Below are 60,948 nucleotides of genomic sequence, written 5' to 3'. Positions count from 1 at the left end.
AAAGGAAAAAACCACTAGGATATTGAGCAGAAGGTGAGAGATATTGACTAATGTCTAAGAACAGCATGTAGTGCCAACAGATAGGTCAACAGGATAATTGAATCATTCAACATACTTTTAAGTATGTAGTTTATTAAATGCCAAGTGTTGGATACTATGGAAATCTATAAATAGGAATAAAACCTTGTCCTTCCCCTTATAGTTTAATAGAGGTAATAATCAAGATTTTAGATAACTATATCTAAAACCTAAATATGGCAAATGTGATAGGAGTATTCAGAGAAAACAAAGAATATGTCCAATCAAGAAGAGCAGGAAAGACTTCATAAAGATGAAATGAAAGCTGAGTGTTAGAAGGATCTATAGGATTTCAGCAAGGAGAAGTAGAGTCAGGGGTGGGAAGGAGAGGGAGCAGAGGGAATAGAAAATGAATTATAGGCAGAGGAAAAGATAGGAAAATCCAAATTAGATTAATGAAGCAATGAGGGGCCTAATTTACCTGGAACCAAGTGTAGATCTAGAAGAAGCATAAAAAAGTAGATTGAAACAGGCTGTGAAGGGCTTTGAATTCCAGGCTAAGGAGTCTGAGCTTTATTCAGAAATACAAAGGAAAAAGATCACAAATGGAATATTGTGTTTAGCTCTGGGTAGCATATTTTTTTTTAGAAAGCTAAAAAACATTAGAAGAGGTCAATTAGAATGGTGAAGAGTCATGTAGTCCTACATACAACAAGGCATTTTCTCTGGCTGTCCTCTTACCTGGAATAGTCTCTCTCTTTCCCTTCAACTATTGACTTCCCTGCTTCCTTTAAATCCCAGTTAAAATCTTATCTTCTACAGGAAGCTTTCCCCAGTCCCTCTGAATTTCAGTGCCTTCCCTCTTTCAATTATCTCAACTGTTAATTCATGTAAATTATCTATTCCACCAAAATCTATAGCTTTCATCCCCTTCTCTTCACCAACATTACTGTGACTAACTTTTAGTTTCTCATCACTTCTTTTTGCTAAATTTTTGCCCATAGTCTTTTACTCAGTCTCCCTGCTTTCATTTTCCTCCCATGCCCTCCAATCTATCCTCTACAAGTTTGCCAAAATAATCTTGGGAGAATAATAAACTTAGTGCTTAGGGATTAGATATACAGGTTTAGAAATCATCTGCAGACAGATAGCAATTGAATTAATGTGAGCTGATGAAATTACCAAGAGAAAATATATAAAGAGAGAAGGACCAGGACCAGGCCTTAGGGACTCCCAAGATTAATACAAGGAGAAAGATGGTGATCTCCTAGGAGAAGAGACTGAAAAGGAACAAAAAAGAAGTGAGAGATCAAGAAAGATGAAGAAGAAATAAGGAAGTCGAGGGAAGAGAGAGAATCCCAAAGGATGGTCACAAAATTACAGACAAATCAAGAAGACCAAGGATGAAGAAAACATGAATGGATTCAGCATTGAGCAGATCGTTGAAGAACCCATGGAAAGTTGTTTCAACTGAATGGAAGCCAGATTTGAAGGGAGGCAAAAGTGAGGATGAATTGGGAAAATTGAGGCAATGCTCGTAGACAATCCCTTCTAAGAATTACATTGTGAAAGACAGAAGAATTACATTGTGATCGTAGCTTAAAGAGAGACAGGGTGAGATTAAGTCTTTTTAAATATTAAGAAGATGGGTGTAATTGTAGATAATGGGAAAGAAAGCGGTAGATAAGAAGAGAATGAGAATGAGGGAAAGACAAAGAATGATTGAGGGAATAAACTCCCTGGAAAGATAGGAAAGGATGAAATCAAGAGCGGAAGTAGAGTGGTTTGCTTTGGCGAAAACATGGGTCTCTCTTTCTCAGGGGCTGGAGCAAAACAAAAAAGAATAGAGTATGAAAGAGAGTTTTGTGTGCAGAATAAATGAAAAGTAACTTACCATTCACTGCCTCCATTTTCTCAGTAAAGCAGGAGACTAAATCCTTTGGTGAAAGAAAGATAGAAGACTTGAAAAGACAGAAGGTTTGGGGGCAGCTAAGTGGTGCAGTGAATAGAGCACTAGCCCTGGAGTCAGGAGGATCTGAATTCAAATCCAGTCTCAGACACTTACTAGCTGTGTGACCTTGATCAAGTCACTAAACCCCAATTGCCTTGCCTTTCCCCCTCCAAAAAAAAAAAAAAAAAGATAATATGGGTATGTGAATGAAGAATAGATTGGGAGGGTGTGGTTGGTAACAATTCAAGACTGGATAATGATCTAAACTTAAATGGAAGGGAGGAAAAAGGAAGAGGAGAAGGGAAAGAAGGAGGAAAAGGAGGAGGAGAAAGAGAAGGAAAAGAAGGAAAAGGAGAAGAAAACAAGAAGAAAACTGTTGGCAAATATGTAATAACTCAGCTGGGGAAGGGTGGAGCATGCACACCCACTTAAGGTTAATCCCCATATTTAACATTTTCTTAAGACTAGACAACCAACAAAACAATAAATCAAGCCCAAATGTGTAATGCTTGCTAATTTCTGAGGTATAATTGCTTGCACTGAACATTAATTAACGGTGTACCTCAAGGTAGTTAAAGGTGGCTCAACAAACACTCCTTCACAGAAGACAGGAAAGTGAGCTGAGATCAGAGCTGATGGGCTGGAAACAAACAGAAAGGTGGAGGCAGAAGGTCATGGTGAAAATGAATGAGGTTTAGAACTGAGGCAGAGGTCATGTTAGAAGATAGGATGGTATTTTCAGAGAAACTTTCAGAGTTCTGGCCCAGGAAGGCAGAAAACTTGTCTGTAACGCTGAGATGAGGTATGTGGTCCTTACTATGTGTGGCTGAAGTGGAGAGAAGATAAGGTCATGGGAACTGAGAAGGTTGAAGAACTGCAAGGTCAATGTGTCCAAAAGACATCGATGTGAATATTAAAATCCCCCAAAATGAGGTCAGGATTTGAGGTGGAGAGGAAGTCTATGGGTCAATACCACATCTCTGAAAGAGTAAGAGGAATGACTTGGAGCAATAGTGTCAAATTCAAATAGAAATAGGGGCCATGAAACCTTATATAAGAATATTTGTGAGTCACATATCGACAGAAAATCATGTTTATATTATTTGTGCTTTATTGTATTTTATTTACTTTGTCAAACATTTTCTAATTGTCATTTCATCAGGTTTGGGCTGTCCTTGAGGATATATGTTTGACAGCTCTGAGTGAGGGCCAATAAGTTACATCAAAAAGGGTAAAGACTATCCATGTACAGAGATGATGTGAACTACAAAGATGGAGAAGTGGCTAAGTGAAGGTGGTACAGGGATAGTCTGGGAAGAAGGAATAAAGAGCATGGAATATGTCTAATGGAACATTCACCTGGTGGTGAAATACTTGACCATGCCCATGTGCCTAGCCACCCAAATGGGGACCTTAAAAACAAAATGCTGAAGTTCCATGAGGATTGCAACCTCTTGGACTCCTAAGGTCAGTTTGCATAATGGCTAAGTCATATTCAACAGCAACTTCCTGTGGTTTTTTAAAGAGTCAGGAGTCACAAGCTAGACAAGAACCTCACAGTCTCCCTGGAGGTGAGGAAGGAGTTATGTCCATTCACTTGCTGAGTTCTCACTGTGGAGGATCAGAGGCAGCTGGAATACCTTTGCTGAGATGGAGATCAGAGTGGTTTGCCACCTATCTCCCTGAACAGCACCCCTGGAACATCTGAGAGCAAACTGCAGGAAATAAAGTCAGGGTGGCTCAAAGGCCAAGGTGACCAAGAGCACCAGCACCCTGGCTTTGTGTGACATATGCCCTTTAGTTCCTGCTCCTAGTGAAAGTGGATTGTTTAAGTTCTGGAGTTCTGAGATACAATGGCTCATGTCAATCAGTGCCTACACTAAACCTGACATGAGCCCACAAGGCTAAGAAAGATAAGCTCAGGTCAGAAATGGAGTGAATCAAAGCTTCCATGCTAACTAGCAATGGCTCTGGGCCTGTGAGTAACTGCTGTACTTTTAGTTCATGCAAGAAAGAAAAATCAAAGTCTCCCCAAAAAATACAGCAGCAGATGTCGACCTGATGGAGGGGCCCAGCTGGAGCTATTCATTCCTCAGGACTCTCTGCATCAAATTTCGATACACAAAATAAAAACAAGGTCATTTGTAGTCAAAGTTCCAGATGCACATTCCTGGTGTGTTGAGGAGCCAAAACGGGGTCACAGTGAGCCAGTATCCATAGCTCCATAGAAATATTTCCCTCCTCACAATACAATTATGAGGCAATTCCAATATTATTAACCTCATTACACAAGTGAAGGACAAAAAGTTCAGAGATGCCTAGCTGAGGGTCACAAAACTCACAGATATTAAAGCTGGAATTTAAATTGAGATCTTCTGTCTCCAACCTTGATTCTCTTTTCTCTGAATCATGATATAATTAATTCATAGAAAATTTTATTCATCTAGGTTTATTATCTGCATACTTGCCAGACATTCAGAACGACTAAATAGCTGACCAAACTAACCATGTAATTATGTCAGGTAGACAGGAACCAGAGCTCAATTACATAAGGGTGTGCCAGATTCTCCCTTAACCTAGGATCATGCTCTAGGAGCATCACTCATATTATTACAGGATGGAACAGAGACTTTCAGGTGATAGGAGTCGCTTACATATCCTTAAAGCTTCAGTTGGAGGAGGTGAGTCAGAGCTACTCCATTAAATAGGCAACAGGATGAGCTGACCAAGGATGACTCTCAGGGCTCCCAGAGCCTATGCATCAGAGGACACCAGACCAGGCAGCTCTAATTTAGCAGCTGAGGTGAAGGAATTAGGAATTGTGGGAAAATAATAGTGTAAATAGGAAGTTAAGAGCTAAAGAGGAATTACCCATGAAAACTTAGCACCTCAACCGAGAATAGGGAGAAGGAGTCCGCCAAAGGAAAGAAGGATCATAAAAACAACCGAAAATCTGCCAGTGTAGAATGGAATGTGCCCAAATTTCTGAGGACAGGACTGGGAAAATGAATGGTCCAGATTTCTCAGACATACTTGTACATACATCCTACAGCCTCGACCTTGGGGAGAGGAAAATAAACCACCACCTATTTTCCCAACCACCTCTTTCATTTCTCAATCTAGTTTAATAAATTACATGGTCTGTTCTTAAAAGTAAGACCAAGAAAGAGGTAGGAAAGAGATCACTGTTGATATTTGAACTAAGGTCCTACCATGACTTAGTTTGTATCTCTGACTTCAACTCTGCCAAAGAATGACTTTTAACATACTGAAGTGTTTTTTCATTTGTTGTATTTCTAATTTATGGAATAAAACAAGCATCTCTATAAGATAGTACAATAAAAAAGATGATTGCCCATGAAACTGCAAATCTACATGCACAACTTAAAATTCCTTTGAAATGACCAAAAAAAAAATTATCATGTCAATTTCTTTTTTCTTTCTTTCTTCCCTCCCACACCCTAGAGAAGACTCCCATTAGACACAAACATGTATGTAAATATGCATGTGTGTGTGTGTGTGTGTGTGTGTGTGTGTGTGTGTGTGTGTGTGTGTGTAAAATTGTTCTATACATCTTCTATTTATCAGTTCTTTCTCTGGATGCAGATAGTATCTTTCTTCATAGGTCCTTTATAGTTAATTTGGGTATTGATAGAAGTTAAAATAACTTCTTCACTCAAAATAATTCCTAAAACAGTATTGCTGATGCTGTATACAATGTTTCCTTAGTTCCTTTTTTAAAATACATTGTTAGCTATGAGCTCATGATTTGAAATAATCCCTTTCGAATTTGTAAGAGAGACTGTTCCTAATCTACCTCTTTCCACCTCAACTTCACTTAATCTGCAGGTTGCTCCAGCCCCTTCTTCCTCCTCACCTCCCACTGCCCCTCAGGACTTTCCTGCAGTCCCACTTGGGACCCAACTTTCCAGTTCCCTTTGATGTTTTCTTTTCCCCTCTTTGACTATAAGGTCCTTGTAATTAGGGACCCTCTTGTTTTCTTGCCCTATATCCCCAGCACTGAAAGCGGCTCCTATAACACAGTGTGTGCTTAATTAATGCTTTATCTATTTAGCTAGCTCACCATCTAGCTTTCTCCTTCTCTCCTTTTCTCCTACCTCATTCCCTAGTTCTCTTCCAGTCTCTTTTCTCATTCTTATTTTTCATTCCCTGCTGACCCTGAATTTTAGGCTTCAAAACTAGTAGCCTCAACAAAGTTTTAGGCTACAAAATAAACCCATAAAACCAATTGAAGTCTGTATCATAATCAGAAATCCTACTTCCAGCAGGCAATGATAGAAAGGGAAGAGTTGTCCCATTCAAAAGACTTACAAAATGCATAAAATATTTGGGAGACAATCCACCAAAGCACGCTCAGTACAACTCTTCTCAACTTAGACTCCTAGAATTCAGGATTTGTTTTAAGGCTGAGCTCAAATTCCCACTTCTAGGCCTAAGAAGCTTTACAGAACAAATCCTTTTATTACGGGGCTTTGTTCTGTAAAGTTTGGATTCAGTCAAAGGGCCATACTTGAGGGCCTAGAAGGCCACATGTGGTCTTGAGGCCACAGTTCCCACTCCAGTCTTTTTTTAAATACATAATTTATTTATTTTTCAATTCTCAACATTCACTTCCACAAGAATTTGAATTCAAAATTTTCTCCCCATCTCTCCCCACCCTCCACCCCAGGACAGTATGCACCCCATCAACCTCGTCCTTCCATCTGTCCTCCCTTTTATTACCCCCTCTTCTTCCGTTCTCCTCTCTTCTGTTTTCCTGTAGGGCAAAATAGATTTCCACATTGCATTGCCTATACATCTTATTTTCCAATTGCATAAACAATTTTTAACATTCACTATTAAAGCTTTGAGTTCCTTATTCTCTCCCTTCCTCCCTTCCCACCTGCCCTCATTGAGAAAACAAGAAATTCAATATAGGCCATACATGTGTAGCCATGCAAAATGCTTCCATAATCGTTATGTTGTGAAAGACTAACCACATTTCCCTCTGTCTTATCTTGTGCTCTATTTATTCCATTCTCTACCTTGACCTGTCCTCCCACAATAGTGTTTGGTTCTGATTATTCCTTTCCCCAATTTGCTGTCTCTTCTATTGTCTTCCCTCTCCTATCCCCTTCCCCCCTGCCTTCCTTCACAGTAAAATAGATTTCCATATCCAACTGAGTGTTTATTATTCCCTCTTTAAGCCAAAACCATGAGAGTAAGGCTCACTTATTTCCTTCATCCCCCCCCCCTTCCCCTACATTGTAAAAGCTCTTTCTTGTCTCTTTTATGTGAGATGATATGCTACATTCTACCTCTCCCTTTCTCTTACTCCTAGTATATTCTACTTAAAATTAAATTTTATTTTTAGGTATTCTCCTTCATATACAGTTCACCCTGTGCCCTCTGTCTATGTATACACACACACACACACACACACACACACACACACACACACATATATATATACATACATACACACATACACCCATGTACATATATATACCTACACATATATAATATACACATACATGCCCATACACAGCTATGTATACGTACATACATACATATGTATATATACACATATATATTCCCTAACTACCCTAATACTGACAAAGATCTCATGAGTTACAAATAACATTTTTCCATGTAGGAATGTAAACGATTCAACTTTAATGAGTTCCTTAATGCTTCTCTTTCCTGTTTACGTTCTCATGTTTCTCTTGATTCTTGTATCTGAAGGTCAAATTTTCTATTTAGTTCTGGTCTTTTCAACAAGAGTGCTTGGAAGTCCTCTATTTCACTGAAATTCTATTTTTTTTCTCTGAAGTAATATACTCAGCTTTGTGGGGTAGGTGATTCTTGGTTTTAATCCTATCTCCTTTGACTTCTGGAATATCATATTCCAAGCCATTTGATAGCTTAGTGTAGAAGCTGCTAAATCCTGTGTTATCCTGATTATATTTCCACAACACTTGAATTGATTTTTTTCTGGCTGCTTGTAATATTTTCTCCATGACCTGGGAAATCTGGAATCTGGCTACAATATTCCTAGGAGTTTTCCTTTTGGGATCTCTTTCAGGAGGTAATTGGTGAATTCTTTCCATTTCTATTTTAGCCTCTGGTCTAGAATATCAGGGCAGTTTTCCTTGATAATTTCTTGAAAGATGATGTCTAAGCTCTTTTTTTGATCATGGTTTTCAGGTAGAGCAATAATTCTTAAATTATCTCTCCTGGATCTATTTTCCAGGTCAGTTGTTTTTCCAAAGAAGTATTTCACATCTTCTTCTATTTTTTTCGTTCTTTTGTAATTTCTTGGTTTCTCATAAAGTCATTAGCTTCCATCTGTTCCACTCTCATTTTTAAAGAACTATTTTCTTCAGTAAGCTGTTGAACCTCCTTTTCCATTTGGCCAATTCTGCTTTTTAAAGCATTCTCCTCCCCATTGGCTTTTTGGACTTCTTTTGCCATTTGGGTTAGTCTATTTTTAAAGATGTTATTTTCTTCAGCATTTTTGGCTGTCCTTTAGCAAGCTGTTGACTCGTTTTTCATGATTTTCTTGCATCACTCTCATTTCTCTTTGCAATTTTTTCTCCACCTCTCTTACGTGATTTTCAAAATCTTTTTTGAGCTCTTCCATGGCTTGAGACCATGGCATATTTTTTTGAAGCTTTGGATATAGAAGCCTTAACCTTGCTGTCTTCCTCTGATTGTATGCTTTGCTCTTTCTCATCCAAAAGGATGAAATAAAATATCTTTTCACCAAGAAAGTAGCCTTCTACAATCTATTTTCCCCCTTCTGGGGCATTTTCCCAGACAGTTATTGACTTTTGAATCCTTTTGCAAGTAGAGGGTACACTACCCTAGACTTCAGAGGTTTTGTGCAGCTGTTCTCTGAGATGTCTCCAGGGACCTGTAAGTTCTCAGTCCCTCCAAGGTAGCACAATCAAGGGAGAGGAGTTTACTCCTCTCCTGGCCTGCACTCTGGTCTGGGAGCAACCAAAATCACTTTTTTCTGCCCTGAAACTGCAAGTAGGATTCCCTTTCTACTTCTGCCACCAGATCCACCACACCGGCACTTTTCCTCACCCCAGGACTGCCACTCAAGACTGAGACCCAGATCAGCCTCCCAATTTCCCCAGGGTCTTTAGGTCGAGGTCTCCAAAATTGGATGCTGCTACCCCAGTGCTGCCACCACCCTGGGGCCAGGACTGGGGCTGGACTGGTTCCCCTCCCACCAAGGTGAAAGAGCTTTTTTATTAAACTTTGAAGTTGTCTATGGCATTTGTAGGTTGAGAAATCTGGAAACTGTAGCAGTTACAAGTGATTCAGTGTCCTGAAGCCTGTTCCAATCCTGTTCATGCTGTGCTTGGATGTGCTCCATTCAGAGCCCAGTGCAATAGATCCTTCCTGTCTACCTTCTAGGCTATCTTGGGGGAAAAATCTGTTTCACTGTCATTTCGTGGCTTCTGCTGCTCTACAATTTGTTTAGAGTCTTTTTGACAAATATTTTAAGGGCTATGTGGGGAGATCTAGAGCAGGTCCTTCCTTCTACTCTGCCATCTTGCCTCTGCCCTCCCATCCCTGTCTTGGGCCCTTTCCTGACCCCCACAGCTACTCAACCATGACATCACCTTCCATTTACATTGTGCACTTTATCTACTTGGGTGTTTAAAGATGATCTCCCCCATTAGAAAGTTAGCTCCTTGAGAGGAGAGACTATATTTTTGCCTTGCCTTCTATCTTCAGAGTTTAGGACAATGTCTGGCACAGAAAGCATTTAAAATAAATGTTTGTTTTGGCAGCTAGGTGACCTAGTGGATAGAGTCCTGAGTCAGGAGAACCTGAGTTCCAGTCAGGCTCAGACACTTACTGACTACGTGACCCTGAGTAAGTTACTTAACCCCATTGCCTCCAAAATTAATTAATTAAATGCTTGTTGACATTATCTAAATACAACTACCCATAAGGAAATAAGAAAAAAAATAGCTGGAGATATGAACTGATGAGATAGAGAGAGAAATTTAGTAAGCACTATTTTCTGGTAAGGAATTCTGGTAAGTACACAGAATACAAAGGGAAGAAAGCAGATTGATCCCTGCTTTCAATGATTTTACATTCTAATGAGAAAAGATGAGTGACCCAAAGGTGAAGTGAGCAGTATGGCTAAAGTTTCTCATGTTAGAGAATTTCTCAACCAACCCTATGATTTATAGGTCCCTACCTAGACTTCTTACACACTAGAACAGTTCATGCTTAAGCTGCACCAATATGATAAAAATGGCAATACTACCAATATCAATATACACATAACAAAATTCATTTGGAGGAACAGAAAACCTAGACTACAAAGGAAATAATGAGAATTAAATAAAGGAAGAATGGTACTGTCAAACAACAAACTACTTTACAAAGCAGTACTGGTTAAAAACAGAAAAGTAAATGAATGAAAACAGAAAAATCAGAAGTCATCGAATTCAATAATTCAGGGTTCAATAAACCCAAAAATATAAATTGCCCAAGAAATAATTCCTGAGTACTGTTGGGAAAACTTGAAAACAGTCTGATAGAAATCAGGTCTGGGCTAATATGTTACACCATATTCCACATTATATTTTAAAAGGTGAGGTGACCTGAATAGTATCAATGCCTTTTTTAAAGATGGGAGGAAAACAGACCATATACTAGGGGATATAGCTAAGGGTAGGGGATGATTTCTTAAACAAACAGGGGATAGAAAAATATATAAAAATAAAATAGATAATATTGATTTCATGAAACTGGAAAACTTTTGCAAATAAAATTAATATATGTTAAATAAGATGGGAAACAGTCTACTAGGGGAAATCTTTCTATCAAATAGCATTCATAAAAGTCTGAATACACACACTCACATACATGCACATGCACACACACACATACACAACTGAAATATATAAGGCCAAAGGTTATTCCCAAATAAATGTTGTAAAGGAAAATGAACAGTTTTCAAAGTACTAAAACACTATTAATAACCCTATGAAAGAAAGAATGCCCCCAAACAACTAATTATAAGGGAAATGCACATTAAAACAGCTGTGAGATTTCACCTCACACCTGTAAACTGGCAAAAGTGACAAGAAAACAGGAATAGTCAGAGTTGGATGGGATTGTCAAAGACAGACAAACACATTTTTGGTGGAGCTGTGAAGTGATACAATCATTGTGGAAAGCAATTTCTAAGAAGACAAATAAGCTGACTAAAAGACCTATTCCATTTGACCTGGAGATTCCACTGCTAAGCATATACCCCATAGATGTCACAGACAAAAAGAAAAGCTCCATATGCACCAAATAATTAAAGTGGCATTTTTTGTGCTATAAACAAAGAAGATGCCCACTGACTGTCAAATGATTAAAAAATTATGGTACATGAAAGTAATGCATTCTTCCTTTTATTCCATCATACTCTTCAAGCTAGAAAATCTCCCATCACCCTGCCTCTTCCTCATCTCTTTACTACTTGTTTATACCTCCTCCCTCATTCCTTTCATTCATCTCTCATCTCTGCATCTCTTCATTTTCTCACTCCTCTAATGAGCATACAATTATGCAATATGCAATAAACAAAAATCTTTGATATTTACAGGAACTATAAATATAGGCAATGGTTTCTCCTCAGCAAGACAGTCAGAAGATTTCCATTTTTGTTGGCTATTTTTGAGGTAGAAAGATGAACCAAGCTAAATTTTCTATGTGAACTGCAGGCAACATAAGTAGACAGTTTATTTCTAGAAATGGATTCTCATACTTCAGTTTCATAGATAAACTGGACAGCAAAGTGTATTGTCTAATTAAATGAAGAACTGTCTCATAAAAATCATATTTTCTTACTTCTACATGCAAGAATGACTTATTTATGCATTGATGTATTTCTGATCATTTTTTGTAAGGCAAATTATTATAAAATGTGAATTTTCTTCCAATAAAAGCTCTTGCTATTTAAAGGAACCCTCTAGTAAATCTTGGAATAATATTTTTAAGTCTAATTGTCTCTATTTTGCATTGATATCATGATAGGCTACCTAGTGGGCTAGGCTGCAGTCAGAAAGATCTGGGTTCAAGATCTACCATACATACTAGTGGTATATCCAAGGAAAAATGGCTTAATGTCTGAGGGTTTCAGGCAAGGTGGAGTAGGATGTTGGCTATGGAATCAGAGGGCCCTGGTATCAAATCTGGGCTCCATCATTCACCACCTGCATGACTGTGGGCTTCACTTTCATCATTTGCAGAATGAAGGGTTTGGATTAGGTCCCTGCCAATTCTAAATTTATAGCAGGAGAGTTGCTGCTCTGCCTTGGTGGAAGGAATTTCCACTTTGGGAATTGCCTAAAGTGGTAAAATTACAGATCCACTCATTCTTATTAAATATCCTCGGAAATTATTATTCAAGGGGCCAGTAAGACATTTATCAGGCAAAAACAAATTAGGTAATAAGTTTGGCAATTATCCTTAGTGTTATAAGAAAATGAAAGTCTAAGGAAAGAAAGGATCACAAATGGTTCTGCCCTTGAATAAAATGAAGGGAATATAAAATTCTGAACATTTTTAGGGGATTATTCTTCTCAGTTGAAAGATAACATCTATATTTTTATGATTGTGCTATGGTGATGAATTGCCATCTCCTCAGTTTTGGAATGGGGTAAGAATTAGCAGTCATCTTGTAGACTCTGTGTTCTCAATTCTGCTCCATTGAAGAGTTAGCCAATGAAAGGAACAATTCATATTCACATAGTATGTTGGAATTAAAAAAGACATTTCTGCACACAGTATTTCTTTGAAGCTCTCAACATTTCTGTTGTGAAGCAAGAGAACAAGGATTAGTATTCATTTCACAGAAGCACTGAAACTGAGAGAGCTGAATGACTTGTTCAAGATAATTTAATTTACAAAGGGTGAAGGCAGGGTGTGAAATCAGGTTTTCACATTCTAGATCTATTACTTGTTCCAATGCACAAAAATTGTGGAATTGTATTAAGGACACAACTGAAAAACAATCAGCTTGAACAAAATCCATCCAGTGGCACGTATGGAAAGGAATTAATATTCTAAATGATGTATCTTGGCTACTTTCATGGTATAATATGCATTCAGTGGTGCATGGACCTGGAGTTAGGAAGACTTGAATTCAGATCATGTTAGTCTTTTGCTGCTCAGTTTCCTCATCTGTAAAATGAGGATAATAATAGCACCTACCTCCTAGGGTTTTTGTGAGGATCAAATAAGAGATTATTTGTAAAACACTTAGCAAAGTACTTGGCACTTCAGATCTTTATTTTTATATTTGTCCAAAATGTACAGGTTAGAAAACCATCTCCAGCGGGGTGGAGCCAAGATGGCAGAGTAGAAAGGCAAAGATACGGAGGCTCTCCCCACACAGCCCACAAAATACCTGTAGAGAGGGACTCTCAACAAATTCTAGAGCAGCAGAAGTGGATAACAACAGAGTGGAGGAGATTTCCAGCCCATGGTGACCTGAAAGGCCCAAGGGAAACATCTGTTGCACTGGACACAGAGCAGAACATAGAGCCCAGCCCAGCCTTGGCCTCGCAGTGCAGCTCGTGAACAGCCCTCGGGGTCAGAATCTCCAGTTGCGGAATTCCCCAGTCCCAGTAGCAGCGGTTCCCAGATCCCTCAACTCAAAGATCAGTGATGGGGTTTTTTCAGCTGGCTGGGAAGGGAGAAGGGCCTTCCCATACCTCTGGGGGCAGGCAGCTGCCTCAGAGGCCAGATCTCAAGCACAGCAGCCAGATCCATTGTTGGGACATAAAAAACCCTTAGGGGCACTCACCAGCTGATTCTTCCCTGGGCCCTGTGTGGAGGCCCTGGGGGAACTGGTCTTTGTTTCACACTGAATGGTGGCCCTGCCCATCCAGCTTATCTGAAAATCAGCCCCCAGTGCTGACTTGGCAGAACTGGAGGCCAGGTGGCTGTGGAGAGGAAACTCTGCTAACATTCTGGGCACAAAGATTCCTCTCTGAGCCTAGACCAGTACACACTTGATTGTGCCACCTTGGAGGAACTGAGAACTTACAGATTCCCAGAGTATACCCTACTCTTAACAAAGGACCCAAAAGTCAATTAGCTGGTTGGGGAAAATGCCCAAAAAAGGGGGAAAAAATAAGACTATAGAAGGTTACTATCTTGGTGAACAGGTATCTTCTCCCATCCTTTCAGATGAGGAAGAACAATGCTTACCATCAGGGAAAGACATAAAAAAGTCAAGGCTTCTGTATCCCAAACATCCAAAACAAATATTCAATGGGCTCAGGTCATGGAAGAGCTCAAAAAGGATTTGGAAAATCAAGTAAGAGAGGTGGAGGAAAAATTGTGAAGAGAAATGAGAGAGATGCAAGAAAAGCATGAAAAGCAGGTCAACACCTTGCTAAAGGAGACCCAAAAAAAATGCTGAAGAAAAAAACACCTTGAAAAATAGGCTAACTCAATTGGCATAAGAGGTTCAAAAAGCCAATGAGGAGAAGAATGCTTTCAAAAGCAGAATTAGCCAAATGGAAAAGGAGGTTCAAAAGCTCGCTGAAGAAAAGAGTTCTTTCAAAATTACAATGGAACAGATGGAGGCTAATGACTTTATGAGAAACCAAGAAATCACAAAACAAAACCAAAAGAATGAAAAAATGGAAGATAATGTGAAATATCTCATTGGAAAAACAACTGACCTGGAAAATAGATCCAGGAGAGACAATTTAAAAATTATGGGACTACCTGAAAGCCTTGATCAAAAAAAGATCCTAGTCATCATCTTTCACGAAATTATCATGATATTCTAGAACCAGAGGGCAAAATAAATATTGAAAGAATCCACCAATCACCTCCTGAAAGAGATCCAAAAAGAGAAACTCCTAGGAACATTGTGGCCAAATTCCAGAGTTTCATGGTCGAGGAGAAAATACTGCAAGCAGCTAAAAAGAAACAATTCAAGTATTGTGGAAATACAATCAGGATAACACAAGATCTAGCAGCTTCTACATTAAGGGATCAAAGGGTGTGGAATATGATATTCCATCAAAGGAACTAGGACCAAAACCAAGAATCATGTAACCAGAAAAACTGAGTATAATACTTCAGGGGAAAAAAATGGTCTTTCAATGAAATAGAAGACTTTCAAGCATTCTTGATGAAAAGACCAGAACTGAAGAGAAAATTTGACTTTCAAACACAAGAATGAAGAGAAGCATGAAAAGGTAAACAGCAAAGAGAAGTCATAAGAGACCTACTAACATTGAACTATTTACATTCCTACAGGGAAAAACAGTATTTGTAACTCTTGAAACTTTTTTCAGTATCTGGGTAGTGGGTGGGATTACACACACACACACACACACACACACACACACACACACACACACACATAGAGAAAGAGAGAGACAGACAGAGACAGAGACAGAGAGCACAGAGTGAATTGAATAGGATGGGATCATATCTTCAAATCATGAAATGAAGCAGTGAGAGAGAAATATATTGGGAGGAGAAAGGGAGAAATGGAATGGGGCAAATTATCTCTCATTAAAGAGGCAAGTAAAAGACTTTTCAGTGGAGGGAAAAAGAGGGGAGGAGATAGAAAAACATGAAGCTTACTCTCATCACATTCAACTAAAGGAAGGAATAAAATGCACACTCATTTTGGTATGAAAACCTATCTTACAATACAGGAAAGGGGGGAGAAGGGGATGAGCAGGGTAGGGGGGGTGATGGAAGGGAGGACAATGGGAGGAGGGAGCAATTTGAAGTCAACATTCTTGGGGAGGGACAGGATCAAAAGAGAGAATAGAAGCAATGGGGGGGCAGGATAGGATGGAGGGAAATATAGTTAGTCTTACACAACACGACTACTATGGAAGTCATTTGCAAAACTACACAGATATGGCCTATATTGAATTGCTTGCCTTCCCAAAGGGAATGGGTGGGGAGGGAGGGAGGAAAAGAAGTTGGAAGTCAAAGTTTTAGGAACAACTGTTGAGTATTGTTCTTGCTACTAGGAAATAAGAAATACAGGTAATGGGGTATAGAAAGTTATCTTGCCCTACAGGACAAAAGAGAAGATGGGGATAAGGGAAGGGAGAGATGTTAGAAGGGAGGACAGATTGGTAATAGGGGTAATTAGAATGCTCGGCGTTTTGGGGTGGGGAAGGGGAGAAATGGGGAGAAAATTTGGAACGCAAAATTTTGTGGAAATGAATGTTGAAAACAAATAAATTTAGATTAAAAAAATAAAGCAAAAAAAAAGCATCTCCAGTTTGAAAAGATACCAAGAGAGACACACCGTATAATAAAAGGGATACCAAACATAATTTCAGCTTCTGTTAGGATCTTATTCTATTTTATTGTATCTGTTTTATAGGTTATTATATGCAGGGCAATCATTGCCTGGACAAGTGATCTCCCTTATCTATTGAGGAGGTGGAAGTTGATCTACCAAAGGCTGGAGAGATTCAAATTAAGATAAAGTTGTTATTTATGATCATATCATAATAAATAAAAACTCAATAGGAATTCTTGTCTCTGGAAATGAAGACTTAATGGTTTTAGTCTTGTATTGGTATACGTATTTTTTTCATTATTCAAAAGTTCATAGCCATTTTCTCTTTAGATTCCCTCTTTTGAGGTCCTCTCTCTGCAATCAACTGATAAAAGCTCTTCATCATAAACAGTGTTGGGGTCAGCATTTGTTCAGCAATTAAGGGGTCACATCTCCCACCATATGCATAGCAACAAACCCAGGGCCATTTTGCAGAACACTACTGGAAGAGACATTATATGCAATTCAATCCAAATCAAGAAATGTTGTACATTTCTATGTGCAAAGCACTAGGGAGTATAAAGACATTTAAAAATAGAAAAGTCTCTTCCCTCAAGCTGCTTTTACCCTACTGGGAAGATACATGTGTACAGATAAGTAAATGCAGCTTAATGTCAGGAGGGAGAGATATGGGACCCCAACAACCATGGGGGTGAGGAAAAGCTTCCTATAGAAGGCGACATCTGAAATGAACCTTGAAGGAAGTGGAAAGTCTGAAAACCCAGGGTGGTGGCAGATTGTAAAGAGCTCCAAATCCGATGTCTTTATTTTCTGGGAGGAAAAAATCCCTACGACTTATTGTAATACCTTGAGCTCTATCATTATCATCGTTATTAGCCACTCTTCTTTGGAGAAAAAAACAGAGAGAATGCAAAAATGTAAAAAATGTATCTCAAAGGCTATTAGATCGATACTCTCAAAAACATACCCACTTGCTTTACAATTAACAATTGCTTCATTAAAATAATCTTTTGCTTGGTAAATAACAATCTCCATTTCCCCCAAAATGGTAAGATAAAAACCTGAACATCTATACTTGTCAAGCAAATGATACAATGCTCTGCAAACATTATACATTTATTTTCCCAGTAAGATGTATTGACCCAATTTTTTCCTAGATAGTTATCAAGGGCAGCTGAGTGGCACAGTGGATAGAGTGCCAGGTCTGGAGTCAGAAAGACTCATCTTCCTGAGTTCATATCTGGCCTCAGACTTACTAGCTGTGTGACCTTGGGCCAAACCCTGTTTGCCTCAGTTTCCTCATCTATAAGAAGAGCTGGAGAAGGAAATGGCAAAACACTCTCTACCAAGAAAACCCCGAATGGGGTCATATAGAGTTGAACACAACTAAACAACACACTAGGGCAAGACTTCTGTGCATTAAACTTGCTACTTACTCATGAGAGATAGCTGAAAAGAGAGCTGGTCTTGAAGCCAGAAAAAAAAAAAAAAGTGTTCAATTCCCTCCTGATACAATGTGACTGTGTGACTTTGGGTAATAATGTAATTGTGTTCTAGGCAACTCTCTAAGACTATGAGTTGGGGGGAAAGTATTAACCTGCACTGATAGAGGGAGTTTCACCATCCTGGAGTCCACTATACCAATGAAATCACAGATTTATTTCCTGTCTTAAATCTCCTATTTAATCAATTGTACCAGGCATTTTTCATCAACCAAGGTGGAATACTAAGTACAGAAACCATAAACATGAGAGTGAATGGTAATGAATGCTCTGTGGTGATGGGTGGGGGAGGGATGGAAGCATGAAGTTGAGTGAATTTTGATTAGCAAATGTTAAATAGAAATTTGGATATCTGGAAAACAATTTCTAGAAATTTCTGTTTCCCTTCCAATAAAGAGAGGTTATTATCCTAGGACTGGTCCTTGAATGGATTTCAGTTGGTCCATGAACTTGGACAGGAAAAAAATCGATCTTTATCTTTCCTAACCACTAACTGAAATTTAGCATTCCCTTCAAATATTTAAAAACACAGTTCTGAGAAGCAGCCCATAGCTTTACCAGACTGCCAAAAGTGGGATTTATGACTCTACATAGATTAAGAACCTTTTATCTACAGGGTTTGAACAATAATTAATCATTATTAAGTAACTGAAAGAGATTTGGGAGGCAATTTCTCACAACTGTAATATATATTGTTCTGTGCACTTCAGGGGATGAATCTGGGAAAACATCCATGTGAGCTCTCCCTCTAAAGTGTCAACAGGATCAGAACCGTCCCTAACCTGTAAGTGACTGGAATCAAACCAACAGAGCAACCTAGAGACAGGAGACACAGGACACAAGCAGAAGTTTAATTAATTTCAGAGTGAGGGAAATGACAAACACACAGAAAGCCTCCCCTCTTGTCAAAAAGGAGGGTCTATGGCTAGTAAGTCTGGCAATTCTGTATATATGAAAGGGGTTGGCCCACATCACAATCATCCTTACATCTTGAGATAGTTCTCATGGTTGACATTTCTTGGAATAATAGAAGCATTCCTGAATCCTGTGGGAATAGTCATTATCTCAAGTCTTAGGGGTTGTGGTCACCCTGTCAGAGAGAGAAACAGAGCTCTGTAACAGAAACATGGGTACAGTACCTGTCAGTAATTATGAACATGTGACAGATGGCCCCAGGAAAAAGGGAGAGCTAAATCCCTCATGGAATACCTGGTGCTGGTCCAAGCAATACATTCTGACAGGGGGTGATAATCATCCTGAGCACAAAGAATTATTGTTATGCCAAGCTCAAGGCACAGCCTCCTTATTAGACCTTAACTCTGGAAAACAGGGTATCTCCAAAATAACTTTACATTTCCCCCTTTTGAACAAAGGGAGGAGAGCTTAAAGAACCCCTACCCATCTGGCCAATAAAAGAAAGGCAGGTATATACCATGAGATATTACCCAGGTGTTTAGGGGACATGTGTCCCAAGTGTAATTCTTAACCATTGTTTGAGTGAGGTGGGAAACAAGAATGCCGCTGTAAGAAAATGGGAACAATGGTTTGAATCACAACCTTGATGGTTGGGTACATAACAAAAGAGGAGACATATAAGACTAAGACAGCAGGTTCAGGAATCTTGGGACAGCTGAGAACATCTAGATGTCTGCAGCTTCTGGGTGTGTCTACTCAAGAGCAGGGACTTGCTTCAGATGATCAAGAATTAAACAATCCAATAAAGGTTTTCTCACAATTCCCATAACTGCATAAATACATTAAATTAGGTACATATTAAATTACTGAGAGGGCTCACATTGGACTTGTTCTGAGAAGGGAGATTTACATGTCATCAAGATAACCAAGAAAACTTAAAGATTAACAACTTCACTCTCAGGACAACTCTAAAAGCAGCTTCTCTGGATCCAAATCTAGAGGTCCCATATAATTCTGACAATATGGTTTGGTTTTCCAAACTTCATAGAATTTCAATTTAGATATCACTTGACCTAAATCCTGCACCTGATATAAAAGTCTGTTAAAAATTTATGAGGGTCTAACTGAAGATGAACTCTTCTGTCTCTTAAGATTATCAGACAAATATAAAATGGGAAAATAATTTAACTTGCTGTGCCCTTATCAATGCAGTTTTTGTTTAAGATCCAATTGATCCTTAATTAATACTCAATCCAATTTTGAGAACTTATTATCGAAACATATTACTAACTTAAAACTAAAACTCAAAGCTTGAATTTCCATTATAGATAAACTTTGGAAGCCAAAATGAGAAAAGAAAAAAGAACATGTCATGTGCACAGCTGAATGTAAGAGAGGAGTCAAAATACATAGCAATAAATTTCCATTTCAAGAAAGCCTATGTAATAAATACTGTGTCTTGTGTTGAGAGCTATCTATTTTTTCTTTTGCTTCCTTGTAGGTTTTCTTTTTCTCTCTGCTAAGTACTTTTTACTTTGTTCTTTTTTCACTCTTCCCTCACTACAATTATGAATACTACAATTATTCATGGATACATTTATATATAGCTATATACATGTGAATATACATGTATATTCATATAAACATATACTTTCCCTAACAAGTCCTACTCCTGGTCTTTATTTTATGTTTGTGGGTATCTCTTATTTCCTATCCTTCCTGACTCCTCTACTTCACTTCTGCCCACTACCTTGCTTTCCTATTACTTAATCTAGCTCCCTCTCCAATAAACCCTCTGTTCTGCCATTCTGATAAATCAAAACTCCTTCTCTACAGCCCCTTTAACCTCACCCTCCCCTCTAAAAATTCCTCTCATCCCCCCAAGGATTCCTTCCTTATCCTCCCATTCCCATTAATCCAAACACCCTTCTATAACCACCCTTTAACCTATTCCCTCAGTCTCCCCTATAGAGAGCTGTCTTTTATCCTCTTCCCACCCCTTATCCCCTTAGTATTTTATTTCTTTCTGAATTTAGAAGACTTTTATATTGTTTTAGTTATATGTCAGACTTGGGAGAAATAAATCTCCAGGGCATCTAGTCCAATCCTAACAGATGATCCACTGGGCACTCTTCAAGGTCAGATCCCACTTCTGACACCAATTGATGTCAACTGGATCAGAATTAGCCTCTAACCTATATGGCCACAAACAGAGCAGGCTAGAGACAGGAGAGTCAGGACATAAACACAAGTTTAATTAATTTCAGAGTGAGGAAAATGACATATGGAAGCCACCCCTCCTCACTTAAGACTGTTAAGGCTGAGGCCACTTATATACATGAAAGGGGTTGACCCCCAATAAAATCATTTTTACATCTTGAGGGAGTTCTCATGGTCAGCATTCCTTGGGACAATATGGGCATTCTTGAGTTCCATGGTAACAGTCATTGTCTTCAGAGTCATGGCCACCCTAGCAGGTACAGAACTAGAGTTCTGTGGCAGGAACAGGAGTACAGTACCTCTCAGTGACTGTGAATATGTCACAAATGGCCCTAGGAAATAGGGGGAGCTAAACCCTCAGTGAACACCAGATGCTGGTCCAAGTAACACACTTTACCAGAGGGTGATGTCATCCTGAACATGAAGGATTATTGTTGTGCCAAAGCTGGAACTCATTCAACTTGTTAGGCCTTAGCTCTGGAAAACAGGATATGTCCAAAATATTTTGACAAAATGTAGATAAAAATCCACCAGTGTCTTCTCGTCCTGTGCAGGCTTGCCTGTCTCTTCCCATAAATGCTCCACTAACTTTGCCAAGACCCAATCTTGGATTATGTCCACTATTCTTTAGGCAACTTCTACTCATGGTGCTGGAGAAAACGATGAAATTTCTCACTGGGTCCACCATAAATTTGTGCTAGCTGATCTCAACTGAGTACTCATTACATTAAGGCAGTCTTCCCTAATTAATTGACTCTACCCACCACAGTGACTATTCCAAACCAGTTCCTGTCTCCTCAAATCTTTGTTTTCTATTGCACTGGAAAATTCAGAGCATTTGCTGAAAGTTCTTTCTTCTTCCTTCCTTTTCATCTAACAACACTCAGATGTCTTCTCCCACTATGTCCTCCTTCATCCTCATCCCTTCTCTTACCAAGTCAAACTTCTATATATTTACCCTTAATTCCATTGCACCCCATCTTTTCCAGCAATTTGCCCCCTCTGTCATCTTCATTCTTTTACTAAACATCAGTCTCCCTCCCCAACTACTACTAACAAGCAGGCACCAAGTTATCCTTAAAAAACCCTCACTTCTTCCTATTAATCCCACTGCATATTGTCTTACATCATTCCTCCCATTTGTAGCTCAATTCCTTGGAAAAAGCCATTTATATTGCTATTATAGTAGCCATAATGGATTAGTATCAGCTTAGAAGGAGGTCTCTATTGGAATGACCCTGGTATCTGAGCTATTTAAGCATTATGACCAATGACTTGAATGAAGGCATAAATAGCATACTAATCAGATTTTCAGATGACACAATAATAGGAGTTATAAATAACACACTGAATGACAGAATGAGGATGCTAAAAGATCTTGTTATGTTCAAACACTGAGCTTCAATCCAAATTTTTTTAATTTGATAGTTATAAATATAAAGGCTTACAGTTCAGTTCAAAAAATGAATTTCAGAAGTAAAAGATGGAGGAAACAAAGCTGGATAGCAATTTGTATGAAAAAGATCTAAGGATTTCAATGGACCTTATGATCAAGATGATTCAAACAATATGATTCTATTTTAACTGAGTTTTAGGCTACAATGAGAGGCAGAATGTCTATTATCATGGAAATGATGCCCTGGTCTGATCATGTTTGAAATATGTTCACCTTTGGGTGCCTCACTTCAGGAATACCATTAATAAATTAGACAGCAAAAAGGGAGGAGAATCAGCATTGTAAAAGTCCTTGGGCTCATGTCATGTGAGCATCAGCAGAAGGGATTGGGATAGTTAGCCTGGAGAAAAGATTTGGGGGGAATGGCAGGAGAACTGATTTCAAGTGTTTGAAGGGATTTCCAATAAAAGAGAAGTTAGACTCTTTCTGTTTGATCCCAGTTGTGTGCTCTGACTGACTATAAAAGGTAAGAATGTTGATGAAGTTCCCTCTGCTATACTTTTAGGCACTGCCTAAAAGTCATTAAGCACCTAGTATGAGGTCAGACAGGGCAACTAGAGAGTGAACCACATAGAGCACCAGACCCAGAGTCAGGAAGACCTGAGTTCAAATCCAACCATAGACACTTGCTAGCAGTGTTGCCCTGAGCAAGTCACTTAACCCTGTTTGCCTCAGTTTTCTCATTTGTAAAATAAGCTCAAGAAGGAAATGGCAAATCACTCCACTATCTTTGCCAAGAAACCCCAAATTGGGTCACAAAGAGTCAAACATGACTGAAAACATCAACAGTGTTGAGGTGGAGTGTGTAACCTGCTTTATCAGTTTTAATATGCATTAGGTCAGATCTATCTGATCAAGCTAAGAGTGTCAACCAATTGGGGGGAGAAAATATAGGTAATTCACCGGAACCAGAACAGAATATGTTGAATTGTTCTCTTTAGAACCACTTACTTTCCAAATCTGGCTTGCTCATACCTGAATCAAGGTGGAAAACAACCATCTAAGGATAACTGGGTCACCTACCTGCCCCTGACTCCCCAGTTTTACAAACAAACATTCTGATATACAAAGAAGGAGAAAGAGGATTATATGTGAGACACTTTGATCTTCTGTTGTTACAGGGTTTTCTAAGTATACTATGCAAGTATACACTATACAGAGTGAACCTCTGATATTATAGGAAGAAAATATTCTGCTATATTTGATGCCATTTAATTGTCATGCAGGTTATATCTTCAGGGATCTGTGGTTCAGATAATCACATGGTAAAAGGAAAAAATAAGACACTTTTACCTGCAATTTTGGGACATGAAGGAGCTGGAGTAGTAGAAAGCATTGGAGAAGGTGTGAGCAGTGTGAAACCAGGTGAGGATGGAGCACAAAATGGGGTATGATGTCAAAAACTCCTTTCCACCCCTCTACAAAAAATTATCACATTCTCTACAAAAAGGAAAGGGATTTTGGAGTAGATTAACACATATATAAACAGATAATAAGATTCAGATCTGTAAGAGGTTTAGAAGATTATTAGATTGCCAAATCCTCTATTAGACTATAAACCTTTGGACCTGTGAAGGAAGACTTTATCCACCCTCTGAGAAACAGAGGAGAAAAAAGAACAGTATGGTCTGACATCGATGTATACCAATGTATATGTCTATACAGAGAACGATTATAGATATCTAAATAGTATGTATGCATGTATAATTGTATGCATGTATAAGTATAGTATGTTTTCTGTATATGTGTATGTATATGTGTGTATATAAAAATATGTGTATGTGCCCATATGTGTACATTGTGTATATTGTGTGTGTGTGTATGTGTATCTTCCACTGGAAAAAGATGAGTATCAGAGTGCTCAGTTGGTCTTTCACTAGAAGGCAACACCATGAGAAGAGAAAATTCAGAATTCAGAAAGAGACACTGGTCAGTAGCATTAAATGCTGTAGACAGGGCAAGAAAGATGAGATTTAAGAACATGCCATTGGATTTGGCGAGTAAGGGAGCAATTCAAGGGAGAGCATGTTGAGCTGAGTAATAAGTTTTGGAGCCAAATTGGAAGGAGTTGAAAAGGGAGTGACAGGGAGAGGAATTGGAAGCCAAAGAATGGAAACAACTTTTGAGTTTGTCTGTGAAATGCAGGCAAAGATAAGAAGGATGGTTTGAGGAGATGGTAGAGTCAAGTAAGGGCTTGTTAAAGATGAGGGAGATCTAGTGAGGTTTAGTAGGGAATAAGCCAGTTGATGAGGAAAGACCAGAGATTAGAGAGTGAGGGTCTAGGAGTGATTTTAAGGAAAGGAATCAGAGGACACAGGACTGAATAAGGTGAAAGTGTTAAACGAGGTAGAGGTGTTACAAGAAGATCACTTCAATTTTTTAACTTTTAAATTTTCTTCTTTATTCTAAATTTAACAGTATAAATGAACACAAATATGTTGATATACAAATAAGAACAAAAAAGAGGATTGTGTAAGACACTAAACAACTGTTGGTATATAGAGATTTTTTTAAGTTTATTAGCAAGTAGCAGAAAAGAGGGTGCTCAGAGCCATTAGCCTCCAGCACAAAAGTTTTTCAGGGAGTGTAAGACACAGATGTTGTACTAACCCTGGAGCATGTTGTGGCTTTGCAAGGCTTAAAATGCCAGAGAATTGATGTTCATAAAGCCAACAGCTACCCTTACATCCATATAGTCATTTGCCTGGCCAAGAGCAAAATTGCTTCTTCCAAGCAAAGAACATTTGCATTAACACCAGTTATGTGACAAAATTTCATTACAGTTTCATGAGTTATTTTTTTATGAAATTCAATGTACACAACTTGCTGAATTATCTCCACATTTCATTCTGATTCTGTTCAACTTTTCTCTCCATCCATATAGACAATCATTTCTTCTGTTTTCCTCCGTTGGGAGATAAAGTATTAATGCCTGCTCTACCTCAATGCCAAAAATGTGACTCCTGCTTACATGCCAAGGACAGCTGTTGCCTGAAGGAAGAGTAAGCCCCTTCCTTACCACTAACTCTGCTTCCATATTTACCCATGGCTGATGGATCTCATTTCTCTGTGTGGATCTGTGTCTGTCTGTCTCTATGGACTAGTGTGTTTTCTTCTGTTGGATTGATGCTTGATGGTACCTCCAGATTTACATGCAGAGGGAGGAAACTGTATACCATTTCTGGAACAAGCACATTTACTCAATACACCATGATGCATGAGATATCAGTAGTAAAAATTAATGATGCTGCACCCCTGGAGAAAGTCTGCATATTAACCTGTGGATTCCCCACAGGCTATAGAGCTGCTATTAATACAGCACAGGTGAACATGTATTGATGGGCAATTCAGTGAATGAGGCTTTCCCTAATCTATACTCAGACATGGCTGAACCAACCAAAATGGTCAAGCAAGTAGCCTTGTAAAGACTCAGGCAGACTGTGAAGAATGTTTCTTCTGTTTTGATAATGCAGGTTCATTCAGCACTGAAGTCTCACTAGGAATTTGTGTCTTTCATGTGCAGATTACCCCTGGTTCCACCTGTGTTGTCTTTGGGCTTGAAAGTGCTGGCTCTGCAGTTGTTCTGGGGTGCAGAGCACCTGGTGCTGCCAGGATCATTGGCACTGACATCAATGAAGGGAAGTTGGCTAGGGCAAAAGCTCTTGGGGTCACTGATTGCCTTAATCCTCAACACTTCAAGAAGCCCATCCAGCAGGTGGTGGTGGAAATGACTGGTTATAGTGCTGAATTTACCTTTGAGGCTATTAGGACTATCAAGACCATGATATCTTACTTTTGTGGGCACAAAGCGAAAATGTTTTCGGACAGCAAGTAGCCACATATTAAACTAATTTAACTTTACCAAAAAGAACTTAAAAGAAAAATGATAACTAACACACATGAGCAGTTTCCTTATCTTAAATGTTTTGTGTGATGGAATGTTTTTCAATCATTGCAACTATACATTGTAGCTAGTGATATAACATTATACTACACACAGTTTCAATATAAGGAGGACCAATCCCAGATGAGTTCCTACATATAGAGAAGACTCTCTCCCACATAAGGATTTGAGTGGCTCAAAAGAAGGAAGAATAGTGATCTCTAGCCCCTTTTCCCCTCAACAAAGGGAAGGTATAATCCTTTCTCCCCCCCACCCTCTGCACTACCTCAATCTCTGTGGTGGGGAAGAGGATTAGTTCATAGCTTAATTCAGTTCCCAGAGAGCACAGTCCCAGTTTTAAGTTCAAAAACCCACTAAGACATGAATCCCAGCCACCCTGACTTCTCAGGGTTTCCATGCTTGGCTGGCTGGCTGCACCACCCCACCTGCTATCCTGGCTCCAAAGTCATCATGGTTCACTCCCATTTCCATGAGAATTACCCTCCAGTACCTGAAACTGAGAACAAACGACCAAACAGAATGAACACCACCCAGGACCACTTCTTGGAGCCAGGGGCAAAAAGAAGGAATAAGGGAAGGATTTGCCTTTCCCTGTGACCAGTTCAGTTTATGGCATCCATATGGGGCACAAAACACAAGAGCCGCCAGAAAGTTTAAAGGAAAACATGGTGAAAATGAGAGTGAACAACATCTCTGTCTCGCCAGTTTTAAAGACACAGTCAAACAATGGAAGGCTTGCTCAAAAATCCTGAGCTACAATCAAAATTCTCTCTCTCTACCTCTCTCTCTCTCTCTGTCTCTCTTTCTCTCTCTCCCCTCTTTCTTCCCTCCTTTGCCCCCTCATCCTTTCTCGTGTTCTGTCATGTTTTTTCTACCTTTGTCTCTATCACTATTTCTTTCTGCAAATCTCCGTGTCTTGGCTTCTCTTTCGCTTGCATCCTGACCCTCCTCTCAAGAGTAAACAAGGTAATGGCAGAAGGAAGGAATACTAAAGGAATGGAAATATAAATAGTAATATTTGAGACAGAGGAGAAAAAATAGGCAATGGAAGAAGTAGTAGAGGGAAAGAAGAGAAGTAGAAAAAACAGGGGATAGACAGAAGAGGAACAAACTACAATAAATATTACATTATATGCCTCAAGCATATTAGGATACACAAAAGTGATGACGTACTCCAATTATTTAAAGGCATTTTCTTCAAAACAATTGGAATGAGGGATGAAGAGAAGGAAAGGAAGGTGACAGGGAATGGCCTGAGACAAACCACCTCCTTTGACACATTACCCCAATCAAGAAATGGAAGTTTATGATCCAGTCTAACTCAATGTGGCTCAAATGAATATGACCTATGCTTAAAACTAGTTCTCATGGTAGTGAGCTTCACCACGAACCCCTATATGAACCAGAAAGGTGACAGAAGGACTCACAATAGTATTGTTAACCCTAGGTTGTGGCTCTGGAATCCTGCAACCTGAGTTATTGGATTATCACCAACAGTATCTAAGCTCTCTTGATTCCAATGAGGCTACTGTCTGGTCAGATCCTGAAAGAGAGTTTATTAGGAGGTAGGAAGAAAACTTGAAATGATTGGGGGCTTTAACTCTAAAAATTCCTTTGAATTTCCAAGAAACTTTGGGACAGACAGATATAGCAGCTAATATTTCTAGAATGAGACAGGAATAAAATCAATCAATAGATTAGTCAAATAATAAACATTTATTAACATTTACTACATACCAGGTATGTACTAGGTACATGGACAGAGAAAGCCTATACAGGGAAAGCTAAAAGTATTTCTCTTCTCTCTCTCAAGGTGGGGGTGTGCTGGAATCCGCTCAAGTCAGTGCACAGAAACTGATTCTTAAATTATCAGTGTAAGCGTTTATACCTCTGAAATTGGCGAATGTTACTTAAGGACTTGACTTACTGTTTTGTTTATTGTCTATTCTTAAGAAAGTGATATACAAAATGTTAAATATGCAGATTAAACTTAAAATTGTGTCCTATGAACATTTTATGGAGAGTCACTTATTAAACATTTACAAGCACATTCCTAATGAAAGGGTATTATTACAGCTATTGTAGCAGATTTATAAATATTGGTTAGTATAGGGTGCAACTTAAAACTGGTTGTTGTCATCCCAGGCTGCTATCAGTAAATAAGATAATCCAAAGCATTGATTCCAAAAGACAAAGGATTTAGAATTACAAGCAAAAATAATCTCCCCATCAAAACTGGGTGTAATCCTTCAGAGGGAAAAATTTATATTTAATAAAATAGAGGAATTCCAAGCATTCCTGATGAAAAAACCAGAGATAAATAAAACACTTGACGTTCAAACACAAGACTCAAAAGAAGCATGAAAAGGTAAACATGGAAGTAAAATCCCAAAGCACTCAATAAAGTTAAGCTGTTTATACTCCTATTTTGGAAGATTTTATGTATAACTATATATGTACACACATGTATAATTATATAAATACATAATTTCTTTTCATATTTTAAACTATTTTTTAAATTACCTGTAAAGGCAAATTTTAATGTTCACTTTTGAACAGTTTCAAATTTTTCTTCCTCCCTCCATCACCTCTTCCCTCCCTAAAAGAGTAAGCCATCTGATAAAGGTTATATGATTGATTTGATATAGGTTATCTGATACAGGTTTACATGATTATAAAATATATCTCCAAATTAGCCACCGTGTGAAAGAAGAAATAGACCAAAAGGAAAAATACACACACACAAATAAAGTGAAAATAGCATGCATTGATTTCCATTCAGAATTCATCAGTTCTTTCTCTGGATGTGGATAGCATTTTCCATCATGAATCCTTTGAATACATATAATTTCTAAGAATCTTATTATTATTTGGCAGTTATAAAGAGTTTATGTAGACAGAGGGAATAGTTGATTATATTAGATGATCTCAAAAAAAAATTAAGGGGTGAGAAAGGATGCATTGGGAAGAGGGGAATGGAGAAAAAGAATGGGAGAAATTATCTCACATAAAAGAGGCGAGCAAGGAGGAATTTTCACATTGAGGGAAAAATGGGGCAGGCAATACCTGAACTTCACTCCCATCAGAATTGGTTCAAAGAGGGAAGATATATAGACATCTCTCTTACCCAACCGAGAAGTAGGAATGGAGGGGGATAAAAGAAAGGAGAGGAGGGCTGATAAAAGGGAGGGCAGATTAGGGGAGGTAGTAAAACAAATTTTTATGGAAGGACAGAGTAAAAAGAGGGAGAAGGATGGAGACAAGAAAATAGGATGGAGGGAAATATATAGTAATCATAGCTGTGAATGTGAATGGGATGGACTTATTTATAAAATGTAAGCAAATAGCTGAGTGAATAAGAAACAAGAATTCAGAAATATGTTGTTCACAGGAGACACACTTGAAATATGAGATAGGTACACAGATTTAAAATAAAGAACTGGAGCAGAATCTGTTCTGCTCTAGCTGCAGTGGAAAAAAAAGCAGAGATGGAAATCATGATCTCAGACAAATTAAAAGGGATAATCAGGGAAACTACATTTTCCTCCAAAGTATCATAGAAAATAAAGTAATGTCAGAACTTCTTATAACAAATTTCTATGATAAAAGTCTTGCTTCTCAAATACACAGGAAACTGAGACAAATTTCTAAAAATAAGAGCCATTCCTCAATTATAAATAGACAAATGATATGACCAGGTCCTTTTCAGAAGAAATGAAAGTTATCCATAGCCATATGAAAAAAATGCTCAAAATCACTATTACAAATAAAGACAACTCTGAGGTAACACCTCACATCTATCATAGTCTAGGATAACAGAGAAAGAAAATGACAAATGCTGGAGGGGATGTGGAAAAATAGGAACACTAACGCACTGTTGGTTGAAGTTATGAACTAGTCTAGTCAGTATGGAGAACAGTTTGGAACTATGCCCAAAGGGCTACAAAATTGAACTTACCTGTGGACTTAGCAATAAATAGCACTAGTAGGTCTGTCCCCTAGAAAGATCAAAGAAAAAGGAAAGGACCTATATGTACAAAAATACTTACAGCAAGTCTTTTTGAGGTAGAAAAGAATTAGAAATTGAGGGAAAATCTATCAGTTGAGGAGGGGATGAACAATTTGTGGAATTTAATTGTAATGGAATACTATGTAATGGAATATTATGCTACATAGCATGATGTGGGGGGATGGTTTTATAAAATCCTGGGAAGATCTCTATGAACTGTTACAGAGTAAAGTGAAGAAAAACCAAAAGATCATTGTGCATAGTAATACCAGTATTGTAATGATCAACCATGAAAGACTTAACTATTTGATCCAAACAATGATTCAAGACAATTCTGAAGGACTCCTGCTGAAAAACATTATTCACTTCCATAGAAAAAATAGATGAACTCGGAGTACAAAGTGAAATATGGTTTTTTTACTTTTAAATTTTTTCTTTCCTTTTTATGTAATATGGCTAATATGGAAATATATTTTGCATTATTTCAAATGTGTAATTTATATATTGCTTGCCTTCTCAAAAACTGGTGCAAGAGTTGAAGAGAGAGAAAATTTGAAAATATTTATGTTAAAAATAAATAATAAATTTGAAATGTTTTTTTAAACAACCCTGAATGCTGCAAAGAGGCCAAGAAGGATGAGGAAAAAGAAAAGGGTACTGAATGTAATGAACATTCAATTGCTTACATATGAATTATGAGTAACGGTGCTGTTCTATGCATACCCTAGTTCAGTGCAAGGATCTTAGTCCTACGAACAGGTGAAATTTGATTCTTCAAAGTCCTCATCTGAAATAAATCACTGGAGTGAACATAAAAGGAACACAGCAAAGATCATATCCAAGTGGAAGGAAGGAGAATATGGTTTCTGAGTTAGATCCTGAAGGACTGCAAAAATTTCAGTAGTAAGAGGGGATGACAAGGACCTTTAGTCATCTAGAACAAAGACATGGGGATAGAGAAGCACAACATGCAAACAGAGGAAAGTGAGGGGTCCAGTTTGGCCACAGAGTGGATGTGTAGGGGCAACGTGATGTGGTGGATAGAGCACTGGATTCAGAAGCAAGAAAACTTGAGTACAAACCCTGCCTCAGACACTTCTGAATGGTGTGACCCTGAGCAAGTCATTTACCTCTTTGGGCTTCAGTTTCTTCATCTGTAAAGTGAGAAAATTAGACTCAGTTGGTCTCTTCCAGATCTCAAATCTACCATCTTATGATTTGTGATCCTAAGTAATATGAATTAAACCCAGAATGGTGTAGGGCCTTGAATGACCAGCTCAAGCATTTAGTCTTTATTTAATAGGTAATAAGAGGTTATTCAAAGTCTTTGAGAAAATGAGTAACATGAATATTGGTGGGAATATGAACATGACCATGAGACCTATGACCTCAAACTGTTCCTCCTAGCCAATCAATTAGCTTCTTGTGCTGTCTGGAAAAGAAGATGGAAAGCAGACTCTTACACTACCGTCAATGGATTTTTCTGTATTCATTGCTATCATGGTATACTGACGTTTACCTGATTCATCAAGTTGGCCTTATTGTTCAAACACCATTATTATCTATTTTTTTTCCTTCACAGAGTATAAAGCCAGAGACCACATTCCTCTATTAGTGGAGAATTACATGAAAAAGAAAATTGATGTAGACCCACTGATAACTTATACACTGTCTTTCATCAAAATTAATGAAGGGTTTGACCTCCTCCAGTCAGGAAAATGGTAACAGCTTTTTTGATCATCTTTGTGCCTGATATTTACATTTTAAAAAATCATACTGAAAATGAGGAAGCCTTTCTCACGTGATCTTAAACGAGTTAGATAATCTAGTTGCAAGTTACAAAATAAACCCACATGAATCATCTGCATTTCTATCTATGACTAACAAAGCCCAACAACAAGAGATAGAAAGAGAAATTCCATTTAAAGCTATAGTGGACACTATAAAATATCTGGGAGTCTAACCACCAAAACAAATCCATGGACTATATGAACACAACTACAAAAAAATTTTTGCACAAATAAAGTCAGATATGAGTAAGTGAGAAAACATCAGTTGCTTGTAGGTAGGCTGAGCCAATATAATAAAAATGACAGTTCTACCTAAATTAATTTACTTATTTGGTGCCATACCAATCAAATTATCAGATAATTATTTTCTAGAGCTAGAAAAAAATAACATCAAAATTCATCTGGAAGAATAAAAGGTCCAGAATATCAGGGAATTAATGAAAAGAAATACTAGGGAAAGTGACCTAGCCCTACCAGATCTCAAATTGTATTGTAAAGCAGCAATCATCAAAACCATTTGGTACTGGCCAAGAAACAGAGGGGTAGACCAGGGGAATAGGTTAGGAACTCAAGACACAGTAGTCAATGAATACAGCAATCTACAGTTTGACAAATCTAAGGACCTCAGCTTTTGGCATAAGAACTCATTGTCTGACAAACACTGCAGGCAAAACTGGATAATAGTATGGGGAACACTGGGCATAGACTAATGCCTGACCATACACAAGAATAAAGTCAAATGGAAACATGATCTAGGTATAAAGACTGATACTATAGGCAAATTAGGGGAGCAAGGAATAGTGCATTTATCAGATTTATGGAGAAAGGAGAAATTTATGACCAAACAAGAGACAGAGAGCATTATGAAGTGCAAAATGAATAATTTTGATTACACCAGATTGGAAAGCTTTTACATAAAAAACCCAAATCAACCAAGATTAGGAGGGAAGCAGAAAACTGGGAAAGAACTAGTATCTGTGATAAAGGCCTCATTTCTAAAATATATAGAGAACTGAGTCAAATGTACAAGAATACAAATCATTCCTCAATTGATAAATGGTCAAAGATATGAACAGGCAGTTTTCAGAGGAAGAAATTAAAGCTACCTATAGCCACATGAAAAAATGCTCTAAATCACTATTGATTAGAGAGATGCAAATCAAAACAACTCTGAGGTATCACATCACACCTATGAGATTGGCTAACTTGAAAAAACAGGAAGATGAAAAATGCTGGAGATGTGGGAGAGTTGGAACTAATTCATTGTTGGTGGAGCTGAGCTGATCCAACCATTCTGGAGAGCAATTTGGAAATATGCTCAAAGGGCTACAAAAATGTGCATACCCTTTCACCCAGTGATACTGCTTCTAGTATTTATTGCAAAGAGATCATAAAAATGGGAAAAGGTCCCACATGTACAAAAATATTTATAGCAGATCTCTTTGTGGTGGCCGTGAACTGGAAATCAAGGGGATGTCCATCAATTGGGGAATGGCTGAACAAGTTTTGGCATATGAATGTAATGGAATACCACTGTGCTATATGATATTATGAACAGGAAGACTTTAGAGAGGACTGAAAGGACTTATGTGAACTTATACTGAGTGAAAGGAGCAGAACCAGGAGAAAATTGTATACAGTAACAACCACAGTGTGCAAGGAATTTTTCTGCCCAAGTTCACCTAGTTAGAATGTATCCAAGGCAGCAATCATCTAATCTCAGAAGGAAGGCATTAGCATTAAAGGGGTCCCAGAAAAGCTTCTTTTAAAGGGTGAGATTTTAGCTTGAAGAGAGCCAGGAAAGCCAGGAAGCAGAGATGAGAAGAGAGAACTCCAGAGTTGGAGGACAGCCAGTGAAAATTCACAGCATTGAGAGATCGAATATCCTAGAAGAGGAATAACAAAGAAGTCAGTATTATTGGACTATAGAGTATGTGGGAGGGAGCAAAGAGTATAAGAAGACTAGCAAAGTAGGAAAGGGACAGGTTATGAAATGCTTTAAATGCCAGAGGATTTTCTATTTGATCCTAGAAGTAAGAAGAAGCCAATTGGGTTTATTGAATAAGGAGGTGATAAGATCAGCCCTGTATGGACTATTGTGGGAAAAGACTTGATGAAGGCAGACCAACCAGTAGGTTTTTGCAACAGTCCAGGCTAGAGGTAGTGAGGGCCTTTGGTATCAGAGCAGAGAAGGGAGTATATACAAGAAATGTCACAAAGGAAGGATAGACAGAACTAGGCAATAGATTGGTTGGGGGAGGTTGGTGGGAGTAAGAGGAGTCAAGGACTATGCCTGCATGTACAAGCCTAGGTGACTCAAAAGATGGTGGTATCCTCAATAGTAATAGGGAATTTGGGAAGAGGAGAGGGATTTGGAAGGAAAGATACTGAGTTCAGTTCTGAATATGTTAAAATGCTCAGGATATCCAATGTGAAGTATCAAATAGGAAATCAGGGGTTCAAAACTGGATGTGTGATGAGAGAGTAAGATGGAAAGGAAGATCTGAGAATCATCTGCTTAGAAATGATGACTTGAACACTGACCTGTCTGACTCCAAGATCTGCCCTCAATATTGGCCTCTTACGGACTAATTGGAATCTTATCATTTCAAACCTCTGAGATCATGTGGTCTAATTCCTTTATTTTTCACAAAGTATGTAGTGAATTATAGTAGAAAATGCAATGAACTGAGAAACAGATGATCTGTATTGAAACCCTGGCTTAAACACTTCCTGGCTATATGATGTATGCAAGTCACTATAATGATTGAAGACCTCAATTTCATCATCAGCAAAATGGGGAGAATACAAATTCTATCTGCTTCACAGGATAAAGAAAATGCTTTGAAAATGTAAATGTAAAAAGAATTGCTTTTTGCACTTCTGTGTTTTAGCATTCGATGTCTCCTATTTTTCTGAGATTCTAGCAGATGAAAGCAGAAAGGAAATCCAAGGAGGCATTCTTCCTCCTTGCAACAGTGTCATACTCTTGGGACCTTCATGTAGATCAGGACTGGATTTGCAAACTTGGTACTTCCTAGAATAGTGGGAAATGGAATAAACTAGGTCTGATATGCCATTAAAAGATGTTTGTTTTAAATTTGTGTGTAAAGTTGACTTATGGCTTAAAAGAGAAAAGAAATGGGAGTTTAGTTCTTGATGAGTTGGAGCTTCCTTCGGTCTAATTATATTAATGTAGATTGATATTCTCCTGTAAGGAAAGATCCTACCAATTTAAAAAGACTGAAGTCCATTCTTAAGTTAGTGTGAACTCTAAGCCATCTCATAAGAACTACACTTGCATTTTCAGATCTTGACTGGGGTGATTTTAAATCCAAAGTAAAGCTTTTGCTCCTCACCCTTTTCCTGTGGAGTAACAAGAACACTGTGCTCTTATAGCAAATTGCTTGCTGTCTTGGGGAGAGGCAAGGGAGAAAAATTTTGAACTCAAAATTTTACAGAAATGACTATTGAAAATTATCTTTACATCTAATTGGAAAAAATGAAATACTATATTAAGAAACAAAAAGAACCTGTTGGCTCTTCCTGTCAATCCAGATTCTGGGGATTTTTCCTAAGGTTGTAGCTGGGTGGTCCAGCTCCCCAATTTCATCCTATGGGAAGGAAACATAGACCTTACCTCTCTTTCCCCTGACATGAGTGTGGAGGAGTTTCTTTAAAATACTAACCCAGTTACTCCTGGTAAGAGGGTGGTAACCTCTGCTAACACTTCAAAAAGGCTTACTTGTCAGCAAGACATTTCTAGGATAACTTGTTTATCCAGTGCTCACCTATGGTGTTCACCTTTCCCCACTTTGGCATAGGGAGGGATTTCACTACCATCATGATGTTCCAGCTTCCACTTTTGTGCAGGCTTTCCCCCATTTCCTCCATACTATGGGCTCTTTGAACCTCTTGCTCCCTTCAAAACTTGATTCAAACATTTCCTCCTTCTAGAACCTTTCCTTATTACCCTATTTGCTAGTGCTCACCCACTCTGCCTCTATCAATATACTTTTATTCTGCAAATATTCAGTATTTCCTTATCTTTGACTAGGTTGTATCCCAAAGCTGAATATAAGTTCCTTGAGAGCAGAACTATCTCATTTTTACAATGTGTATGTTCAGAAACCCATCATATTGCCTCAGCACTTCAATAAATAATGGCTGGTTGATTTTTAAGACAAAGATATATCATTAAAGAGTTCATATGAGTGCATAGAAATGTGATGGGAGAACCAATCTAGAGACAACTTTTAGTATGCAAAACCAGTTCAAAAAGTCTGCTACATTGAGGTGCTGGGCATACAAAGACAAAAACATACCAATTCCTGCAACATGGACAGATAAAAGTAGATGAAAATATGTACAATGTAAATGCAAAATAATTATCTAGAGGATTAACAGCTCTAAAGACTATTCCAAAGCCAGAGCGGTATCATCAAGCTAAGTACTAAAATCACTGAGTCTATTACATCTATGAACAATAATCACAGAAACAACAATAATAAGTAAAGGACTTCTATAACACTTTAAGGCTTACAAATATTCACAAATATTTTCTCAATTTACCCCCACAATTCCCTTGGGAGTTGGGTGCTATTATTACTATCTCAGTACAATCACCCTAGAGGGATTTTAGTAGAAGACTTATTTTGATTGATAATTAAGTTACAAAGAAAGGCTTGAGAAGAGAAGGAAGGGGAGACATGCAGCAAGTTTTTGTAATGAAAGCTTCATTTCTAAGATATACAAGAAACTGATTCAAATTTATAAGAATAAGAGTGATTCCCTATTGATAAATGATCAAAATATATAAACAAGCAGTTTTCAATAATATAAAAATTACAAGTCATGAATAATTAGAGTAAGTTAAATTAGTGGAACTCTGAAGTTCTATCTACCCACATCAGATTGCAGAAAATGAGAAATATTGGAGTGACTGCAAGAAAATGGACACATTTTCAAATGTTTTCAAATTAATCTAGCCATGCTAAAGAGAATTTAAAATTAGGCCACAAAAGTTGCTGAATTGTGCATTCTGTTTGACACTACAAGTCTCTACTTGGAGTCCACCTAAGAAAAAGAAAAAGAAAAGGACTTACACGTACACAAATATTCATAACAAATTTTTTTGGAGAAGGAGCAGCAAAAAATTGTAAGCTTAGGGGGGTTTCCATGAATTGGAGAAAAATTATGCTATATGAATGTAACAGAATCATATTAAACCATGAGAAATAATGAAAGCAATGGCTCCAAAGAAAGCTGGAAAGATTTGTATGAACTGATATTGATCAAAATGGGCAAAACCAGGATGACAATTTATACAATAACTATGTAAAGACAGACAATTCAGAAAGATTTCAGATCCATACTCGAAGCAATGATGAATCACAACAACAGAGGAGACATTATGAAACATGATACCTATTTTCCAGGAAAAGAAATAGAATCAAGATACAAAATGAGATATACATTTTGGTTATGGACAATGATAGAATTTGTTTTGTTTGAATATACATATTTCCAAGAGCTTTTTTTTTCAGTTGGGAGAAAGACATAAGGAAGAGAAAATTAGTGTTTATTAAAAATTTATTACATTAGATTTCATTTCATTGAATTTTTATTGAATAGTCATAAGTATTCATGTTGAATATTCACAAATTTCTCTCCAGTCAGTCAGCCATCATTTTTAAGCACCTATTATGTTCCAGAAATTGTGTTAAGCACTGGGGATACACAGAAAGGCAAAAAGTGGCCCCAGGTCTCAAGGAACTCACCTTCTACTAGGAGAGACAAAATGCTAACAATTATCTGCAAATGATATACCTACAGGATAAATGGAGAACAATAAACAAAAGAAGACACTGGGATTAAAGGGGATCAAGAAAGTCTTCCTATAAAAGAAGGTATTTAAAAGGAAACCAGGAGACAGAGATGAAGATGAAAAGACCATTCCATGTATGAGAGAAAATAAAAATTCCAGTTCTTTTTAAATAAAGAGAATGGATCATATACATCCTCAGAAACTTAAAAATTAGCAGAAATCAATGCAAACTTGACAACTTAGAAACTTAAGATCATCCCAACTCACACCCCCAAAAGATGTTAGTTAAAAACAAGAAGTACTACCCAAGAGGAAAAAAAATATCATGGAATCATTGATGAACTGTGTGGTTAAAGAAATTCTAGATGAGGGGGCGGAGCTAAGATGGCGGAGTAGGAAGACACACATACACCAGCTCCAAACCCACAGCCCATAAAATATCTGTAAAAAAGAACTCCCAACAAATTCTGGAGCAGCAGAAACCACAGAACAAGGGAGCAGATGAGATTTCTGTTCCAGAGAGCCCTGAAAACCTGACACAAAAGGTCCATCGCACTGCGGACCTGGAACAGATCTCAGCCCTGCCTTGGCCACGCTGCACCAAGAGGAGCAGATCCAAACAGGCTTCAGGGATGGAATCTCCAGCAGCTGTGCGGGTCCCTCCACCCATGGGCCCCAAAAGTTGGTGAAAGGGTCTTCTTGGCTTGCTGAGAGGGGAGTGGGGTGCCCCCATAACTCAGGCCCCCTCGGGAGGCAGCAGCGGAAGCAGGAGCAGACAGGGGCTCCCCAAGCAGGCAGGAGCCAGGATCCATTGTTGAAGAAATCCACATAAACCCCCTGAGGGAACTGAGCCCTGTGTGGCGGCCCTGCCCCAACCTGAGCACCTGAACTTAATCTCACACTGAATAGCAGCTTTGCCCCCACCAAAGCCCTGAGGCTGGGAAGCAGCAATTGAATCTCTGACCTCAAGTGCTGGCTGGGTGGATCTGGAGGTGAGGTGGGTGTGGAGAGGACACTCAGAAGTCAAGTCACTGGCTGGGAAAATGCCCAGAAAAGGGAAAAAAATAAGACTATAGAAGGTTACTTTCTTGGTGAACAGTTATTTCCTCCCTTCCTTTCAGATGAGGAAGAACAATGCTTACCACCAGGGAAAGACACAGAAGTCAAGGCTTCTGTATCCCAGCCCACCCAAGGGGCTCAGGCCATGGAAGAGCTCACAAAGGATTTTGAAAATTATATTAGAGAGGTGGAGGAAAAACTGGCAAGAGAAATGAGAGACATGCAAGTAAAGCATGAAAAACAGGTAAACACCCTACTACAGGAGACCCAAAAAAATGCTGAAGAAAATAACACCTTGAAAAATAGGCTAACTCAATTGGCGAAAGAGGTTCAAAAAGCCAATGGGGACAAGAATGCTTTAAAAAGCAGAATTAGCCAAATGGAAAAGGAGGTTCAAAAGCTCACTGAAGAAAATAGTACTTTCAAAATTACAATGGAACAGATGGAGGCTAATGACTTTATGAGAAACCAGGAAATCACAAAAACAAAACCAAAAGAATGAAAAAATGGAAGAAAATGTGAAATATCTCATTGGAAAAACAACTGACTTGGAAAATAGATCCAGGAGAGACAATTTAAAAATTATGGGACTACCTGAAAGCCATGATCATAAAAAGAGCCTAGACATCATCTTTCATGAAATTATCAAGGAAAACTGCCCTGAGATTCTAGAACCAGAGGGCAAAATAAGTATTCAAGGAATCCACAGATCACCACCTGTAAGAGATCCAAAAAGAGAAACTCCTAGGAACATTGTGGCCAAATTCCAGAGTTCCCAGGTCAAGGAGAAAATATTGCAAGCAGCTAGAAAGAAACAATTCAAGTATTGTGGAAATACAATCAGGATAACACAAGATCTACCAGCTTCCACATTAAGGGATCGAAGGGCATGGAATAGGATATTCCAGAAGTCAAAGGAACTAGAACTAAGACCAAGAATCACCTACCCAGCAAAACTGAGTATAATACTTCAGGGGAAAAATTGGTCTTTCAATGAAATAGAGGACTTTCAAGCATTCTTGATGAAAAGACCAAAGCTGAAAAGAAAATTTGACTTTGAAACACAAGAATGAAGAGAAGCATGAAAAGGTAAACAGCAAAGAGAAGTCATAAGGGACTTACTAAAGTTGAACTGTTTACATTCCTACATGGAAAGACAATATTTGTAACTCTTGAAACTTTTCAGTATCTGGGTAGTGGGTGGGATTATACACACACACATGCACACGCACATAGAGACAGAGTGCACAGAGTGAATTGAAGAGGATGGGATCATGTTTTTAAAAAATGAAATCAAGCAGTGAGAAAGAAATATATTGGGAGGAGAAAGGGAGAAATGGAATGGGGCAAATTATCTCTCATAAAAGAAGCAAGCAAAAGACTTTTTAGTGGAGGGAAAAAGAGGGGAGGAGATAGAAAAACATGACGTTTACTCTCATTACATTCCACTAAAGGAAGGAATAAAATGCACACTGCCTATCTTACAATACAGGAAAGTGGGGGATAAGGGGATACGCAGGGTGGGAGGGATGATGGAAGGGAGGGCATGGGGAGGAGGAAGCAATTTGAGGTCAACACTCATGGGGAGGGACAGGATCAAAAGAGAGAATAGAAGTAATGGGGGGCAGGATAGGATGGAGGGAAATATAGTTAGCCTTATACAACATGACTATTATGGAAGTCATTTGCAAAACTACACAGATATGGCCTATATTGAATTGCTTGCCTTCCAAAGGGAAGGGGTGGGGAGGGAGGGAGGAAGAGAAGTTGAAACTCAAAGTTTTAGGAACAACTGTTGAGTACTGTTCTTGCTACTAGGAAATAAGAAATACAGGTAAAGGGGTATAGAAAGTTATTTGGCCCTACAGGACAAAAGAGAAAATGGAGACAAGGGCAGATAGGGATGATAGAAGAGAGAGCAGATTGGTGATAGGGGCAATTAGAATGCTTGGTGTTTGGGGGGGAGGGGAGAAAAGGGGAGAAAATTTGTAACCCAAAATTTTGTGAAAATGAATGTTAAAAGTTAAATGAAAAAAAAAAACTTAGAGGGAAAAAAAAAAAGAAAAAAGAAATTCTAGATGAACTCTATTGGCCCTATAAAGAGTTCCAAACTTGGAAAAAGGAAGATTACTGCCAGTAATGGTTATGTTACTGTGACCATGATAGTTCCACCTAGAGGATTTAAGACTTAAGGCCATCTCTATGGGAGTTCAGGGTCCAAGGATATCCTTAAGAGGGATACATGAGAAACAGGACAAATCATATTGTGTGTGCACCTCAAGTGAAATTTCATTAAAATGAACCCAGGTACCTTAGGAGGAAAAAAGAAATCCCAGTTTGTTGATAGTAAATAATAGTTAACAGAATGGCAAAAGGGAGTGGGGAAGTTTTATCCTTTCTGATTATATGGTTATAGACCTCAGATCTTAAGCCAAGTTGTCTGCCTCCTCAGGCTACATTCAGGAGCCACTAGTCAAAGAAGTGAAGGGGAATACCAAAATATGGAGAGGATAAGGTGACTGCCCTATCAAGATAAATACATAGTTTATGGGTTTATGACTATGGCCATCAGGACAAGGAGGATACAGTCCCTAAGCTCCAGAACGATATGTTTATTAATGGAAGCCCACCCTGATAATCTCTGGAATTGCAGTCCCCTAATATAGAGAAAGCTTTTAACAAGGAATAAAGTGGAGGAAAAAGTCAGTGAAAGCCACAGCCAAGATGACAAAGTAAAGGCAGGGACTTACTTGAATCTCCCCCCAAATCCTCCAAATACCTTTAAAAATGACTCTAAAGCCTTCTAGGGAATGTATACCTATAATAAAAATAGGGAAAGGACTCAATATCAGTCCTAGTGTCTCCCTTCTTAAGCTAGCCAGGCTCCTTTTCCTTCTCCTAGGGCTGTATCCCAAGGAGATAATAAATATAAGAAAAGTACAAAAATATTTATAGTAGCTCTTTTTGTGGTCACCAAGAACTGGAAATTGAAAGAATGCCCATCAATTGGGGAATAGCTGAACAAGTTGTGATATATGAATGTAATGGAATACTATTGTGCTATAAGAAATGATGAAAAAGAAGACTTCAGAAAATTCTTGCAAGACTTGTATGAACTGATGTTGAGTGAAGTGAGCAGATCCAGGAGAACATGGTTCACAGAAACAGCCACAGTGTGTGATGACCGATTTTGGTAGACTTTTCAGCAATGCAAAGACCTAAAACAATTCCAAAGGACTCATGATGAAAAATGCCACTCACATCCAGAGAAAGAAGTATTGAGACAGAATGAAGAGCAAAGAAGACTTTTCTTTTGTGTTTTATTTTGTTTTGTTTTCTTCTCATGGTTTCTCCCATTCATTATAATTCTTCTGTGAAACATGACTAATGTGGAAATGTATCTAATAGGAATGTATGTGTAGAGCCCATATCACATTGCATGCTGTCTTTGGGAGGGAGAGAGGGGGAGAAAATTTAAAACTTATGGAAGTGAATGTTGAAAACTAAAAATAAATAAATTGAAAACTGTAAAAAAAAAAAAAAAAGATTAGGCCAAATGGTAAAAGAAGTACAAAAATACAATGAAGAGAAAATGCCTTAAAAAACAGAATTTTCCAAGTGGAAAATAAGGTTCAAAAGCTCACTGAAAAGGGAAAATTCCTTAAAAATTGTAATGGAGCAAATGGAATCTAATGACTATATGAGAAATCAAGAAACAATAAAACAAAACAAATAGAATAAAAAAAAGAAGACAATATGAAATGTCCCATTGGAAAAACAACTAACAAGTAAAATAGATCCTGGAGAGATAATTTAAAAATTATTGGACTACTTGAAAGCTATGATAAAAAAGAAAAGAAGAAGAGCTTAGACATCACCTTTCAGGAAATTATTGAGGAAACCTGCCTTGATATTCTAGAACCAGAGGGTAAAATAGAAATTGAAAGAATCCACCACTCACCTTCTGAAAGAGATCCCAAAATGAAAACTGCTGGGAATATTATAACCAAATTCCAGAGATCTGGATCAAGGAGAAAATATTGTAAGCAGCCAGAAAGAAACAAGGAGTAAAGCCCCAATTTTGGAAATATTCATATGACTCCTTAGCTCTACCCATAAACCTTGGGAGAATGATCATGCCAGGGACCAGCCTAGCCCAAAGGTGAGGCAGGAAGGTGTGGTTAGTGAGAAAAGAGCTGGTTTTGAATGTGAGGAGGAAGACCAAATAGTGCCCTAAGCCCAGTGTCTCCCTTCTTAAGCTGTCTAGGCCCTTTTGGAAGGGCACCTTTAACATTAACATTTAACATCTTCCCTTAATACTCAAAATCCAAAGCCAGTTCTTCTGAGCCACATGCAACATTGGCTTCCTCCTCATTAGGTCTCAGTAATACTGGCCTTATACTAATATTATACCTTTTGCAATCTTAACCATGTGTTAATCCAGCAAAATCCTCTCCCCTTGACTGCTGCCTGCCCTAGCCCAAATTATTAATGAAGTATTCTAAGGCATATACCAAGGAGGTAGTGGAGTATTGTAGAAATCAGAGGGTTTTGGTAGAAAAGTCCTCCATAGGGGGATGGGAGGTTTCCCCTCACTGGAGATCTATAAGCAAAAAGCCTGTCAATCATGCATGATAGATCTACAACTAAAAGGAAGCTCAGAGACCAGCTAGTTCAACTCTCTCCTTTTACAGATGAAAAAGACCCAGGGAGGCTAAGTGACATAACAAGAGGAAGCATTTCATTAGCTTGTCACAGGAGCAAAATAGACAATGTTACACCTTGTGTATTCTTAAGTAAGTCACTTAGTTTTCTTCTCCAATGAAGGGAAATTTGACCACATCCCAATGGCAACCTATCCCTCATTTGGAGAGCTCTAATTATTGAAGGGTTTTTCCTTGTATCAAGTCTAATTCTGCTTCTCTGCAACTTCTATCCACTGTCTCTAACTGCACTCCCTGGAGAAAAGATGAACCAATCTAATTCTATTTCCAGAAGACAGCCCTCAAAATAATTAAAGATGACCATTACAGCCTTAAACTCTTTCTTTTTATCTCTATACTTAACAATCAAGCAATCAATAAACATTTATTAACCACCTACCATGTGCCAGGAACTGTCAGTTAAGTGCCAGGCATAATAAAAAAAAAAAGCAAAATATAGATCCTGACCTCAAGGAGCTTATAATCTAATGCCCCAGTTCCTTAAATTGACTGTCTTCTTACCAATCCTGATGACTTTCTTTTCGATATTCTTCAGTTTTTCAGTGTCCTTATGTGTTACCTAGAACGTAATCCAGTTGGGACATTCAAAAGACCACATAATGGTGAGAAGGTATATCATTCAGTGTTTACTGCTTACAATCACATGACTAGGAAAATCACTCTTTCCAGAGAGTACGTTGAAGGCAATCATGAACACTCCAATGTATTTATACAATTGCACACATATGAGAAGCCACATCATAATAAAACAAAAATGAACAACCTTTAGCAAGAGAAAAGGGGAATGGAAACAGGTCTCAAGCACTCTTCTTAGAATACCCAGAGCTGGGAACTAGGAAGGAGAAAGAAAGGAGCTGGGACCAAAAATGCAAAACAATCACCCAAATAAGTTTAGGAAGATATGTATGACCATTTTCATGGGAGCAAATGGCAGTGGAAAGAGGAGGGGAGAAAGGATTATTCATGTCTCCATGAAATGTAGCTCTTATCCTCTATTGAGATACAGGTATATTAGAGCACTTTTCCATGCTTTTCCAGAGCTGACACATTAAAAGGTGTTGTTTTCTCTTAAGATAACAGGCCAAACAATAAAATGGGTTCTCCTTTTTTCTTACAAAGGAAACGTCCATGTACTATTCAGATAAGGCAGATCTAGGTGCATGTTTTGAACTATTCCACTATAACACCATATTCTAGATGTTTGAATGTGCAGAGGACTGTCACCTGCTCTGTACTAAATGCTACATTTCATAATGAAGCTCAAAATTTGAGTAGAGAATTGTGTTCAATCCAAAAAACCTCAGATCTTATTTTTTGGATAAATTTTTATCCACCCTCCTTCTTTCTGTACTTGTCAAGTTAAGTTCTGGACACAAATGTAGAATTTTTCATTCATCCCCATTCAAATCCAGCCTTTCCTTCCATGCCATCATTCTAACTTATTGAGATCTTCTTGACTACTGTCATCTTGACTTTTATGTGTTACTCACAATTTTTCCACATGCAAACATGAAAAGGATTTCCTCACTGACTTCATCTACTTTATTGAATTTTTAAGAATGTTAAACAGCACAGGCCATTCCATGAGAGTCTCTTCAAGCTGGCATAGACCTATTAGTGATTCCTTTGATGGCTGTTTTTTGCAATCAGTTCTTGGAACACTGACACATTTATGTGAATTAAACCCAGAACTCTGTAGGGCCTTGAATGACCAGCTCAAGCATTTGGTCTTTATGTAATAGGTAACAGAAGGCCATTCAAAGTGTCTGAGAAAATGAGTAACATGAACACTGGTGGGAAAGGTAGGAACTTCAGCACATATAGCAAAATCAGAAATCCAGCTATTTGGCAACAAGTCTGTGCTGATGGTGGAAGGCATGAAGTCTAGCTGCAGGAATGAAACATAAAAACCACAAATCAATTGTCCCTAAATAAAAAGCCTTCATGTAGCAAGTTTTACTCAGGTAAAACAAATGCACATTGTGTCTGAAGATATTTGTTTCATTATATGTCCACAATCCATCACTTTTCTATCAAGAAGTAGAAGACCTGTTTTATGATTAGTCTTGGAGTCAAGATTTCAAGTGAGTCTTGGTTTTCTCTTTTGACAAGCTTTCTGTTTTACATTGGATCAAACTCACATTTTCATTGTACTGGATTTCTTGTAGCTATATAGACCACAGAAATTTTTCACAGCCTTCATCGTTGGGGGTTTTCTCCTTTTTAGAGGGTTTTTTCCCCCTCTCTGTCAATGATTAGGAACATGGCCTACAAAGATGGAGGGAGATATATAGATATAGATAGATAGATAGATACATATACAGACCACATTTTGTGTGAAGACTCAAGATCCAAAAAGGGCTTAGCAGGCTAAAAGGATACACCAAATCTTATAAAATGAAATTTAATTCAATATGTCAGAGTCTTCATGGGTCAAAGATCTTATCAATGTGGGTGTTCCCTTCATTGCTACAAATTGCAACTCATTGAAGTCTTTCCATTCTGCTCAACGCTTATCTATGACCTAAAGTGAACCTTCCCTCAAGGCATACCCAACATGCTAGAGATCAGCCTTTAAAGTTTGCTTATCCAAAAGCAGCATTTGGACTTCTTTCTGTTCTTTTACCCTCTCACTACACAACCAAGCCACTTCCTTTTCTGATCATAGTTCTGAATGGTATAACTTGAGGAATTTCTTGCATGCAACTTATTATTAGCAATATTCTTCAACCTGCTTATGCATCTCTCCTTTGTACTTTGGGGTCACTTGGAATTTTGATACTCTAGAGACTGTGGGATTCTAAGATTTGCAGTAATAAAGCATCACCAAATGGATCATGGTGCTAAAAAAAATGAGTTGCTACATCAGGAAACAAATTGAGATTATCAGAACAGTCTTAATTTCCCAAATGAAATCCAATTGCCTCTCTTCTTCCTATTAAATTCTGGACTGAGCTCATTGTCCATCTTCAGTGCCTGTCCAATACACATAGATAACTACACAGACAGGTAGCAATATACATTAAATCTGCTGTCCAAAGATTATCCTAGCTAGAATTCTAGAAGATCGTATATAATAGATAGGCTAAAAGGTGATAAAATGTTTGGCCAAGGCCAGTCATGAAACAAAGATGACATTACAATAAGGTTAAATATAAAATCCTAAATTTTTTATTGAGAAAAACTTAAACCACCCAAGTAGAGGGTATGAGAGGTATGATGAGAGAATGATTCATGGAAATTTTAGAAGGCAGTGACCTCAATAAATAAATAGTCTGACAAACAAAATATGACCTCAGAAAAACATCATAAAGATAGATGTCCAAAACAAAGGAAGTGACAATATCACTCTTCTCTGCTTTGATTAGACTAGATATGGAGTACATTATTCAATTCTGAGTGCCACATTTAGGGAAAGACATTAACAAAGAGGAATAGGCCCTTTAAAAGCTTTGAAAAAGAGTGCCCTAAACTAAATGTTAAGCGGATACAAAAGTAGAGCCCTCAGAAGATATAGCTCATAGGCTCAAGTCTTAGAACGAGCTGCTGCTAAGGGAAAAAACCATTAGGATGTTGAGCAGGAGGTGAGAGACATTGACTAATGTCTAAGAACAGTGTGTGGTGCCAACAGATAGGTCAATAGGATAATTGAATCATTCAGCATACTTTTAAGTATGTAACATGCTAAAAGTCAAATGTTTTTTAAGGACTGGAATCTATAAATATGAATGAAATCTTGCCTTTCCTCTTACAGTTTAATAGAGGTGATAATCTGAATTTTAGATAACTATATCTCAAACCTGAATATGGTAAATGTGGTAGGAGTTTTCAGAGAAAACAAAGAATACTTCTAGTCAAGAATATCAGGGAAGACTTCAAGATGGAGTTAAAGCTGAGTGTTAGCAGCATCTACAGGATTTCAGCAAGGAGAGGTAGAGTCAGGGGTGGAGAGGAGAGGGAGCAGAGGGAATAGAAAATGAATGCTAGGCAGAGGAAAATATAGGAAAATCCAAATTAGATTAATGAAACAATAAGGGTTTCAATTTACCTGGAATATAGAGTAGATCTAGAATGACCATAGAAAGGCAGATTGAAATAGTCCATGAAGGGCTTTGAATTCCAGGCTAAGGAATCTGAGTTTTATTCAGAAGTACAAAGAAAAAAGGTCACAAATTGAATATAGTGTTCAGCTCTGGGTAGTATATTTTAGGAAGGATGTTGATTTTTTTTTTTTTTTTTTTTTTTAGGAAACTGAAAATGTTGGAAGAGGGCAATAAGAATGGTGAAGGACCATGTAGTCCTACCTAGAAAAAGGCATTTTCTCTGGCTGTCCTCTTCCCTGGAATGCTCTACCTCCTTCCCTCCAATTATTGACTTCCCTGGCTTCCTTTAAATCCCAATTAAAAAACGCCTTCCCCAGCCCCTCTAAATTCCAGTGTGTTCCTTCTTGTAATTATCTCCTACTTATTTTGTGTGTAGCTTGCTTATATATGTTTGTTTGCATGGTTGTCTCCCCTGTTAGATTGTAATCATGTGATTACATGTGATCATAATTTAAAGGGAGGCAGGGTGAAATTAAGACTTTTTAAGTGGGAGGAAGATGGGTACATTTGTAGATAATGGGAAAGAAAGAAATAGATAAGAAGAGGGTGAGGGTGAAGGGAAAAGAGAATGACTGAGGGAAAGGCAGGAAAGGATGGAATCAAGAGCACGAGCCTTGGCAAAAACATGGGTCTCTCTTTGTCAGGGACTGAAGCAAAATAAGAAAGAATAGGAGACTATGAAAGAGGCTTTTGGGTGTAGAATAAAGGAGAAGGAGCTTACCTTTTCTTGCCTCCATTCTCTCAGCAAAGCAGGAGGCTAAGTCCTTTGTTGAAAGAGAGATAGAAGACTTGAAAAGACAGAAGGTTTGGTGGCAGCTAGGTGGTACAGTGAATGAAGCACTGGCCCTGGAATCAAGAGGACCTAAGTTCATATCCAATCTCAGACACTTACTAGCTGTGTGACTTTGGGCAAGTCACTTAGTCCTTATTGCCTTGCCTTTCCCCCTCCGAAAAAAAAAGAGAGAGAGAGAGAGAGTTAATTGCACAGAATAAATTCGAAATAGGTACATGATCTAGATATAAAAGCTAATACTATAGACAAATTAGGGAAGCAAGGAATAATTTATTTGTCAGATTTATGAAGAATGGAATAATTTATGACCAAACAAGAGACAGAGAACACTATGAAATACAAAATGAATAATTTTGATTAATTAAGTTGAAAAGATTTTACACAAACAAAGCCAATGCAACCAAGATTAGGAGGGAAGCAGAAAGCTGGGAAAGAATTTTTGCTACTAGTGTCTGTGATAAAGGCCTCATTAGTAAAACATATGGAGAAATGAGTCAAATTTGCAAGAATACAAGTTATTTCCCAATTGATAAATGGGCAAAGGATATGAACAGCCAGTTATCAAAGGAAGAAATTAAAGCTATCTATAGTCATATGAAAAATGCTCTAAATCACTATTGATTAGAGAGATGCAAATCAAAACAACTCTGAGGTACCACATCATGCCTATCAGATTGGTTAACACAACAAAACAGAAAAATTATAAATGCTGAAGAAGATGTGGGAGAGTTGGAACACTAATTCTTTGTTGGTGGTGCTGTGAGCTGATCCAATCATTCTGGAGAACAATTTGAAACAAATATGCCCAAAGGGCTATAAAAATGTGCAAAACCTTTGACCCAGCAATACTAGTTCTAAGGTTGCATCCCGAAGAGACCATAAAAGTGGGAAAAGGAACCACATGTACAAATATATTTGTAGCAGCTCTTTTTGTGGTGGTAAAGAACTGGAAATCGAGAGAATGCCCATCAATTGGCGAATGGCTGAACATGTTGTGATATATGAATGTAATGGAATACTATTGTGCTATAAGAAATTATGAACAGGCAGACTTCAGAAAAACCCGGAAAGACTCATATGACCTGATGCTTGGTGGAAGGAGTAGAACCAGGAGAACATTGTACACAGTAACAACCACAGTGTGCAAGGACGGTTTTTGATGAACTTAGTCCCTCACAGCAATGAAAAGACCTAAAACATTTCCAAAAGGCTCATGATGCAAAATGCCACCTACATTCAGAGAAAGAACTATGGAATAGGAATGCAGAATGAAGCAAACAATTTTCTCTTTTGCTATGTTTGGTTTTGTTTAGTTTTAATCATGCTTTCTCCCATTGTTTTAACTCTTCTATGCAACATGACTAATGTGAAAATGTGACTAATAAGAATGTATGTGTAGAGCCCATATAAGACTGCATGCCATCTTGGGGACAGAGAGGGGAGTTAGGGGGAGAAAATTTAAAGCTTATGGAAGTGATTGTTGAAAATGGAAAACAAATAAATAAATAAATTTGGAGGGGGAATAAAGAAAAGACAGAAGATTTGGAGAGGCTTCTGTTGAAAGTGTAATACAGTCAATCAAAGAAGAGTAAAAGAATTGCAGAATATCGTGTGAGATTAAGCAGCATAAATGTACGTGGACACAATACACTTGATTGATCTTCAGTACTACGGGAAGGGGAATGAAGAATGGATTGGCAGAGTGTGATTGGTAACAATTCAAGACTGGATAACAATCTAAAGTTAAATGGAAGGGAGGAGAAGGAGGGGAAGAAAACATGAACAAGAAGAAAACTGCTGGTAAATATGTAATAACTCAGCTGGGGGAGGGTGGAGTATGCACACCCACTTAAGGTTAATCTCCCTATTTAATACTTTCTTAAGACTAGATAACCAACAGAACGATAAATCAAGCCCAGAAGTGCAATGCTTGCTAATTTCTGAGGTGTAATTGGTTGCACTGAAGATTAATTAATGGTGTCCCTCAAGGTGGTTTAAGGTGACTCAACACATTCCTTCACAGAAGACAGGAAAGTGAGCTGAGATCAGAGCTGATGGGCTGGAAACAAACAGAAAGGTAGAGGTAGAAGGTCATGGTGAAAATGAATGAGGTTTAGAACTGAGGCAGAGGTCATGTTAGAAGACAGGATGGTATTTTCAGAGAAACTTTCAGAGTTCTGGACCAGGAAGGTAGAAAACTTGTCTGTGATACTGAGATGAGGTATGTGGTCCTTACTATGCATGGCTGAAGTGGAGAGAAAATAAGGTCATGGGAACTGAGAAGGTGGATGAACTGGAAGGACAATGTGTCCAAAAGACATCAATGTGAATATTAAAAATCCCCAAAAATGAGGTCAGGATTTGAGGTGGAGAAGAAATCTATGGATTAATACCACATCTTTGAAAGAGGACGAGGAATGACTTGGAGCAATGGTGTCAAATTCAAATAGAAACAAGGGCTACTAACCCATGTCTAAGGATATTTGTGAGCCATATATTGACTTAGAAAACCAGGTTTATGTTATTTGTTTTATTGTATTTTTATTTTCTTTGTCAAATATATCCTGTGAGAGATGATCTCTGAGGATCCCTCTCAGGAGTGAAGTATCTTCAAGGGGTTAATTGTTTCTTGTGTGGATGAAACATTTGCAGCAGGTTGACCTTGTAGGTGAAATGTTTCAGCATATTCTGTACTTTCCCAAGACTACCTCCTTTACTTTCCCAGACTGCGCTCTGTATTTTCCCAGCCTTTCCCCCCTTGTTCTTAGATACATGGCAGGGAGGAATAATACCTCCCCCTCTTCTTTTTTTAAGGGCTAATGTGTGAAACTATTGTTTTTGGTTCTCTGTTGCTGGGGTAGATTGTCCCAAATAGATTGTACCCTCTGGGCTTACACCAGTGAGCCCTGAGGAAGGACTCTAGGGGACTAGGGAGAGAGGACTGCAGTTAGGGCCTATATAATTTGCTGAGCTAAACACAGCTCCACTCTCTTGGGTTGGTGCCACTTTTTGAGTGTTCTAGGGGAGCCCTTTCTCAAGAAAGTCAATAAAGGAACTATTCTTTCTGCTAATATTTCTGAGGCTCTGATTCATTGGTAAAGGTCTCTGTGCCTCACACAGTTTGGGGAGCCCTGTCCTGGAATTGCATCCCTTTTTGGGGATGCCCCTCACCTGAATTTGGGGGCAGGGGCCACATCAGACTTTTCTGGTGGCCTCCGGGTTTCGGCTGGTTTGGGACTCTCCCCTGAGGAGGGATGACCTTCCAAAATATAGGGGTAAGGATAAGAAGAAAATGATTAAGTGTTGTTGTTTTGTTTGGGCAAGCGCCCAACTTGGAGGAGACGTCTTCTGGCCAAAGTACAGATCCTCCGAGGATTGGGCTTGCCAAAAATTGAACTTTTATGTTAATTATAAGTAGCTTTTTAATGAGGAAGAAAGCTCCTATGCAGCTCTTTGGCTGCTTTTGGTGGGTCTATTTGTTGTGCAGGAGAAAACCTAAGGAGGAGGAGGAGGAAAAACAGAAATCCCATCAATGGGACCTGCTTCTTGCTCTCCTCACTCCTTACCTTCCTGCTCCAGCTCCCACCTTGGCACAGACCCCAATACCCTCTCCCTTGGCTCCCCCTATGCCCTCAGGCGGAAGAAACAGAGAGGATATGATTGATTTGGTGGGGCCAAGCGACATTCCTTACACACCTCTCAGGAGGGAATTGAAGCAATTATTCCAAGACCAAGAAAACTTTCCTCTCCCTGAGAGTACTAAGGCGTTCCCAGTCGCATTAGCCCAGGGTGGTATTGGTTATATGAATGCTCCCCTAAGTAGCCCAGAAATTAGGGGCTTCAAAAAGGATATGAAGAAATTAAATGAGGACCCCTCTGGGGTCACTGTTCAGATTAATCAGTTTTGGGGACCAAATGTGTATGCTTGGGGAGAGATGATGGCAATGTCAGAGATTCTGTTCACAGGGGAAGAACAAGGGCAGATTAGGAGGGCTGTGATGGAAGTTTGGGATGATGCACACCCAAAAGCCCAAGGAGGTCCCCCGAGGTGAGGAGAAGTTTCCTTTCCAGGATCCTAACTGGGATCATAATAATCTAGATCACAGGGGAAATATGAGAGACCTCAGGAAGATCACTATTCAAAGAGTTAGAAATGCAGTACCAAAGAGCCAGAACTCAAACAAGGTACAGGAAGTGCATCAGGAGAGCAAGGAGGCCCCTTCAGCATTCTTAGATTAAAAGAGAGTATGAGAAAATTTTGGGGTCTTAGCCTGGAGGACCCTACAGCTCAAAGTCTCTTCTGGGTTTATTTCATGACTAATTCATGGCCGTTTATTAATAGAAAGCTACAAAAAATAGAAGGATGGCAGAATAAGCCCCTGGAAGAACTTTTGGGAGTGGTCCAGAAAGTGTATGTAGCAAGAGGAGAGGAAGAGAAGAAGGGGGGGGGGGGATGGGCATTCCCTTGTTATGCTACAAACCTTGAAACAACAGGACGAACAGACAAAACTTATCCTGCAAATAGTCCAAGCTGTGGCGGGAACAGTAAAGAGGAATCCAGGAAATCAAGGTTTAAGATTTCAGGGAAAAGGAAGGGGGTGGGGACAATTTTCCAGATGGCTCCCCAGGCCTCACTCAGGAATGGGACCAGGGAGAGGGACTGGTCTGAGGACCCCACTTAATTGTTGGGAATGTGGCCAGAAGGGCCATGTGAAACGAGATTGCCCCCAACTGAGTAAGGATCAGAAAGTCTTCTCCCTCATGGAAATGGAATATTAGGGGTGTCAGGGGTTCATATCTAACCCACCTAGAATCCTTGATAAATATGAGGGTGGGGCTATTAGGTGAAGAGGTTATGTTTTTAATTGGTTCTGGAGCTACAAGATCTTCCATAACAGCAGTGCCAGCAGAAACAAAACTGTGGGGAGAGACATTACTGATCTCAGAAGTAAAGGGAGAAAACTTTTCCTGTACCTGTTAGTGAAGTCCCAGAACTTGAGTATGATAAAACAAAGGTAGTGGGAAAGTTTCCGTTGATCCCTGAGGCAGGAGTTAATTTGCTAGGGAGAGACCTTATAACTAAATTATCCATCCAGTTGGTCCCTCAAGGGACAAAAATAATCCCCAAGAGAATATTGGTATTAAAAGAAGAGGAGGAGAATAAGATTGAATCCCAAGTCTGGGCCCAACCCCAGGGCGGGTTAATATTACTCCCATAAAGATTAGACTCAAAGCCCCAAATATGATAATCCAAATCAAACAATATCCCATACCCCTGGAGGGGAGAAAGGGAATTACACTGGTAATACAGGGACTGATAGAGGAAGGGCTGCTGGAGCCTTGCTGTTCTCCACATAATACTCCAATATTACCCATGGAGAAAGGAGATGGCTCTTGTAGGTTGGTTCAGAACTTAAGAGAAATCAGTAAGATTGACCTCCCTTCATACCCTGTGGTACTGGATCCCTACACCCTCCCAGGAAAAATCCCTAATGATAGTGAGTGGTTCAGTGCAGTGGATCTGAAAGATGCCTTTTGGGCCTGTCCCCTTGAGCCAGAAAGCTGAAATCTGTTTGCTTTTGAATGGGAAGATCCAGACACAGGGAGGAAACAGCAACTCCTATGGAGTGCCCTCCCACAAGTGTACACTGAGTCAGCAAACTTGTTTGGTCAAGTTTTGGAGAGTATCCTTAAAAAATTTAGGATTCCACCCTTCACCACTGTTCTCCAATATGTAGATGATTTGTTTATTACAGGGGAAAGGAGAAGTGCAGTCAGTGATGCTACTAATGGGCTTTTGAATTACCTTGGGAGCATGGGCTTGAGAGTATCTAAGAGCAAATTGCAGTTTGTTGAAAAGGAAGTTAGTACCTGGGGCATCGAATCAGTAATGGAAGCAAGAAACTAGATCCCAGTGGAATTTCAGGGATCCTACAAATTCCTTTGCACTGAACAAAAAGGGAGCTTAGAAAATTTTGGAGACTGTTTGGGTATTGTAGAAATTGGACTAATTCATATCCAACATTGACTAAGCCATTGTATGGTCATCTATTAGAAGAGGGACTAGATCCTATTCAATGGGATTCTGAGGGACAGGAAAATTTCCAGAACTTAAAGATAGTCTTGGTGTCATCCCAGGGCTTGTCCTGCTCTCATTAGATAAGCCTTCCATTTATTTGTAAATAGTGAAAAGGGAGTGGCCCTTGGAGTTCTAACTCAAGAAAGGGGAGGGCAAAGGAGACCAGAGGCTTTTCTATCAAAACTCCTAAACCCTGTAGCCAGGGAGTGGCCCACTTGTATTCAATCCATTGCTGCCACTGCAGTTATGGTAAAAGAAAGTAGAGAGTTGACATTGGGGGGGAGGAAGGGGGCGGCTGATTGTGAGTGTTCCTCATCAGGTAGGATCTATCCTGAATTAGAGAGCAAACAGGTGGTTGATAGATTCATGGATTCTTAAGTATGAGGCCATCCTCTTAGAAAAGGATGACTTGCTATTGGCACAAGACCCTAACCTGAATCCAGCCTCTTTCTTGTCAGCTTTACCTAATCAGGAGCAAGAAAAGGTGGAACATTGTTGTATGGAAATGATAGATTACCAGATCAAAATTAGAGAGGACCTGCAAGAGTCCCCTATGCCTGGGGCAGTTAATTTGTTTATTGACAGCTCCTCCAGGGTAGTGGAGGGACAGAGACAGAATGGGTATGCTGTTGTGGAAGGTGATAGAACAGCCTTGGTAGAAGCAGCTAAGTTACCAAAAATTTGGTCAGCCCAGACTTGTGAATTGTATGCCTTGAACCAAGCTTTAAAACTTTTAAGAGGAAAAAGGGGAAGTATATATACAAACTCCTAGTACGCTTGGGGAGTGGTACAGGTATTTGGAAAAATTTGGGAAGAAAGGGGTATGATAAAAAGTAAAGGAAAAGAATTGACCCATGTCACCCTTCTCTCTCAGGTTCTTGAAAATTTACAATTGCCTGAAGACATAGCCATGATCCATATAAATGGATCAGGTTAGCTGATGCGGAAGCAAAGCGGGTTGGTGAAGGGGAGTATGGAACAAGGGAGGATCAGATATTAGTTTTAATTCCTGACCTTCCCTCGAATCTTGGCCTACCTAACCTATCTGGGATGAGAAGAAAGTGGCCCAGAATTTAGGAGAAGTACAAAATGTAGAGGGGAAGTGCCTCCTACCAGATGGAAGAGAGGTAATCAATAAGGCCAATAAGAGGCAGGTCTTACAACACCTACACCAGGGGAGTCACTGGAATGCCCAAAATCAGGGATGACCTGATTTGAGTCTCCTGGGATTTATACCCTGGCCTGTCAGATGGTGGATGGCTGCATTATTTGTCAAAGGATGAATAAGACTGCTCAGCACAGGGCACCAGGAGGAGGGAGATGCCCAGGTATTCAGCCATTTCAAAACATCCAGGTGGATTTCACGGAGCTACCCCCTGTTGGAAGGCGCAAATCCCTCCTTGTGGTAGTAGATCACCTAACCTCTTAGGTGGAAGCTTACCCTTTGGCACAGGCCACTGCTTCAGTGGTAAAATTATTTTAGAACATATCATTCCCAGATATGACTTGACAGAAAGATTAGCTTCAGATCAAGGAACACACTTTACTTAAAACTCCTCCAGTCTATTATGACAGCCCTTGAGATATCTTGGGCCTTCCATACTCCCTGGCATCCCCTGTCCTCAGACAAGGTAGAAAGGATGAATCAAGAAATTAAGAGGCAGTTGATCAAATTAGCCTTAGAAACTCACTTCCATGGACTAAATGTCTTCCCTTAGCCTTGTTAAGGGTTAGAACTAAACCCTGAAGAACTAAAATTTTAGTTTTAGAACTAAATCCCGAAGGGATATTGGACTGTCCCCATATGAACTTTTATACAGGCGCCCCTATCCAACTACTTTGACTGATATCCCCACTGTTCCCAATAAGGATAGATTTCTGAAAGAAGATGTACTATCTTTGACCAGAACTTTACTGTCGTTACAGAAAAAGGGGCTGATTGTCCAGACCCCATCTCTGGGATTTCCTGTTCACCGATACCAACCTGGTAACTGGGTACTGATTTGGACCTGGAAGCAGGAAAAGCTTGCCCTGTCCTGGAAGGGACTGTTTCAAGTCCTATTGACTTCTGACACAGTGATTCCAACCAAGGACTCATCACATCCGAGTCAAAGGTCCCGTAACTCCTCCAGCAGAATGGACAGTTGACTCTGCAGGCACTGAAGGGTTGGAGGGACTAAAACCACACCTTAGGTGTGGGCCACCCACAGGCTGGATACAGGAACCCTAATTTAACCCTATCTATGAGACTCTTTATATCATTGTGTCTATTGATCCCAAACTTGTTACTGCTGGTTCTAGTTGCAGGTATCTCTGCTTGTGCCTCCATTTCTCTGCATAGCCGCTTTACTTGTAATAATAGTGTAACACCATGGGACTTTCCCTAATATTAATCCTAGTGGTTTCTCTCTTATCTTGTGGAGTCCCTGCCCCCATTCGAGCCCCCTGCCAGGAAGAAAGGAATAAATTTAAACAGCTGATTGAGACAATAGTGGGCAGTTTTAACCTTACCCGTTGTTGAGTGTGTGGGAGGCCTTGACAGTTGGAGTCTTGGCCATAAGTCCCCATTCCCCTCTCCCCAGCCTGGATATTAAGCAATCGCTCTGAAGAACATAATGGGACCAGGTTCTGGTCAGCCCCAGAGGAACATTCCTGGTCATTAGCAAAACAGGTGAAGGGACAATATTATGTGCAACAGCAGGGAAGAAAGATACAGATGGGGAATAGTAGTTGTAAATGGACACGCTCTCTTCAAATTGGGGCTTATATAAAGAATTGTACTCCATATCTAGGAAAATGGAATGATATCCATGTCCGGTACAGTAATGGCACCTGGATGACATGCCATAATAACCTGATCACAGGTATTAATTATAAACAGAACTGTCAATATCTGTTAGTAGGAGGGACCCAAAGTATAGTTGCAAAGGAGACAGGGGAATAGTTGATTGCATGAAGAATAATTTGACTGGGAGATTAATTCTCCTAAGATATAACTGGGCTTGGCATAACCTGACTTGGTCTGGTTACTTTGCCACATTCTGGAGTGCTGACAATGGAAGTGAATCCTATATCAAAGGATGCTCACGAAGACAGGAGCAACAATTATGGAGATGCCCATATAAGAGCAATGATCAGTTGCAGCATAGGAGTGGTCCCTTGGGAGATCAGGATTTGCATTACTACCCTGTAGTTTCTAACAAAACAATTATATCCACCCAACCAATACCTGCTCTAAGGGGTAATTATTGGATCTGTGAGAAAACAGCATTTACACACTTACCTTCAGACTGGAGTGCAACCTGTTACGTAGGCTTAATTAGACCTATATTCTTTCTCCTACCAGGTCAGGAAAGGGATCACTTAGGAATAAAGTTGCATGATGATCTAGGGAGATCAAGGAGGACTATAGATACATCCATTGCTAGCACAGGGGACGCCAATGGATGGGGTGATACTTGGTTACCTGAAAGAATCATTAAAGTGTATGGACCAGCAACATGGGTGCAGGACAGGAGTTGGGGATATGTTAAATAGGATTATCTACCTCCAGGATGTGGTTGAAATAATAACTAACCAGACTTCCAAAGCTCTCCATTTGTTGGTGGACCAATTCACTCAAACTTTGAGTTAATGGATCAGAGTCTCAGAGATATTAGCAGAAAGAATAGTTCGTTTATTGACTTTCTCGATAAAGAGCTCCCCCAGAGCACCCAAAAAGTGGCACGAACTCAAGAAAGTGGAGCTGTGTTTAGCTCAGCAAATTATATAGGCCCTAACTGCAGTCCTCTCTTCCTAGTCCCCTAGAGTCCTTCCTCAGGGCTCACTGGTGTAAGCCCTGAGGGTACAATCTATTTGGGACAATCTACTCCAGCTACAGAGAACTAAAAACAATAGTTTCACACATTAGCCCTTAAAAAAAGAAGAGGGGGAAGTGTTATTCCTCCCTGCTATGGGAGGGGAAAGGCTGGGAAAATGCAGAGGGCAATCTGAGAAAGTTGCTGGGGATGGAAGCTCAATTCCATGTGGACAGTCTCGGGCAGGTAAAGGTGGGAACTTCTAAATCTTAGAGTTCTCACGAGACCCCCCAGGAAACGACTGGGAATCGAGGTGAACCGAGCTATCTCGTGTATTTCCGCCTCTTCCTGTGAGAAACGTGATGGGAGAGAGCTCTCCCCGCCCTCGAGATTGTCCCGGATCTGGGCACACTATTGTTATCTAACAGCACGGTATTCAGATGCAAACTATGCGGCTGGAGAGCTTAAGTAGGATCAGGAAAGCCTGAAAGTTCTCTTGGGCGGAGGGGCCACGTGTGAGGACAACAAGGCTCCGCTTTTCCTCTCTCCTCTCTCCCCTCCCCCTCTCTCCCCACTTATACTTCTACTTCCAATCTCTTATTGTAAGATCTTTGCCTCCTTGGGAGATTCTTCGCTCCCTCCTAAGGAAGAATTCCCCTGCACTTGTAACTAGACCCTGAAATAAAGCTCAACCCTTGTTCGACTCTGGAACGTCCTTTCTCTCATACGAGCATCCGGTTTGGCCAACCGAAGACCTCCGATAGAGGTAAGCGAAGACTCAGGTAGCCCTCAGGCCTCTAGGCCTGGCAGAAAGTGAAGAGTGTAGTCTTGGGAGAGCATAGAGTGTAGTCTGAGAAAAAAAAGGGGGTAGTCTTGGGAGAGTACAGAATATGTTGAAACATTTCATCTACAAGATCAGTCTGCTGCAACTGTTTCAACTAGGCAAGAAACAAACCCTTCAAGAGGCTTCATTCCTGAGAGATCCTCAGAGATCATCTCTCACAATCCCTTCTCTTATCTTTTATCCTTTGAAGACTCTTCACACCACTCCTGGTATGCTTCTTCCATCATTTTGTCTTCTTCCACCTCAGGCTCATTTTGACCTTCAGGGTCAATTGGGGTCCAACCCTGACTTTTTAGAATCATCAGCCGCACAGACCCCTCCACCTTTCCTTCTAGTCTGATCATTTTAGACAGGATATTTTGAATAGTTCATGTAATTAGCTGTATCAGGCAGGGGAGACACACAGGGAGTAATATTATGCCACAGATTAACTCAAAATACTAGAGAACTGATGTCCATAAAGGCAACAACTTCTCTTACATGGATATAGCCATTTGTATGGCCAAGGTCAAGAGGAAAATTGCTTCTTCCTAGCAAAGTACATTTGCATTATTAATGCTACGTATGTGACAAGTTTTCATTACAACTTTGTGAGTTATTTTTTTATGAAACTCAGTGCGCTGAATTATCTCCACATTTCATTTGGATTCTATTCAATTTTTCTTTCCATTCATAGTGATAACCATTTCTTCTCTTTTCCTCCCTTAGGAGATAAAGTCTTAATGATTGCTGTCCCTCAGTCCTGAAAATGTGACTCCTGCTTACATGCCAAGGGTAATTGTTGCTTGAAGAAAGAGTAAGCACTTTCCTTATCACTTATTCTGCTTAAATCGTTACCCACAGCTGATTGATCTCATGTCTCTTTGTGTGGATCTGTGTCTGTCTGTCTGCATGGACTAGTATCTTTTCTCCTGTTGGACTGATGCTTGATGGTACTACCAGATTTACATGTAGAGGAAGGAAAGTGCATAATAATTTTGGAGCAAGTACATTTACTGACTACATCGTGATGCATGAGATAGCAGTAGTAAAAACTGATGATGCTCACCCCTGGAGAATGTCTGCATATTAGCCCTTAGAATCCCCACAGGCTATGGAGTTGCTGTTAATGTAACACAGGTGAGCATGTGTTGATGGGCAGTTAAACGAACAAGGAATGGATAATGGATATCCCTAATGGATACCCAGACATGGCTGAACCAACCAAAATGGTCAAGCAAGTAGCCTGTAAAGACTCAGGCAGACTGTGAAGAATATTTTTTCTGTTTTGATAATGCTGGCACATTCCACACTGAAGTCTCACTAGGAAGCTGTGCCTTTCATGTGCAGGTTCCCCCTGGTTCCCCCTGTGTTGTCTTTGGGTTTGGAGGTGTTGGCTCTGCAGTTGTTCTGAGGTGCAGAGCACCTGGTGCTGCCAGGATCATTGGTATTGACATCAATGAAGGGAAGTTAGCTAGGGCAAAAGCTCTTAGGGTCACTGATTGCCTTAATCCTCAACACTTCAAGAAGCCCATCCAGCAGATGGTGGTGGAAATGACTGGTTATGGAGCTGACTTTACCTTTAAGGCTATTGGAACTATCAAGACCTATCTGTGGGCAGAGAGAAAATGTAGCAAGTAGCCACATGTTAAACT

At 39.1% G+C, this 60,948-nt stretch overlaps 2 pseudogenes; both read left to right on the top strand.

The window, feature by feature from the left end:
* The first annotated feature begins 4,700 nt into the window (after window positions 1-4,700).
* On the top strand, window positions 4,701-35,007 carry LOC140514766 (alcohol dehydrogenase 1-like; annotated as a pseudogene).
* A 24,353-nt stretch (window positions 35,008-59,360) lies between these two features.
* Window positions 59,361-60,948, top strand: part of LOC140514765 (alcohol dehydrogenase 1-like) — a 5,756-nt pseudogene continuing 4,168 nt past the window's right edge.

The sequence above is a fragment of the Notamacropus eugenii genome, chromosome 7 (genome assembly GCF_028372415.1).
Source record: "Notamacropus eugenii isolate mMacEug1 chromosome 7, mMacEug1.pri_v2, whole genome shotgun sequence".
Classification (NCBI taxonomy): Eukaryota; Metazoa; Chordata; class Mammalia; order Diprotodontia; family Macropodidae; genus Notamacropus; species Notamacropus eugenii.
The sequence above is the reverse complement of the archived record's forward strand: the minus strand, read 5'-3'. Positions and strand labels throughout refer to the sequence as shown.